Genomic DNA, 72,089 nt, shown 5'->3' with positions numbered 1-72,089 from the left:
AATTGCACCCAAAAGCATAAGATACCTAGGAATAAACCTAACCAAAGAGGTAAAGGATCTATACCCTAAAAACTATAGAACACTTCTGAAAGAAATTGAGGAAGACACAAAGAGATGGAAAAATATTCCATGCTCATGGATTGGCAGAATTAATATTCTGAAAATGTCAATGTTACCCAGGGCAATTTACACGTTTAATGCAATCCCTATCAAAATACCATGGACTTTCTTCAGAGAGTTAGAACAAATTATTTTAAGATTTGTGTGGAATCAGAAAAGACCCCGAATAGCCAGGGGAATTTTAAAAATGAGATTCAAATCTTTGTTGTAGAAACTCACTTTGAATCCAGTACTTGGTTTGTTCCTATGGGTCCTTCTCCATGGCTTATTCCTTAATTTGGATTTTCGATTGCTTCATATAAAGATTCAAGGTTGTTTCTCATTTCAAAATCTGAGTGTATTTTTTTTTACTCTCTTGATTATGTCACATTATACTTTTTATTGAACAGTCAGAAATCCTTGACTATTACTTGGTGTCCACAAAGTAACACTAATGAATTTTCTTCTGCTTAGGTCTCCTGATACAATTATTCTTGAAAGTTCTCCTTTATTAGTTCCTATACAAATGTTAGAATTATTTTCTGTATTTATTTTGAAGCCTCTTGGCTATTTCATTGGTGGCCAGTTGTTTGCTCCACCTAAGGCCACTTAGCAAGCACCTCCCACAGGTCAGACCAGGGAGTTTGCACATCAATGCTCATCCTCACACCAAATTCAATAGGTGTAATTACCCTTGCTTAACAGATGCAGAGTGTGCCTCCCAAGAGCTTCTGTAACTCACCTGGGATCCTACAGCTGCCAAAAGCCGTGGCAGGCAGGCATAGTTAAGTCCAAGTGCATCTGACTGCAGGCTCCTCGCTCTCGCTGCCATAGTGGAGTCCCACTACCCAGAACAGTACAATCCTTCTAGTGGGTGCTCAGTATCTCTGGGTCCCACACAAAAGAGTATCATTTCATTCAAAAGGGCCTTTATCATTTAAAAATCATTGGTTAGCCACTGACACCCCTTTTAGCTCTAAGATTTTATATGCATTCCTCCTGGTTTAGTGCCATTTTATAAATGTTTCACAAGGAAACGATCTCCCATCACTACTTTTGTTTTAGGAATAGAAAATAGCATTTTTCATTTTCAACTTCCTTCCCTCTCAAACCCACAGCTCTCCTTTTAGGTGTCAAAAAGCCATTACTGGATCTCAGACTTACAAAAATTCTAGACAGTTCTATGGAACCACTCCTTAAAGAGGACACAATGCTAAATGTATTCATCTCGCATCACTGAAATTTTATACCCGTGTATTAGCAATTCTCCATTTCCTACCCTACTCGGCCCCTGGCAACGACCATTCTATTCCTTGCTTCTGTGAGTGCGACTCTTCTAGATTATGTCAGATATGTGAACTCATACAGTATTCGGCCCTCTGGACTGGCTTATTTTACTTAGCATAATGTCCTCAAGTTACCACATATTCGGATCTTCTTTTTTTAAGGCTGAAAAATATTCCAGTGTGTCTGCACGTGTGTGCATGTATGTGTGCATGTGTGTAAGTGTGTGCATCACAGTTTTTATCCGTTCATCTGTCACCAGGCAGTCCAGCTGCTTCCTCATCTGGGCTATTGTGACTAGTGCTATAGTGCTGTTGGCAGCTCAGTCTGATACACAAGAAACAAAAGCAGATCACAGAAATGTATTTGAGCTTGTACATTTTGATATGAAAGAGGATATATCTCATGTAAGCTAATTAAAAGAAATGTTAACCCACATTTAGTATTCCAAGATTTTAAACACAATAAAGCTTAGTCGCCTGCCAATTGATCAGAATAGATGAGTATCTCCAAGGATAAACAAACAAGAACTAGACAGAGGGACAGAGGTGTCAGAAATTATCTACCAACAATCGATAAATTAGAAGGATGTATTTTCAATCACTCTATAGTCAACCCAGTGGCTTGTTCACTGATAGCAAACATCCTCCCCTTTACAAGTTATTAGCACGTGACATGGCATGTTCAGCTTCTCGAGTGAAAAATGTTGCCAACACCTGTAAACATAATTTTAAATCTCTTGGGGATGTAAGGACACCATAATGAATGCAGCTCAGTACACAAAGTATCAGGTTGAGGTTGGAAGTGTCAAAACACACCATTTCCTGACTGAGGAGTCACGAGGAGCAGTGCTCTGGCCACAGGAACACTTTACATGGGTATCATCCTTCCTCCCGTGGACAAACTGACTCCACCCGTGACCTGTTTTACATACAAACTATGGGAGGTGCAGAATCTTGAAGAAACTGCTGAAATCTGGGGTTAACACAGTAAGAAACATGGAAGCCGGTGTCCACGGTGCCGGGACAGGCCTTGCACGGGTAGCTCCTGTTTTTGACGATAGGGGTGAGGGGTGGCTCAGTCCCCTCATGCCACCACGTGAGGAAGCACTGCTGGCGGAAGCAACAGGCAGAGGTGGAGGCAGAGGCCGATTGTGCCCCCCTCCCCGCACTGCACCCCCACCAGCTCTCCCCACTCTTGGTGCTTCCCGATCCTCTGGGGGCGTGCCGACAGAGGCCAGAGGGGCCAAACCACTGTCCCCATCTCCTCCTGTGCCATGTCCTATGTCCACACCACCATGTCGGAAATGCCAGCAAGAACCAACCTGGACCTTCTCAGCTGAGACTGCTGACTAACACAACCTTCACGTCCCTTCAGCGGGCCTGAACTTCAGACCCATTTCTTGCTGACCTCCCTTTTCTTATTTACTGCAGAAATAAGTAAAAAAAAAAAAAAAAAAAAAGCCTCTCACCAGTTTGATGACCCAGAACTGTCTTTCGGGAGGACCCAGGGGCCACCCCTGTGAACTGTCATCATGTGGGATGATGGGAACCCTCTACCCTGGTCTCTGTGGGAAGCAGGAGTACCTTGCTCCAAGTTGGAAAGTTACCACCCATCAGGGAGATAGGAAACACTTACTCATCCTCTGGGCAAAGCCAACTAGCAAACCCAGTAGGCCTAGACCCCCACACCTCTCCCTGTCTCAGCAGCCTGCAAACCTGCGCTGAGCCCTCCTGTGCCTGCCCAACCGCTCTTGGTCATCACGAAACAAAACCAACTTCCATCTGGTCATCTCGCCCAGCACAGCTTTCCTTGAGCACTGCATTGAAACAACCAGCAATGATCCTATACAATGAAATATTCCTCAGAACGTCATTTTAATCTGACTCCCAAAGTGTTCACTAAAACAAAAGCAGGGGGATTAAAACCAATTTGCACTAAATGTTTATATTTTGAAAAAGGTTTCTCTAGGGCCAAAATATACAAACGTTACAGGGAACATTCTTGCCACTCTGAGGGGCTTTATAAAATCCTTGCTTTGTTGTCAAACCTTGACTTTTCACTCGAATCATCTGCTTTGCATTAATGTAGATATGGCCAGAATCTAGGACAAGAAGGTAAAAGATGCGCACCACCATGGCCAAAATGAAACTCCCTGTCCCACTAACTGTAGGGAGCTGTGTCCCAGGATCTGGATTAGGAACTCCTTCAGTGTATTTGTATGATGTGATTGTCTTAAACTTACTACATCTGTTAAAAAATATTATATATAGTTGTAAACTTCTTACACTCTTTATCATTATATTAAGTATAATGAAATATATAAAGACGCAATGAAAATCCTATAAAATAAATAAGCAACAGTGACATTCACCTAGCAACTCCGGTAGTAGCAAGAACACAGTGAATTTTGGAAAGAAAGGAATGCAAGTTGTTTTGTATTTACACAGAGGCTGATAATACAAATGCTTAAATGACATTTATGATGCTCTTTTTTTTATTGATGTCCAAGTGGACTTTCTATTTAAACAAAACGAATGCTGTAGTCATAATATAATAATAACCTACAGTGTCATCCAAAACAAAATTTTACATGTAAGCATTTTTTTTGACTTACCACAGAAGATATTCGAGGTAATTTATATAACAATCAAAGGGGATTCAAATCCCTTAATACACAGCAGGCCATCTCAAAGCACTTCATCCAGAGAGAATGGGTGATACCATTTGAAAAACCTAGATGTATAATAAACTATGGCTCCAAAGAAAAATAAGCCAGGAAAACCAATCAGGACAGTTAAAATGTTAAAGACTTTATTTTTTATTGAGAAGGAGAGAGAGCACAAGCAGGGGGAGTGGCAGGCAGAGGGAGAAGCCCCAATGTGGGGCTCAATCCCAGGACCCAGAGATCATGACCTGAGCTAAAGGCACCCCGTATATACTAAAATTTTAAATCATCTACCTTTACAAACTTATAGTTGACATATAACATTGTGTAAGTTCAAGGTTTACAGTGTGTTGGTTTGAAACATGTATTAATATAGCAAACCAATTACCGCAGCATTAGCCCACACCTCCGTGCCTTTTTATAAATACCGTTTCCCTTTTTGTGGTGAGAACATTTAAGATCTGCTCTCCCCCTTTTGTAGTGAGAACATTTAAGATCTGCTCTCTCAGCAAATTTTAAGGATATGATACCATATTATTAGCTGTAACCACCATACACCATACTGTACATTAGATCCTAAGAACTTGTATATCTTGTAACTGGAAGACTGGAAGTTCACACCCTTTGACCCACATCTCTCCATCCCCACCCCCCACCCCCATCGCCTGGTTACCATGAATCCACTCTCCTTCTTACAGTTCAGCTTTGTAAGATTCCACATGTAAGTAAAACCATGCAGTATTTGTGTTTGTGTTACTTCTCTCACTTAGCATAATGCCTTCCTGGTTGGAGTGACATCAATATTTTATAATTTGATTGTACTGGTGATTACAAACTGTGTGCATTTGTTAAAAATCATAGAACTGGTACACCTAAAAAAAAAAAAAAAAAGGTGAATTTTACACTATATGACCTGTACCTCAGTAAATCTGAATTGTCAAAATATATACCGGTCATCGCTATCAGAAGATATATCTTGTTCCAGAAATCCAGAAGCATCCACATATGGAGAATACACTGTTTGCTCTGGGAATAATGTTTAATCTGTGTGTTTCCTGAGTTATTCAGATTAACATTTCAAAGAATCTACCTTGAAAAGTAAGACAGAGAGAAATCAGAAAAGACACTGGCTGGGGGGAAAAAAGGAGCAAAGATGCAGTTTGGTTAGTTTTTCTGATGGAGAATATTTGATGTTTGAATGTTGGAGCAACAGTGGTTTACTGACTTATTGATTGACCTTGAGATAGTCACCTAGCCTACTTGACTCTTGGGGTCCTCACCTCCAAATGCTACAACTCGTCCAACTCTCTTTTCCTCAGAAAGTGGTTATAAAGGGTCAAATTAATTGATTCCTGTAAAGGCACCCCAAAAGGTAAGGGGGCCATACAAACACACGTGGGTAGTTGTTATGTTATTGTTATCATCATTATTAATCATTATCATCTTATGTCATAAAGAAAACTCTGAGCTGAGATACAAAGAGTTCCAATAACAAAGTGGAAAACAAATAGAGCAACTTGATGAAGTATTTTCTTTTTCACCTTCATCCAACTATCATGCTCTTCAAAGAAGTGTTATCCTGAAAAATAAACCTACAGTAACTTCTAACAACAGAGCTCCCTGTCAGATCTGATCCAAATGGTAATGTCTTTTGGAAAAGATTCTATTTCTGCAAAGACAATCATACCATTGTGGGAAGAGGGTGCCATCTGACAACCTAGGAAAGGTGACAAAAGCGTAAGAACACAGCTAAGGAGGCTCCATTTCATCAGAGAAATGAAGGCTCCCTCATCTGAATAACACTGGGTGAAAAATAGATGAAAAGCTGCCACACACCGCAGACTGGATGATGCACTGCCGTCTGAGCTATGCACCTGCCGTCCTCACACAGTCCTGACAAATAACAGGACACAACAGCTGAGGGACCGCCTCTCACAAACAAGGCAAGGTCTGAGCCGATGGGGGGCCAGCAGGTCAGGGCCAGGTACCCCTGGAGATTGTAGCCCACAAGGGATACAGGGCAATCCAGGGGTCTAATACATGAACGCACTGGAAACATCCCGTTACTAAATGTTCTCTGCAAAAATACACTGCAGGCTTTCGGAAAGTGAGCCAGGCACAGCGAAGTCCTGAGGATGGGGACAATCAAAGCCAAGAGAGAACAAGACCAGACCAGAAACAAGAAATCAGTTCCCCAGATCACATGGTGTTTCAGTAGATAGTAAGGATGCCAAGACTGCCCCAGGGGGCTCAGACGACTCATGGAGAGACAAGGCTTCGGATATTTTTATAATGATCAGTGATGAGCCAGGCGTATTTGTAGCACTTTCAAATTGAACAAAATTTCACAAAGCCGAACAATCTGTTGAAGGGAGATTTCATTTCTTGATGAATGAGTTGGAGATGAGTTAGAAATCTTGATCTTCCTCAAATTTCTATATTCCAGAAAAGGAACCTAACCTTCTCAAATATTTTGGAGTTAAGAGGACAGGCTCAGTTATCTTCTAAGAACCTGCTTGATGAATAAGGGGCCCAACTGCATGTTAACTTAAGAAGAATAAGCAGAAGAGGGAAAGTTGTACAATAACACGGGCTATGGTTAAGGAAATTAGCATAAAGGGCAAAAAATCAGCACCTTGGTCCACCACGTAATCAGAAGACACCCATGTGAGACTGCTTACCTACCCCAGCCTTCCCCCCATGGCAAACTTCCATCTAGGACTCTGAAGAGACTTGAAGATAACTTCTTTATTTGCAGGTGGCCAACCTAGCACCACCTGAAAATAGTCACCCACTCATACATTATTAAATATACATGCTCACCTGCTTCTCTTTTTTGCAGGAAAAAAATTCCAAAACCTTTTAAAGAAGTTTGGCTCTAAAGTTCATCTTCTCCCAGTTGGATTTGTAAAATACTGTAATTGTTCTCCGAGATTCAGACCTCTTGGGCCATTTCTAACTTGCTAATTTAAAAGTATGGCTCTCATCACAGCTCTATGTTTTGGGGCCATTTGTGACTGAGAACTGAGGCCAACCTGTGTTCCTGCCCACATTGTAAAGCTGAATATACAAACAGACAACGGCCAGACCACTCATGACATGAGAACTCTGACCCATAGCCTCTACAGCAACCAGGCCGAGAAGCCAAACCTCAGCCTCTCAAGTCATCGGGCCAGATGGTCAGGATCCATCAATAACGGCCAACTTCTCTGTTTTTTTTGCCTGGTTTCCAACTCTGGGCCATCACAGAAAGCCAAATATGCCCCCAAACTAATTTCTAGTGAGCCAACGTCCAATCAGAGCATACCTGCAGCCTTTTTTTTTTTTTTTTTTAACTATAAGACTTTCTCTCCTGCCCGTCTGAGAGTCTCAAGCAAACAGGTGATGATGGTTGACCTCCACTGTAGCAAGCTCTGAATAAAGAGCCTCTGTTAGTTCTCATTTGGGTCTTCTTTATTTCCACAGTGTAGAAGGTCATCCTCTCTCAGTTTGATTTGTTAAACACTGTTATCATTCTCAGAGAATGATGACCATCTAAACAATTCTGGGAAAAGGCATATGTTTCTATTCTATTCTAAGCAATATTTGGAGGAGGCAAAATAATTCATCTTCAGAAGCAAGTGTGTTTTTGAAAAATAGCTAAGACATGGAACCAACAGGATAGCTTACTTGTTAAAGCTAACAAGTTAAAACCAACTCACTCGCTAATCAATATTCACTTCTGGAATTCATCTTACTGTGCCCACCTATCGAAAGCTATCAGCGACTCTGTCCAAACCAAACAGTTGCCCCCCTTGCAAGATCCTCCTTAAATCAGTCAGCCAGGCTCCCACCCTCCCCGGCCTCTCTCTTCCATTATTAAGACTCTGTCAAGATGGTGTTCTCCCTTATTCCACTTAGTTTGATAAATATCATTCTGCTTGCTCAATAACATGCTATGGGGATCTTTTTGGGAAACTGACAGCTGATAAACCTGGAGATTTTGCCAAGATCCAACCAAAGACCTTCTGGCTGCTGTGGTTCTACAATCTCTACTCAGAGCAGGATGACTGGAGACTAACCTTCTCTGAGGCTCCCAGAGCTGCACACATACAGGGGTCTGAGCTACAATTTCTCTTTGTCAAGCTACCAAATGCCAAGTTTGCTTCGTCTCCCCAGGGATGAGTAGCTCTTTTTAAGAATTCTTTGATCATCTGATCAAATCTGAAAACTCTTATCTTTGGTAGACACACGTCTTCTTTTCTGTTCTTCTGTTTTCTCTCTGTTGTCACTTTTTATTTTAAGTCTATAAGAGGAAATTCATAGAGAAGAAAATTGGCATGGAGCTGTGGAGTCTGCTTTGCAACTGGCTCCGAGGCTGGTGCAGTCTTACAGAGAAACTTCTATAGGTGATTTGGATCACTTACACTGACCTATATTCATAAGAGATGCTGGTCTGTAGCATTCTTTCCTTGAGTGACCTTTATCTGGTTTTCACATCAGGGTAACCCTGGACCCATAAAATGAGCTGGGGAGTGTTCCTTCCTTCTTGGAAGAGTTTGTAAAGCACTGGCATTTATTTTGCAAGTGTCTTGTAGAATTCTGGGACTGGAGTTTTCTTGGTGGAAAGTTAGGGTTTTTTAAATTTATTTATTCATTCATCAGAGATAGAGAGAGAGAGAGAGAGAGAGAGAGAGAGAGGCAGAGACATAGGCAGCGGGAGAAGCTGACTCCCTGCGGGGAGTGTGATGCGGGACTCGATCCCAGGACCCCAGGATCACCACCTGAGCTGAAGGCAGACGCTCAACAACTGAGCCACCCAGGGGCCCCTCTTGGTGGAAAGTTTTTAATTAATAATTTATTTTTACTTGAGATAGGTCTTTTCAGATTTTTAAATTCCTCTGAGTAGTCAGTTTGGGCAGTTTGATCTTTCCAGAATCTCTTCATCTAAGTCAGCTAACTCATGAGCATATGCTTAACTGTTCATACTATTCCTCTGTCATTTAAAAAAAAAAAATCTGCAATATCCATAGTAATAATGTTCCCTCTTTACTCCTGATTTTACTAATTTGAATCCTCTTTTTTTCTGACTTAACTGATTATCTGTTGATTTTTTCAGGTCTTTTCAAATAACCGTTACTTTAGTGGATGCTCTCCATTTTTCTCTGTTTTATTAATCTCCACTCTAATTGTTATTATTCCCTCCCCTCTGCTTGCTTAGGTTTAATCTGCTTTTTATAAGTGCCTTAAATTGGAAAGAGATGATTAATTTGAGAGCTTATTTTTTAACATACAAATTTACAACTGTAAATTTCTAAGTGCTGCTGTAGCCACGTACCTTGAGTTTGGAAGCATGGGGTCTCATTTTCATTCACTTCAAGGTATTTTCTAACTTCCCTGGGATGTCTTTCTTGGCTCATCGGTTCCATAGGACTGTGGCTTTCAGTTTCTATATATATGTTAATTTTCCAGATTTCTTTCTCTTATTGATTTCTAATCTCACTTCACTATGTTCAAGACATACTTTGTATAATTTCTGTCCTTTTAAATGTATTGGGGTTTATATTATGGCCAAGCATATGATACATTCTACATAGGAAAGAGAACATTTCATGTGCACGTGAGAGGAAAGGTCTATTTTAAAATTGTTTGGTCAAGTATTTTATAGGTATCTGCCAGGTCTTATTAGTTTATAACATTGTTCAAGCCTTTTTTTCCTTTTTGATCTTCTGCCAAACTGTTCTATCCTTTACTGAAAGCTAGGTCCTAAAGTCTCAAACTATTCCTGCTGAACTATTTTTCCCTTTGATTCTGTCAGTTTTCCTTTTTACATTTTGGGTCTCTATTGTTACATGTATATGTGTTTATAATTGTTATAGCTTTTTTATTAAAATTCAATTAATTAACATATACTGTATTATTAGTTTCAGAGGTAGAGTGCAGTGAATCATTAGTTGCATATAACACCAACTGCTCATTCCATCACATGTCCTCCTTAATGTCCATCACCCAGTATATCTTAACAGATTGACCCATTTATCATTATTAAATGTCCCTCTTATCTCTAGTACCACATTTTGAAGTCTATCTCACATACCCACTCTACGTTTCCTGTGATTGCTGTTTGCATGACATATCTTTTTTTCATCCTTTTCTTTTTTTTAGGATTTTATTTATTTATTCATTATAGACACAGAAAGAGAGGGGGGCGGGCAGAGACACAGGCAGAAGGAGAAGCAGGCTCCATGACGTGGGACTCAATCCTGGGGCTCCAGGATCATGCCCTGGGCCAAAGGCAGGCACCAAACCGCTGAGCCACCCAGGGATCCCCCATCCTTTACTTTTCAACCAAAAATGAAACTCCTAAGGCACCTGCCTGGCTCATCAGAAGAGCATAAGATTTTTTATCTCAGGGTCATGAGTTCAAGCCCCACGTGGGGTATAGGTATTACTTAAATAAACAAAACTTTTTTAAAAAGTGTGTCTCCTGAAGATAGGATATAGTTGAATCTTGTTTTTTATATCCAGTATAATCTTTAATTGTTTAATTCCTTTACATTTAATAATATTGATACAGTTGGATTAACATCTGTCATTTTACTTTTTAAAATAGATTGCGTATCTTTTATTTTTGTTCCTATGTTCTTCTTTCATGGATTTCTTTTGTATATAATGAGTATATTCTAGTGTAACATTTTAATTCCTCAATGATTTCTCACTATATTGTTTGAATTATTTTCTTGGTGATTAATCTTACTGCAGTTTCTGTGTGTGTATAACCAGTCATTTTTCTCTTTTCAAAATTTCGCTTTTGACAGTTGACTATGCTATGTTGAGATATAGATTTTTTTTTATTTTTCTCACCTGGCGTTTGTTAAGCTTCTTGGATGTATAGATTTATGTTTTTCATCAAATTTAGGAAATTTTCAGCTATTCTTTCCCTGAATATTTTTCTGCTCCAATTTCTTGCTCCCCTCCTTTAGGTATTCCCATTATGCACATGTTGGTGCACTTAAATATGTTCCTCATTTTCCTGAGGCTTTTTTTTTCTCTTTTCTTCAGATTATATTATCACTGTCAAACTGTTTCTGAGTTTGGATATTCTTTCTTCTGCCAATTCAAACCCACTATTGAGCACATCTGGTGAATTCATGACCTGATTAAACCTTCTCATCATATCTTCCTGTACTTCTCTAAGCATGATTTCCCTTTGTCTTTGGATATGTCTATAATGGCTACTTTAACATCTTGATCTGTTGAATCTGACATCTGGATCCTCTCACAGGTAGTTTCTGTTGCCTCTTGTTTTTTTTCTCCTGTGTACAAGTCATATGTTCCTTTTTCTTTGTATGTCCAATTGTTTTTTGTTGATAATTGGACATTTTAGATAACTCTAGAGTACTGTCCCTTCCTAATACTTATTATTGCTATTTGATCTTGTTTATTTGTTGAGTAACTGGCTTAAATTACATGAAATCACAGCAAGGACAAATTGGCCACTCTACCCAACCAAGGCTGGTGGCCATCCATACTGCACATTTCAATGATCACCTGCAGTATGAATATACTAGGATAACCTAGTAAATCTATAAAAAGTGGGACAGGGATGAGAGCCCAAGCCTCAGGCTCTCTTTGGGCATGCGTGAATGCCTTTCATTCAACTACCTTCCACAGTGGCTTTTGAACATTTCCTGATCTTTGTTTGATTATTCTTGGGATGGTTTGAAGCTTTTTCTTGCCAAAAAGATATAGCTCTTATAGTATAGAAATACCTGATTCTTTGTTTTCAGTTTGGGGAATTCAACCTACTGTTAATGAAATCACATTAAAACGTCTGCCCTCATCACTAGAAAAGTTTTGCAAGTGTTTATCACTTATACAGAAAATTCACTGCCCATATTGCCCTCAACTTTAAGAAAATATGGAAATAACAATAGTATTCTTGGGCTAAAGTTAGCATCATTCGCAGAGACACATGAACTTCTATCACCTAAGGTGTTACCTTTGATTTCAATGACAATGCAGTCAACTCTTTCTGTGGTCCAAAGCCACTTTTGAATGAGTTAGTAGCAGGTCAGCACATTCCTGTAGTAATTTTCTCTCTGATCCTAGATTGTGCTCTCTGGCAAGCAAACTTGGTCAAATACTCCAAAATACTCACATAATACATCCAGTCTTATCATCCATGCCCATGAGTACCCTTTGTTCAACAGCCTCCTAAACAACACCTGCATAATGTAAAACCTGGAGAATTTATTTTCTTAAGAGACATTTGAGAGAGTGACTCTCAAAACCTTATGGACATGATCTTATCAGATACTGTTAAGTAGTGCAGCCGGAAAATCTCAAGAGTGTGATTATTAAATATACACTTGTGTCCCCCCATCCTTGAAGAAAAAAAGACATACAACATTTTCCAATCATTGAAAATCTGCCCTGTGTAGAGACATCAAGCTGAAGACTATCTGAAATTCTCTAAAAGTAGATAACCACTGGAAGAAAACAGTTTCTATCAAAGATTTTCAGATCAAGTAGACATCTGCATGAAGTAGACAGATGCAACCCAAGACTCACAGAACAAGATTCAGATAGCTGGAGCCACAGATTCTCAAGCTTTAACCTGCATGCTTTTCATTATGATTTTTAGTCTTTACGTACTGTAAGGTTCTGGGATTAAGTGACAACTTTTGTCTATTAACTATGGTGCTTGTAAGATCTGTATCATTAATATATAATTTTGCATCCTTAGCCATTCTTTGGTAGGAGTCCCATACGGAAATATAATTTATTAATGATGTAGCCAAAATATATAAGCAAATGAACCCTTTGGTTTATATTCACTTTTCTTTCTGTGGTACCAACTTCCTTTGATACCACTTTCTTTTAATAAGGCAGTTGGATTCCCTGGTAATTGGACTCAACTACTAAGCATTTTTAAGATTGCAAGCAACACAACAGGACAGCCAGACAGAAATCTAAAATCCTCTATAATACTGCACATAAAATGAGAGTTTTCGGTCTTCCCAGAAACAGCATTGAAGTGCCTTTCATAGGAGATGTCTTTGTAATAGAACTTTTACAAAAAGAAAGTCTGTAAAAGAGCAAGAATAGTTGCTATATATGTTGAAGCTATCTCACTTTTACAGACCTTGTAAGAAAGGGGAGTTACACTCCTTAGGCTCAAACCTATGCTTTTCTGCTTGAAATCTATTTTGCTTGATCTGTATTCTAAAATGTCTATCACCTGGCACAGAACCACACTTGAGTGGTTTCAAATTTTATCATGCTATAAGATGGTAGCCTATCACCAGTTATGTTTTGGCTGGAACATATCATCAGGTTGTCCCTAATGACTGGTTTTGGATTTGTAGCACAAAAATCTATTGGCTATGACTCATAAAGTGTAGAGGAATCTGTTTTCTCTGTACATTGATTTATGTGTTCAGGATAGTCCTGACTCGAGAGGAGTTCTATGAAAATGTACAGGTAGTGGTTCAAAATAGAGTGTTTATACATGACTGGCCTCTCAAGGTGGAACATGTACTTACTTATGAGATGAATATTTTAATTATATACCTACAGATCTCTCTTGGATTTTAAGATTTTTAATTTATTCATTAGAGAGAGCAGGAGAGAGAGTGTGAGGGGAGAAGCAGAGGGAGAGGGATAAGCAGACACTGTCCTGAGCATAGGGCCACATGCAGGGCTTGATCTCACAACCCTGAGATTATGGCCTGAGCTGAAACCAAGAGTCGGACACTTAACTGATTGAGTCACCTAGGCACCCCTCTCTTGGATTTTTTTAATATGACAAAAACTCTGGAAAAGAAAGATATCATGAAATCAGGTAATTTAGCAAATATTCTCATGATGCTCTTCAGACAGGGGATGAGCTCTTCTTTTTGTTTAACTTGAGTATATTGTTTAATTTGGCTCTGATGTGGACTACACACTGACCATAACTCTTCTCATAGCATTTGTTTGTATCACAGTGCCCAGTTTTTAGTGCTGCTATACAGCCACTATCCACTCAAAGGATCCAACAAGTGATCCTCTAATGAAAAGGATAAGAATCTCTATCACTTATTAAGGTTAGAATTCTTCCCATGAGATGCTCTACATGACACAGCAAACAGTGGTACAGATCAGGATTATCATGTCCCCAGAAGACAATAGTCTATCCTCTGGTGAGGCGGAAGGATTATCAAAGGGGGAAGAAGAAAGAACTGAAACCAACATACTTTATTGCTATGCCAAACAATTCTGAGAATAAGCATGTTTTATTCTTTCTGGGGTAAACATTTTAGAACAAACATACTTTCTCATTCCTTTGCTAAACAATATGCTATTAGCTTCATGCAAAAATATCTCGGATGCTTGCTCCAAAGAATCGCGGCCCAGAAAGATAGCTCTGTAAACCAACTACAAAAACATAGTTCTCAAGACTTACGGGTTATCCATCAATACTATCTTCAAGACTTTCACCTCTCTGTGCCCACCAATCTAAAGCTATTATGATATAAACTTGTCTCAATCAGTATTCTGTATAATGGGCTGTATTAGTCAGGGTTATCCAGAGAAACAGACCAAGTAGGAGATGACAGAGAAATGATAATGATAAATAGATAAATGGATAAATAGATATAAAATTTATTAGGAGAAATTGGCTCACATGATTATGGAGGCTGAGAAGTCCCATAATCTGCTCTCTATAAACTGGAGACCCAGGAAAGCCAATGGTATAGTTCAGTTCCAATTCAAAGAACCAAAAAGACAAAACAAAACAAAGACTAAAGAACCAGAAGAGCTCATGGTATCAACCCCAGTCCAAGGGCTAGAAAAGCTGAGATAAGATGTCCCAGATCAATCAGTGAGGCAGATTTAAAAAGGGACAAATTCCTCCTTCCTCTACCTTTTTTTATATTCAGGCCCTCAGTGGAATAGATTGAAGAGAGGGCAACCTACTTTACAGGTTCATTATTTCAAATGCTAATCTCAGGGTGTCTGGTGGCTTGCTAAACGTGCAACTCTTAATTTCCACTCAGGTCATGATCTCAGGGTCATGAGACTGAGCCTTACATTGAGCCCTGCATTGGGCTCCATGCTCAGGGAGGAGTCTGCTTGAGATTCTCCCTCTCCTTCTGCCTCCTTCGCCCCCCAAAATGCTATTCTCACCTGGAAACACCCTTACAGACATATAGAAATAATGTTTAATCTGGATACCCTCTGGACAGTCAAGTTCACACATAAAATGAATCATATAGAACCACCTTAAAGTCTGCCAGCCTGGGTGCTAACATCCTATGAATATCCTCCCTTGACTTTCTCCTTCTGAGACCATACTAAGACTGTCAAGGTGGTGCTTTCTCTGACTGCCACAAACTTAATAAACTTCACTCTTCTGGCTCAACACATTTTATTGATGGTGTTTTGAGGCGTTAACAGCTGACAACTCATGCATCCCTCCAACACATGGTAATCTGCCCCCATACCCAGCATAGATCCTCATTCTAAAGCCATCCCTTGCAGCATGAATTTTCTCTTAAGGTCAACTTACAATCTATTCTTTCGTCAATGGGAATTCAGATTGCTTCCAGTTTTTTTCATATTAGGAATAGTGCTGCTGTAAACATTTCTCCTGTTGTACATTGTCAAAGAATTTTTCTTGAGTATATTATCTAGGAAGAGAATGCCTTCTGATCAATCACAGGGAATGTAAATGTTCAAATTACAAGAAAACATGCATGTTGTTTTTCTAAAGTAATTGTGGCAGATAATGTTCCACCAGCAATGAGTAAGACAAGTTCTTGGCTCATATCTTTTCTACCATTTAATATTATCAAAGTTCCTTAATTTTGCCTATCTGATCAATAATGAAATGGAATGTCTTCATATATTTATTGGCCATCTTTTCCCTTTTAGGTAAAATAGCCATATCTTTTGCCCATTTTTCTGTTTTATCTTTTTATTCTGCAGAAATTTTAAACGTATTTTGATATTAATATTTTATTCATGATGTGTGTTCCAGATATCTTCTCTCAGTTTGTGACTTTTAAAAATGTTTATACTGGCTTTTCATGAGTAGAAATTCTTAACATAAGAGGCAGCTCAGTGGCTCAGTCCGTTAGGTGTCTGATTCTTGGTTTTGGCTTAGGTCATGGGATCCAGCCCCATGTTAGGCTCAGCCCTCAGAGGTGAGTCTGCTTGAGTCTCTCTCTCCACTGCCTCTGCCTCTCCCCCACTCTGCATGCATGCACATGAACACTCATGCATGCACACTCTAATAAGTAAATATATCTTTTAAAAAATTCCTGACATTAGATGTGTCATTCTTTTATGCTGATCATTTCTGGGTTTTGTTTAATAAGCCTTTTCCCTAATCAAAACCAAAAAGATACTATACATTTTCATTTCAGAAATGTTAAGTGGTGCCATAGTTTTATCTTATGCGGGTGACAACAGACCAGAAAGAAATCATGAACTCTGGGATGCCTGGGTGGCTTAGCGGTTAAGTGTCTGCCTTTAGCTCTGGGCATGATCCCGGAGTCCAGGGATCGAATCCCACATCAAGCTCCCTGCATAGAGCCTGCTTCTCCCTCTGTGTCTCTGCCCCCGCCCCTTCTGTGTGTGTGTGTGTGTGTGTGTGTGTGTGTGTGTGTGTGCCTCGTGAATAAATAAAATTTAAAAAAGAAATCATGAACTCCACTGCCCATTTGGACTCCCTAGGAGAGCCTCAATATTGCCTCCTGCAGAGGTGAAGCGTGAATAGGACTTGTCTCAAGCCACAAACTGAAGTGGGGATCCCTGACAAGAACTGATGTCTCTGCCTGACCCCAAGTGAGAGAAGCTCTGATTTCATCAAATATGGCATGACTGAAGGAATTTCATCACCCCAAATCTCCCCTCTTTGGAATTTAAAACTCCTATATAATGAGTGAACCTAGCAAAGCATGGAGGAATAAAGCTGTGTGTGATACTGGCACCTGGTGGCTGTATCTTGACCCAGGATCGGCCCCAAAGTCCCTCAAACCTCCCACAGATGGTAAGGGATGGGAAGCAACTTGAGGGGGGATGCTACTTGCCAAAGACTACCTCTGTACATAGGCCCCAACGTTGTTTACTCCAGTCTGAAAACCACTTGCTGAGAAGTCTGCCAGCAACTACACTCAGAACTTTACAAATCCAGTTATTTTAAACATAAACCAAATAAACACATTTTCAGCCATGTAGAGTCTGTCTGCTTTGTACACCCCACAGGTCTGTGCCCAATGTCTGCTAGCCACAGATGAGATAAACCCCAAGTATATAAAGACCCCATGATGCTGCCACCTCTTGGAAACCAGAGACCCAGAGACTCCCTAGCAAGCTGCTGGGCCACATCACCTAGACATGGGATCCCCCTCCCCAGCTTCAGGGCGGTGGCCCCACGATGTAGCCTCTGGGAGGTCTCACTCACTCCCAGAGGGACTTCCACCACATGCAAACCTATCAAAGTATTGTCCAGATAAAGCTGTGTGTGACCCTGCCACCTTGTGGTCACATCTTGCTCCAGGATCAGAGATAGCAAAGAATGGGAAGGGTGCAGGGTGAGACATTACTTCTCTGGACATTGTCTCCTGAGTCCTGAGGGGACACAGCAGGTGATGTGACATGAGATGCCATGCTTCTAGGATAGAGACACTGCTCCTCAGAGCAGAACAGGAAGGAGGACAAATCTATCCTATCTTCCCACCTGCTGTTTCCAATTGGTCAAAACCCATCTGGCAACAAGTTAACACATCTGTATATACTCGTTGCACTATCCAGCCGCCACTGTAGCCACTCAGGATACCAGAAGTGACAAGAGGAGCCAGATATTCTGGATATACAGCTAGCTGGTGGCAGCAAAGGGAAGCTTTTGGGGCTTCCCAAGCAGCAGAACTGTGTGAGTCCAAACAGAATCTGCTGGCCACCAAAGTGCGGTAAGCAACTGTGGATCAAGGAAGCAGACAACAGAATCTAGGAAGAAATTAAATATATCAGAGGCATTTATTTAGGACATAGCGTTGAGAGGGAAACAAGAAACAAATTGCAAAAAAAAAAAAAAAAAAAACCCTATAAAATGCTAATTTCAATATTGGTACGTGTCCTTCTTTCCATGCTTTTCCTAAGTACATGAAACCTGTTTATAGCAATTAGCCTGAAAATGGGGGGTTTTACATGATCATGCTTTTCAATTTAAAAAGTGATATGGGGCAGCCCTGGTGGCACAGTGGTTTGGCGCCGCCTGCAGCCCAGGGCCTGATCCTGGAGACCTGGGATCGAGTCCCACGTCGGGCTCCCTGCATGGAGCCTGCTTCTCCCTCTGCCTGTGTCTCTGCCTCTCTCTCTCTCTCTCTCTGTCTCTCATCAATGCATAAATAAAATCTTTAAAAAAAAAATAAAAAGTGATGTGTCTTTATCCAATTCTTGATCCAATTATATAAACTGGACGTGTATAAAGACTGCAATCTAGTTTTTAGGTACTGGATATTGAGTTCTATCAAAGAGAGGGCATGCCTTGACTTGTTCAAGGGAAACATCTAGAGGACCCCTACCTTTGACCTCCCAGAATGGTCAACTCTGCAGCGAGAAATCAAAAGAAGATGATGCCCATCACTTCCTAGAGCCCTCGTTGGGCAGCACTCACTACCTGAGGTCACAAACAGACCTCCTCCTGGAAGTCAGTAGCCCTGCAAGGAATCCTTAGCCATGTGACACTCACTTGCCCAGGCCTGCATGTTGGGCAGAAAAATCTCCAACACAGAGCATATACAACTCATCAAGTAGCAGCTAGTAGTAAGTTTCCAGAAAGTCAAAAGGACCAAGTACAGGAATACATTTGGAGAACACTGCCTCAGTCATGAAGTGATCTCAGGAGGAAAGAGTCCTGGAGGCAGAGAAGTGAAGGCAGGATCTGGGCTCACACAGGGGCATGCCCTTGGCACCTGGGTCCAGAGAAGACCTCAGGAATCCAGACCCTCTGACAATGGATTCTAGCCATGAACTCTGGCTGACGACACACAGAGGCTATGGGGGTGAGGCTGGGACAAGGGGGATGTACCGTGTCGAAGCAAACACTTTACTTAGACTAGGATACCCAGCGTTTCCTCCCACCCGTGTCTCAGGGACCAGCACCTGCTGCCCGCCCGCCCCGCAGCCCTGTAGCCTGGGTCAGTGGGTACTGGTAGTAAATCAGGGCACTGGGTGCCCCATCCCAAGTTTACACGCAAAGAAACCAAGTTTCAAAAAGGTGATATTTCTCACCTGAGGTCACCCAACCACTAAGTGGAAGACAGGGATTAAGACCCTGTGCTAACTGCAGCTGTGCCGCTAATGACTGGCACTGAATGTCCCAAAGGGCGCAAGTGGGGTGGGTGGTCAGAGCCGGAGCAGGCAAGGTGAGCATGGGGAAAAGCAGGCGTGATTCAGGCAGGAGAGCAGGTGACAGGGAGCTGAGAGGACAGTGGGGCAGCCCAGGGCCAGCAGGAGAACCAGCACACATGCTGAGGCTGCCAGCAACGCAGACGCATCATCTTCGCAGGAGGGAAGATGAGAAGACACGTGGCCTGGAATTTCACAGGTGTGGGATACCAGCTCGAGTTTTAGATTCTGGAAAGGTTTCAAATGTACATTAGTCCCATTTGCTTTTTTTCTGTGGAAAAACCTGGAGAGTGTGGCTGTGTTGTTAGTATGCTGCTCAGGTTCTATACTTGAATTGCCTTTAGCTTCCCTCTGATTCCCTCTCAAGGCTCCAGGATCCCAGACGGCTGTGTTGGATTATCCTCATGATCACAGAGGCTTAATTAAATGCCCCCAATTGCAAAGTACGAAAGTACGGCACTCTAAGGCAGCCGCCAAAGTACCTGCCACAAAGCTGTCCTGGGGAGGAGGGGTCAGGGCATGCCCACCACTGTGTGAGCAGATTCAGGAGCCCTCACTTGGTCATTGTCATGAAGAGCAGGGGGAAAGAGGAGGACCGAGGCTCTGCTGCAGAGATGCTTAGATCTTCAGGACTTAAGGATGTTTTGGAGACAGTGCTGTAAAGACATATTCAAACAGAGTTCTATTTTGATGTTTTCAAAGTCTCCCTTGAAGCTGGTCAAGATGTAAAGCTGTTTGCATACGGAATGTAAAACAATGGTGCATTCTCACACACCATGAACATACAATTACTGCAGAGCTACCTCCACTCCCTCGGTGCTTATTCCGCTGTGTGCCTATGTTCTCTCCTCCTGGGAAGGTCACTGGCAGGTACATGGTCTGAGGGAGGAGGCACATGGGGCAGAGGAGGAGGGTTTAGAACCACAAGGAAGGGTCATCAACAATGAAGTCACAAGAAGCGCCCATGCCCCGGGCCCCTGGGACAGTGCCAAGTTTTGACCTTCTGCAAACTCAGGGCTATGTATCCTCCACAAATGGTCTGGGAAAGAGACACAAGAGGCCAAAGATCAGGAATGGGGCTCAGAGGCAGGAGCAGGGAGAAAGGTCCCTGTTGGTCCTGGGCTCATGGGTCGGACTAGGAACAGAGGACAGGAGCAGTTTGCTGGACTCAGCATGCAGCCTGGGGCATCCAAGCCTACAGTGGTTTCCACCCCCTATGACACAGGGTGACCAGATCATTTATTGGGTACACTTCTGAGAGCAAAAGAAGATGCTCTAAATCATTACCCAGAACAAATCTGTTCAGGCCAAATCTGGACACAAGTCACCCTACTATTCGATCCTGTCTGATGTCCTCTTCCCAGTGAGCAGAGCATCCCTGCACCCCCCACCCACAACCTTCTGCACACTCCCTGTCCTCAGGCTGGTCACCTACTAGTCCCGACAGCTATTCAGAGCCTGCTTCCCCATCCCACCAACAGTACACATGGGTGTGTCTGCACATACACATGCACACACCCACACTCGGGTGTGTGCCAGGCACATCCTTCTGCCCCTAAGGCTCTCTGACTCCTGGAGTCCTGCGTTCCCCATCTGAGCCAGTGCATTCCTGGCAATAGACCAAGTCCATCCCACCCCCGCACCCTTTCTCTCTGCTCTCCAGGAGGACCCTGAGAAGTGCTCACAAACCTGCAGGACTGCAGGTCCCTGGGGGGCCCAGCTTCCAAACAGGGAGGGAGGAAGGAGGCCAGCCAGCAAGGGTGAATGAGTGGCATGGGGGGGGGGGGGGCAACAGATCACCTCCTCTCCCACAGGATGTCAAACTCATTTGCATTTGCTGAATGCCACTGCAGCCCTCAGAAAACACCCTTTCCCTGCAGCTGCATTTGGCTCTCCACAGCTGGCAGGCCCCTGGCCCCCCACACACTGCCTGGCAAAGAGCTGGCTCTTGTTCTATAATCGGCTGAGTTGGAAGCAGGAGACCTGTCCCCAGCCCTGACCTGGACCCGTGTCTGGCAGACCTGCATCCAGAGGTGGTTAAGGGAACAAAGCAAGGATACAGGTCATGCACAGACAGCTCAGCTGCACTGCAGAAGCTTCTGGACTGAGGGCCTGACTGCCCACTGACCCCAGCCTCCACCAGATGCCCTCCACCACAGCAGCCCCCCACTTCCAGCTCAGGTGGCTGGCTGCCCCACCCCCACCCCCCTGCCTGCCAGTGGTAAGGTGACAAGCCCAGTTCTGCCACCGAGACCCATCCAGCCCCTCCTCTGTGAGCAGTGCCTTTGTGGGTCTGCACAGCTGAACCCTCCCTGAAGGCCTCTTCCCCACCAGGAGCCGCTGACCTAGGACGGCACAAAATGTGTGCTGGCTCAACAGATGGTGATCCTCATGATGAATACAGCCTAAATCAAGGCCCTCTGGAAGGAAGTGGAAGCAGAAATGAACGGGGCAGGATGTGGGGCGACTGTGGCTCCTCCTGGTTTCCCAAGGACAGTCCCACTGACAGCTTAACCCTCGATAATCCAGCATGATCAGCAATCAAGAGCAGCCGCTAGCCCTCTCAGAGGTGTCCTGGTTTGGACAGGAAAGTTCAACGGGGAGAAGAGAGAAGCAGCCCTGCCAGGAGCCGGCCCAGTGGCCCAAGAACGTGGCAGGAAAACGACACCCCGTGCGAGCAGCCTGAGGCATGGAGAGAGAACAGGAGCGCCCGTTAGTCTGTCGAACACACACGCAACGTGGACCAAGCGCCCCTCCAGCCTGGCTATGAGGTCAGACTCGCTGAGTTTCCCAACAAGTGAAGACTGTCCACCTGGGGCCGGTCTCTCTCCAGATAGGATGCATCAGGCTTCCCACCCAGACCACCACGCCCACTTGCTCCCATAACATCCACTGCGAAGCCTCAACTCCAGAACCCATCCCCGGCATCACCCTCACAGGCCCACACCCCAGAAGCCCCTCCCAACACCACCTTAGAGAAGTCCCTGGTTCTGCAGCCAAGCTGCGTTCTCAAACTGGTTCCATCTGATGAGGGAGCAGAAGGCAAAGCCAAGGACCAAGCACCAGCTGAGGCCCCGCAACCTCCCTCCTCACCCCTGGAGGGGTTGGGGGTGGGATATGTGGGACATTCTTTCAGGAAACTTCCGACCGTCCTAATTAATGTTAATCCTCTGCTAGAGGGGTAAACCACCTTAGCCTGACAACAGCCAGGCCTCCACCATCCTGAGAGTCTTCTGTAACAGATGAAAGTCCTTTTGGAAGCTCCCTGCATCGTTTCTCCCCCAAACACCAGGTATATAATCAGCCACTCTTTGGGACCCCGGCGCAGCTCTCTCTGCCCACTGGTCCTGTCCCCCGGCTTTAATAAAACCACCTTTTTATACCAAAGATGTCCCAAGAATTCTTTCCTGGCCATGGGCTCCGGACCCCACCAAACACACTACTCCAGAAATGACATCACTGTGAGCTGGACCTAGCTTCCTGGCTCAGGCTGCAGGGCATGGGCAGCCCACTCCAACCTGGCAGCAGAGAACCCAGGTGGGCTTTTCAGCTTCGACAGACCCCTGGCCTCAGAAACAGCCAAGGCTGGTCCCCAGAACTCCAAAATCAGGCCTGCTCAAGTACGTGGCCATCGGCCTACAGGTTTCCTTCCGGTCTAGACCCTCATTCCCCAGACAGGCACACCTGAGCCTCACTCACATCCCTGTACCCACTGCAGCTCTGGAAGGGAAGACCTCCAGTAGATGGTCAGATCCCACAAAACACCCAGAGGTGCTCGGCCGATTCCACCCATGTGCAGCATCAAGCAAACTTGGTTTGTGATGATAAGTGTTAAATAATACTCTTCACTCACAATGGCGTTGCGGCCATTAGATCTCTAAGACCAGCAAGACGCTGATCGCTTCTGGGGGGTGTAGAGTCCCTGCAGCCGAATCATTACATTTTCCAAAATACTTAACATAATTAAGCTTCATTGAGAGAGTAGCTCCGTTGTCTGCTGGGGATCATTTGTGACTCACTGTAAAGCTAGAAAACTGAAGGTTTGTATTTTTGTTTTCCAAATTATTTTGATCTATACCAGGTGGTCAATGTAACTAAATAATCTGGGTTTTTTTTTTTTTTTAGCCCCAGGCATTGAAGTTGCTCATCTCTGTGCATGTTTAATGATGGCTGGGACCCAACTGAGGACCTCTGCCTAATTAGGGATGACCATCTCCTGCAAGGGACTGGGAGGAGGTAAAGCAACCATGGTCCTGGTAGGGTTTCTGTCGCTGTGCTTCAGGTGGGGAAGGTGGCTGTCTCCCTGGCCTCTAGGGCTCTCCCCTCCCCCTGGCCCTCCAGCCCACCTCGGTCTCCACAGCCCTCTGGGGACCCTTGCTCATCTGGTGCCATGCCCACGGTCTCCCCTCCCCACCGCCCTGCACTCCCACCAGGAGGGGTCTCCCTCCTCCCAGACAACTGACCTTGAGGACCTGGATCCATTCTTCTTGTCTCTGGCTCCCCCCCACCAGAAGCAAGGCCCCAGGCACTGTCCCCGACTTGGAGCAGAGGACATGGAGGTGATCACAGGCACAGCCTCAAGAAGGAAGAACTTTCAATGAGGACAGGACAGGAAAGAGAAATGGAGGTAGGAAAGGAAAAGGATGGGGAAGGCAGGAGAGCAGATGAAGGAGAGAGGGCGCCTTGAGGCCTGCCACTGACCTCCTCAGGACCGTCCCAGGGGGTCCCTGGAGCCCCTCTCATACCCACCCCAGGAGAGGCGAGCGATTAGGAAGGCAGATGCCAGCAAGGCCTCTGACTCCCTGTGACTGAGGGGGTGGGGGTGGCACATGCCGTCCATGCAAGACAGGCACCAAGTGCACAGGGCTCCAGAAGGACTCGGAGGCTGATACAGGTGCAACACACCTCCCATGGTCCCTTCCATGTGTAGTTTGAGATACGGGAAGAGGAGAAACACAGTGAGGTTTACACACATTACTCAGACCATCAGAAGTCCCATTAGCACAAAGAGAATGTCAGGAACCATCTAGTCCAAACCTTTTACATGATAAATAAAAACATAAAGATGGGCACCTGAGTGGCTCAGTCCATTAAGTGTCTGACTCTTGATTTCAGCTCAGGTTGTGATCTTAGGGTTGTGAGATAGAGCCCCTCATTGGGCTCCACACTCAGCAGGGAAGTTTGCTTGAGAGTCTCTCCCTCTGCCCCTCCCCACCTCTCTCTTAAATAAATAAACAAAAAGCATAAAGAATGATACGTAGGAAGGTCAAAGCCATCCAAAGTCATCCATTAGAAACATGCAGTTAGGAGGATCCCTGGATGGCTCAGCGATTTAGCGCCTGCCTTTGGCCCAGGGGGCGATCCTGGAGTCCCGGGATTGAGTCCCACGTCGGGCTCCTGGCATGGAGCCTGCTTTTCCCTCTGCCTGTGTCTCTGCCTCTCTTTTCTGTGTGTCTATCATGAATAAATAAATAAATAATCTTAAAAAAAAAAAGAAAGAAAGATGCAGTTAGGAACCCAGATCTCCCGATACCCACCTCAGAGCAGGCCTTCCTTAGAACTTTATTCCATTTTCGTACATGCTATATTTTGGATGATTTAAGTCCATCAGGATACTAAAATTATTTCCATTAGGAAAAATTCCTACACAATTCCCTATCCTAGCAGATGAGGCCCCATTCCCCAAATTAAAATTTACTTTCTTCCAAATATGAAACCATGATAAGTAAATAAACAGAAATACATTTTTTATAGTTATCTTGCTCTCTGGTTCCTTGGTTAATTTGTTGTTATCTCAGCCCTGTGGTGGTTTTTATACTGCGTGATTTTGACCTATGAAAATGACTATATTCTCTCCAAAAAATGAAGAAACACACATGAGCATATCTTATGTGGCAGCCATTGAGGTAGGTATTACGGATTTTCCCATTAGGCTCCAAGGACCTGGACAGATAAAATGCAAATTATTTTTACAAACGTTAATCAACACATGCATACTGGCTGCCTGCAAGTCTGGGAAGACAGAGATGGATCACGAGGTTGGAGGCCGTGAGGGCAATGGTGAGCCGTGGAGATGCTCACGTGCCCTACCTCTGTGCACATGGGCAGCATCCTTTCTTCCTTCCTTAGAAACTTGCAGTGTCAGAGCAACACACTTCACACAAGCTACTGGCCAAGCAACAGAGCCACCAGACCAAGTGGAAGCCCCATCCAGAAGTCTATTCCCTCTCATTATCTGGGGGAAGCTTTACCATCCTGTCCACTCCCAACCCTCTGGGGACCCAGTGACATGTCTGCCTGCAAGGCCTGGGGAAGGTATCAGAAGCTAGCTCAGCTCACTGCTGAGCATCTGTCATGAGACCAGGTGAATTAGAGGTATCTGGTTCCTGCAGGGCATGCTCTCCCCACTCCAACAGGATAATCGAATTAAGGAGAGTTAAATGAAAGCATCCACCGTGAAGAAATGCAACCACACTCACGACGGAAACATGCTGAGCAAGGATCACACAGTCTAAAAACCATGGAAATGCTGAGATAAGACAGGTTAACCAAGGAATCATAATGCAAGTTATCTTGATTTTTTTCATTTATTTTATGTTTGTGTTTGAGAGTGAATGAATTTTAGACTGGATTGTGAAGTGATCTGGTGAGGCAGGGGTCGTCTAATATTTGAGTCAAAAGAAACAGTAGGAGGTGGTGAAGCCCTCGGAGACCCCACAGCAGGTCTGGAGCACAGGGTGCTGTTGTCAGAACCCAGAGGACTGAAGCTGGAGCTGCAGGAGAGGACCCTCCCACCCCCAAGAAGAGCTGTGGTCTTCAGCAGGGGAACAAAATCACTGCTTATCAGCAACTCCGGGCAGAGAGAGACAGCGACAGAGATAGATGGGGAGAGCCCATTCTTGCTTCCGTGTCTCCCACTGTCTGTCCACACCTAATCAGAACCCAGAAAGCCAGGGAGCCTGTTCCCTGCAAACCACAAAGGTCAACATCCCAGACCCAAGGCAGTGAGGGGGCAGGGGCAGTCCAGGAGAATGCCCAGCACAGTGTTTCCCAGGTTACCCAACAAAAGGGCGGGCCTAGACTTCAGGCACTCTGCTGCATGGAGAAGACATCCATCCCCATGGGGTCAGTCTAACAGATGGAAAACTTGGGGCTCAGAAGCACACACACCCAAGTTTTAATCCCGCTAGGATGTAGTGTCAGGCTCAGGAAGGTTAGCTATCTCCATACAGTGGAGTAGTAATGCTGACCTTGGAAAACCTCCACGATGATTAGATAGGAGGAACAGAAAGCATTTGATGTGCTGGTACGTGGCAGATGCTCGACAAACAGCAGCGACCACTCTACTGCTCTTTTCCTAAGACAGTACAAAGTCAAAACAGTGCTGCAGGTTACTTCTTCCTGCTTTGTGACAAACATCTGCGGTGGTAAAACAATTTCGATAGTCTGTGGAATCACTGTCTGCCAGCAAAGATTGAGAGTATTTGCAAAAGACTAGGGGAGCTGGGTTCTACTCCCAATTCTGTTGTGAATGGAGATCCTGAGTGAGTGGATTCAGCTTGCTAAAGGGATAAATCGGAGTCTCCAAAGAGGAAATATCAGAAGGAAATTATTTTTCTAAATTATACCCCCTCCACTCCTTGTGGAGCAGAAGTTCTCAACAGGGCCTGAGGTGGGGGAGAGGGTGGTGATGACCCTTGGGGGCCGTGCAGCAATGCTTGCAAACACATCTGGTTGTCACACCCTGGGAAGAGAAGGTGCTACTGGCATCTAATGGGTGGAGGCCAGGAACACTGCTCAGCATCCTGCAGTGTGTGGAAAGCCCTATAACAAAGAATTATCCAGCCAACAATGTCAACAGTTCTCAGGTGAGCCATGTGACAAGAGATGGTGAGAAGGATGTGAAGAAAAATACCAGAAAGCTTGGCCAGAAGAGGTAGAATAAACACCCTCACCAGAGTCGAGCCATGGGGGCAGTGGAGTGGTGAACAGAAGAGGCTGGGAAAGGTGGAAACCAAAGTGGACTCATCCCTTCTCCAACTGCTCTCTTTCTCCATTTTCATCAAAAGTTCCATGAAATCCTCCAGGAGAGAAGTAGAGCTGTGGGAAAGTTTGCTTCTACTTCCTCTCCTGAATCCATGGCCTTCCCCACAGGTCACAGGAATATTGGGATAGTCTCCTAAACATTATGTAGATATTAGTATTAGGATGAGAAGAAACTGTTCAAATAGTATTCTTTTTGAAGCTCTGTGACCTCCAGGGAGACATTCAGTATCCACGTGGAGAGCCACAGCTGTGAGTTGTATGGATTTCCTGTAACAATTTGGTGACTCATAACAACAGTGTGGTTCAAACTGGCTTAAAGCATAAAGAGCATTTTACTGGTTACTCCAGTTGGAAAGTGCACAGGCATGTCTTGAGCCAGTGGTTCAACGGTGGCCTCAAACATCTCTCTACTCTGCCCTCATGTAATGCCGGCTTACCTCCTGGTCACAAAATGACTCTTAGTAGTTCCCAAGGGTAGGAGCTAGAAGTGACTCTAACTCATATCCCAGAAAAGTCTTTGAGGCTTACTCTGATCATTGCCTTAGGTCATCTGCCCATCCTGAATCAATCCCTGTGGCCAACAGAACAAGATTAATTGAAGAATAGTTGAGCCCATACCAAGCACAGGGTGGATGATGGTGCAAAGAGTGGTTTCTCGAACCATCTAGGGTATTATCCCATATGATTATTCCCAGGAAGGAAGGGAACAGATGCTGAGCAGCAAAAAGCAGATGAATGCCCCTCCAATCAGCTGTTATATGGGAATCCGTGTTGTTTCCTCAGTGTGGCACTCTTGGGGGGGTGCGGAGCACCGTGTCATGTAAGACATGATCCATGGCCTCAAGAAGTTCAGCGTGAACGTTATACAAGAGCTAAGAAGTTAACTAAGTGCCAGATAGGATGGCACAGGCTGCAAATGGTAGAGAGTCAGAAAAGGATGGTCTGGCTCCCAAGAGGAGATTGCAGTTGGCCTCAAAAGTGGGATTTGTATGGAATGCATGAAGGATAAGAAGTGAATGGGGACCAGAGACTTGTCAGCCTGGAGCAGAGAGAGAGAGAGAGAGAGAGAAACCCCGATCCCTAGATTGATTTCTCCTACTGAGTACCTGGCTTCTACCACGCACAGTGACCGTGCCTTCTTATTTATTTTGACAAGCTCATTTAATTTGAGCAGAGAGGACATCTCATTGAAATGGAAAAGATTTGGGTAGTCAATCCCTTTACCAGTTTTTCCTTCCAGGAGAAGCATTCTACCTATCACTTCCCTTCCTCAAAGCCATTAGTCAATCAGCAAGAAAGGGCACCAGTGCTTTTGCTGTGTAGGCTGGTGACAAATGAGGGCATTAATTTCTGTGAGCAGGCACTTTGGGCTGTCATTTGCCTAACTAGCAGCAGACAAACACCATGTCATAAATGATGTCTCTGAGATCACAGTAGCCTTTTATGGAAGAGAACATAGAGAGATTGGAAATGTTAAGCCTGCAGGATTACTTCTCTATGAACCCCCAGACCGATGCAGGCATGGGACAACAGACCCTTCCCAGTTATTCTCCTTAGTATGAAGGTCAACCACAATTATGTCTTACATGGATCACACAAACCTCCTTCCTCCAACTCCAGAGCATGTGGTAGCTCCCTGCCCTGTTGGAAGGTGGGCAGGTTTCAGAGGAGACTCAAGGTCTCTACAGGCTGACTTTAGCTCTGAACTTCAAATTCTCCACTAACCAACCGATGCTCCTCTGTTCCTTCCTCAGGTCCAGCTGGCTCACTCTTGCCACCTGTGAAGACCATCTGCAAATCCAAATAGTGTAATGCAGGAAACACTGACCCATGAAGAGTGAGAATGGGTGTAGACCTGGCGGTGATGGCAGTACCAAAATGGGTGCTTTCCTTGGAATTCTTGGGTGAAAACTTAGCAGATAAATATTAATAGCTTCCTAAATGCAGAATTTCAACAGTTTATAAAGATTGCACATGAAAGTGATCGGTCAGCTTCACATTATCTGTGGAAGAAAACTTCATAAAGCCTCCAAATGAATTTGTCAAGCTCAGTCCGTTTCCCATGAGCTCTCCTGTAGGGCAGCAGCAGGTGCTTTGACTCCTCACGTTTAATGAAGCTTTAGCCATAGCTTAGCAACCTCAGTAGACTTCCTAATTACCCCTGATCTTGGTAACACTGCCGAAAGTCACAGGGCCTAGCGGAAATACATAACACCTCCCAGTGTGGTCAGGAAACTATTCCCAGAAAAGACATTATTATTAATCCTTGTGGTGGCAAGAAACCTTGGAAGTGTCAAAAAATGCAAGAGAATGCCTGAGAACTCCACCGCCCAGCTGTTCCCCCTACCCAGGCCTCAGGAAAAGATGCCTTTCCCCTGCCAACACCCATCCTGTTGAATTGCATTCCTCCAAAAAAAGACACTGGGAGTCCTAACCCCCGGTACCTGTTTATGTGACCTTATTCAGAAACAGGGCCTTTACAGAGGTAATCGAGTTAAAATGAAGTCATTGTGGTGGGCCTGTGAGAATGGGGGGCATGTGGACCCAGAAACAGACATGCACGCAGGGAGGCCATATGAAGATGCAGGCAGATGTGGGAGTGACACACCTACAAGCCAAGGAATGGCATAGGCTGCCAGCAACTTCAGAAGCTGTTGGAGGTGTTGTGCCCAAGATTGCGAATCCGAGAAACCACCAAGGAGCCGACACTGATGCAAACACACATTTACAAGCTCGAGCTTGTGTCCAAGTATACCCGACACAGCGGAGCAGGGACACAGCGGAGCAGGGACTTGGACCCCGACGTGGGTTACAGTTGAGTTTTTATGGACTGGTCTAGGGGACCTCCAGAAGGGGTGGAGGAATTTCTCAAGTTCTGTTTACATTCTGATTTGGGCCTTTCAAGGGCATTGAGCTCTGTTCTAATATGGGGCTTCCTGCTCTTGGCTTGGGCTCTGTTCTTATTCTAATATGGGGCTTTTCTAAGCTGTAAACTGTTTTCTTCCTTTAACTGAAGTAATGTAAAGTTCAGCTCTTATTCACAGGGGCCTGGGATGGCTGTACTTGTGCTAATGCTGAACTTAAAGTGGAATGGCCTTAATTTTCTCGGCCTCCACAGGAGGTGCATGGATCAGATTCTCCCTCCCAGCTCTCAGAAGGAGCTAACAGTGCTGACCCCTTGATCTCAGACTTCTAGCCTCCAGAGCTTTGAGAATATATTTTTGTTGGTTTAGCCACCTAGGTTGTGGTACTTTGTTATGGCAGCCCTAGCCAACTAATACACTCGTTCCCTACTGTGGTTCACAGGCCAAGACGAGTGGAATGGCTCTGTCTCTCTCTGACCCCCTAGGATCAACTCACTGTGGGAGAGGCCCACTCGCCAAGGAAGCAAGCGCCCCTGCCGACAGCCACAGGGCTGTCCCTTCAGTTCCAGTTGGCATGACCACAGCCCTGGCTAACAGCCTCACTGCAACCTGGTGAGTGCCTGACTGAGAACCACCCAACCAGGTCACACATGTTTGTGGTTAAAGCTGCTCAGATTGAAGTAATTTTTTTTTAAAGATTTGAGAGAGACAGAGACAGAGAGAATGTGTGTGCACATGCATGAACAGGAGGGGCAGAGGAAGAGGGAGAGAGAATCTCAAGCAGATTCCATACTGAGCATGGAGCCCAACATAGTGCTCGATCTCACGACTCTGAAATCACAACCTGAGCTGAAACCAAGAGTTGGACACTTAACCAACTGAGCCACGCAGGAGCCCCAGAGTGGAGTAATTTCTTATGCAGCAGCAATTAATATAGATGGGTATAAGGATTTCACAGACTGAAACGTTTTCATATATATTCCTCATCAACAAGCTCATTTAGAAGGCAGCACAGGATTAAGCCATTTTTATGAGGAACAGAGCAGTTCACTGAGTCAAACATTAATGTACCTGAGCACTGGGGCATGAAGATTTAACACACAGATGACCACACCAGCTATGCCGCCCCACCTCTGCAGGACCACCGCATTCAGACCCAGCTGCTAGGGGCTGGGATTGTGCTCAGGCTCGTGGAACTCCTTGCCCTCAGTCATGACCTCTCACTGACTTGTTAGTGCAGGAACCCAAAGGGTGAGCCCCCTTGCCCCAAACTGTGGGTGATCTGAAGACGTAGCCCAGCTCCACACGAAACTGCGTGAAGCCTCAGCCACAACTGCAGGGCAACCACCTTTCCCTCTGCCCAGTCCCACGGGGCCTCATCTCCCTCCTAGTGTTTCGTCAGCGCCCCTTGTCCCTTATTTTGTATTCTTGTGCTTTATTTTTTTCCAGCCAAGTTAGCTAGTGCTTTTTGTATTTATTAACTTTGCAAAGCAAGAGGGTTTCAACTTGGTAGAGAGTGCTCTACATTAAATCTCTGCTTTTAACATGAGCATTCCTCTCCATGTGCTCATTTTTGGTTGACTTTGCTGCTTATTTCCCTGGTGTTTTGAACTGATTCTTCATTTACTTTCACTGTTTTTTATTGATGTCTAGTGCTAAGAGTTTCCTTCTCATCGCTGTTTAAATATATCCTTCAGATTCTGATAGGTCGTTTTCATCACTAGTATTTACAAAGTCTGCAACAGTATTCTGCATTTCCCCTTCATTCCAAGAGTTGTTTGATAACACAGTTCCAGGACAAAGGGCCATTTTCTTTTTGGATTTTATTAATAATCTCGAGCTTTATTATATTATAGTCAAAGAGGGTTTAGTTGAAGCTGCTAAGATTGGAGTAATTTTTTTTAAAGATTTGGGAGAGAGAGAGTGTGTACACATGCATGAACAGGAGGGGCAGAGGAAGATGGAGAAGAGAATCTCAAACAGAGATTTTTGGGGACTCATGGGTGTTAACATTTACTAATATACAGTTAAGTGTGTGGATGGGCCACATCACCTTGAGAAGAAAGTGCATCCTCTATTACCAGAACATCTCATTCAACAGGACCTTGTCCTGTCATGTAGGTGCTCCGTGACCTTACTGATTTTGTCAGGGTGAGCTGTCCTGCACTGGGAGGGATGCATTGTGGTGCTCCTGTCTAGATCTCCTCGCATGTCCTGCAATTCTGCTGCATACTACCAGTCATTGGTTGGGTTCATTGCTGCAGACATAGTCGGTCCTGTTACATCTCCACCATATACTGTGCTTTCACACTTAAAAAATAACCTTGTCTGTCACATTTAATGCTTCTGGCACCAATTCTTTAGGACCAGTATTATTATCAGTACTTTGATATCAGGACTGCAACCTCACCTCTCTTACTGTTCCTACTGGCCTTGTATTCCCCCACCCATCTCTTTATTTTTATCCTTCGAAATCACTCTGTTTTAGGTGGTCTCTTGTTAGGTAATTGTTCCGTCCTCCATTATGTAACAATCTAGGAACCTTCCTATTTTAATAATTAATTCCATTGCTAATTATTGATATGACTGATACGTCCAATATTAACTTGGTCATAATGTTTTATAAGTTACGTGTTTTATGTTATTTTGCTATGTTCATTTCTCAGCCTGACATGTATGCATTGCTATTTTTTTTAAATCTTTATTCTTTTGTGTTTAGGAATATTCATATTTTTGTTGTAGTGCTGACCTTTGTACCTGTGTCCTTGTTGCTACCCTTAGTTTGCTTTACTTAATTTCTTACTATCTGACATAGCAATACAGATAGCATACATCACCTCCCATTTCCCAACAGACAATACATTCATTCACTTTCTTTCCTTTTTCCTTCTACCCTTTCCTCTTGGATTTCAGTCCCATCATTTCTGTCCCTCATGAAGTATGACAATTGCATGCCGGTCTCTTTGCCTTGTCTCCACCCTTGGGTTAGCCTTCTCTACACTCAGGCCACTGTACATTATTGTCCTTTTCTGGCAGTTTTTCTAGTGATCTCTTGTTTTGATGAAGCTCATCTACTCTGATTCCTCAAGAAGGGGTGCGTGGGCACACAACTCCCCAAGTCGTTGATGGTACAGTCTTGATGCTTCACAGTTAGATTGAAAATAAAGGTTCTTTTCATTCTTTCTTTCACTGAGTTTTCTGAAATTCTGTCACATTGTTGCTTTGCTTTTCATGTTGTGTTTTGAGAATTCTAATTACAGATTCTTTGGCTTTTATAAATTATTTAATCTTCTTAAATCTGAAAACCTTGGATTATTTTTCTTTCTCTTCCAAGCCTAAGAGTGTTACTAGGATACATCATGAAGTTATATTCCTTCTTGCTTTCCCAGCTACTCAGCGGCCCCTTGAGGACATGAATTCAGGTCTTTTATATCCATGAAGTTTTCCTAGGGTACAATTTACATGAGTTCCATTCCACTGTTTGATTTTCTACAACTATGACTTCAATTTTATGTATATTATTTCTTCTTTGCCTATATTCCCACTCAACCTCTTTCTCTTTGATCCTTTTTACTTATTTTCATGTGTTGGTTGCCTTCCTGCCTTTCTTCAGATGCCCCTACTGCATTTCATTGGAGTCAGCCTCACTTCTGAGATGGTCTTTTCCCTTCATTTCTTTCCCAAGTTCAACTCTCTTTGTTTTTCTTTTTTTTTTTTTTTTATTTATTTATTCATGAGAGACACAGAGAGAGAGGCAGAGACACAGGCAGAGGGAGAAGCAGACTCCATGCAGGGAGCCCAACATGGGACTCAATCCCGGGATTCCAGGATCACGCCCTGGACCAAACACAGGTGCCAAACCGCTGAGCCACCAGGGCTGCCCTATTTTTGTTTTTAATTTTGATTTATAATTCAACATGGTTCTTCATATTATAAATGTCTGTTTATGAATATACTTAATTCACTTGACCACACCTTACAGTTTCCTTCTGCTTCATAATTATCTTTAGGGGGTAGTTTCAACACCTGACGTGTCAATTCTCATTTTTCACTTGTTCTGGTAACTTCCTATAGACATATTCAGTTTCACACTGTTTGGTATGCACATGCATGGTGGTTTACAAGATTCCACTATAGGGCATCGTGTCCTCTTTGTCTATAGCATCGCCCAGTTTCTTTGGTGGGTGAGATCTTGATATACAGAATGGGTGTGCACCATCTGATTTTTATAGTACTTTTGTCTTTGAAGACCTTAATTTTCCCTTTTTCTTTCTTTCAACTACCCAGTTACCAAAAGTGCCTGTCCCTTTTGTCTTTTTCTCTCCAGAAGTTAGTGCTTTTTGAAGCCTCCCACCTGCAATCACTTATTTTTAAGTTGCTTTCAATAATCAGTAGTCTAGTAACACAATTTCTCCAGTATTTTTACAAGCAGGAGAACTCTATCCTCACAATGGGATTAGAGAATAAGTTTACACCTGCTGCTCATTCCCCTCTTCTCTCTTCTGTGCAGCATTCTTGGTTTTTAAATCAGACTGCCTTTGCCTCCAACAAAGCTTTACAAAAAATAAATAAAAATAAATAAATCTGAGATGGTTTAATGAGATTTATCTTTTTAAACTTTAAAGCAACTTAGAAGTTTATGCATTGTTTTCTCATTATGCCAGCATCCTAGGTTTGTGTAGTTTTATGGGTTCTTGTTTCGTATCGTGGTGAGATGTGAATTTAGACAGCTACCACTCTCCCCAGATACCTGGAAGGGAACAAACATTTTCTGAAAGATATCTGTCATCTTGACTTAAGCTCGGAATTTGCAACTTAACTGAAAATAGGATATTTAGTGTAAAGCAGTGAATTTCAAAAGACAACAAGGAAACAAAACTAGCTTGATCAAACCTTTACAGGGATTTGATACGGATTTTTTTGTGAGACAAGGAACGGCATACTGGTTAAGAAGGAAGGCTCTGAAGTCAGATGGAAGTGAGTCTGAGTCATATCCCTGCTACATACCAGTTGTGTAGTCTCAGGTGAGGATTTTGGGTTCATTTTGCAGATGGGAAAGTTGAGGTCCAGAAAAACTAATTATAGGCCCGCCCTCAAAAGATGCTCAAAGTTGAGTGAAATAATGCATGACAAGGGCTTTAGTCAGAGTTCATGGTGTATAGCAAATGTTTATGAGGTGTTAGCCCTTATCATTAACAAAATGATGGAAGAAATTAGGAAAGAGTTCACAGATGTTAAGTGCTTAATTTGTACACTAAAATTTAAGTAACAACAGTGGGGAGAGGTTCCTGGGAGAATCAGAATGAAGCACAGATGTGGGAATAGTCCCCCCACCTGATATGTTGGCAAGAGATGTGACAGGTAGAGTTTCAGAAAAATGAGACAACCCTCTCTTCCCATCTGAAGATGTGTGTGGAAACACAGTGGTAGAAATTAGGTGGATTTGTGGACCTGATCATGGAGGCAGCTCAATTAGTTTGAGGATGTGGGGGTTCACCGAATCTAAAGTTTCTGGAGAAACTGGCCCAGATAATACAATAACATACCCTGATAAAAAACATGTCCTGTCTCTGTGTGCACCTGGAAATAGTAGGCTGACTAAAGCTAAACTCATTTCTTTACATCAGAAACACACGCTTGCATCACGAATCTTTAAAATGGGGATACAGAAAAAAAAAATGGGGATACAGTATTCAACTGTCTTTCTCAACTCTGAGAACTGCTTGTGACCCCTTAGTGTGAAAATAAAACGGAACACTCAGACCCCAGTTTGGAGAGGGAAGAACTAGAACTCAAGCCAGCCTGACATCTAGGCCTGCCCATGGATGTTGCTGGCAAGCGGACCATGGTTTCTTCACCTCAAAGAGAACGGAGATACTGAGGGGAAATGAGGCCTCGTTGCAAGTGCAGAGGTGTTTGACCTGCTGGAAGCTTCCTGCCACAGGGGGCTGCTAGCTCTTGCTCTGTTCCTGCAAGGGAAGCAGGAAGCTGCTAACTCATCTGCTGTCTGCAACTCCCTCTGGTCACTGGTCCACACAGGTGTGTATCTGATAGCTGTGTCCACACCCTCCCCACACTAGAAGCAGTTTCTCACTGTTTCCATTCCATGCTTGTGTCTTGTGCCCCCATTTCAGAAGACAGGACAACCCCCTCCATCCTTGGGACCCTGCAGGGGGGGTGAACACTCAGTCTTGTGAAACCAGATACACACCATTCTCTTATTCCTCATCTTCTATGACACTTGCACCCCCTCACCTACATGCACACCCTCCCAAGACTCCAATGCATGCTGGCTTCTGCATTTTGGGGGAAGTGTGTTCTTACTGGGTGAATCTATCATGAAACAGTCATATTCCCTCAAAGAAAAACCAAGATTATGAACATTCGAGCTTGTGTAAAATGGCAGTGGCTGCTTCAGAAATGGTCTCAAACCAAGGCTTGATAGAGGTTCGCCAGCTGATGATGGAATCTGCTATTCTCCAAGGCACAACTTTCTGTGTCCCAAGTGGAGACGCATGCCCAGCTGGAGAGGTTCCAGCATGTTCTGCCTTAACACGCAGCTCTCAAAGCCAGCGGAAGGGACTCACAGTCATCTTCCCAAAAGCCCACAGTGTCAGTCCTAACTGATACTTCTGTGGTGGCCCTGGCAATCCTGGCCAGGAAAGCCTGGATTGGAGCTATTGCAATCACCTTGTCTCTATAGGAACAGGTCTGGATTCTAGACAAATTCAGAATTCAATATAAAGGTCTAGAACATCATTAAAGCCTCTCATGAAATCTGTAGAGAATTAATCCCATCAGCCAGCCCAAGCAAGGCTGTGCTCACTCTCTTTCTTGTGTGTTACCCTATACCTGCCCAGGGTCTGGTAAGCATCCAAGGTCCCCTCCCAACTCTGTGATCAAAGACAACAGTAGAAATTTTGAAAGACCACTCATCTCTGCATCTCTATACTCTAAGTATTATGAGTTTTCAAAAGAATGGGCTTGCATTTAATGGCTGTAATCTGATGTTATGCTAAAGCAGTTCACAGTTATGTTTGCTGATAATGAACTTGGTCACCCCTTGCCATGGGAGCCATGCCTCTCAGTCCATAGAGGCCAGTGACCAATCAGCAAACAATTCTCTCGGTAACCCAGCTTAATTATTCACCAAGGTACCCTATCTGCCACAACCTCATTCTTTTTGGGGTCCTCTCACCTCCCTGTGGTTCCCCCCAGCTCATGGCACCTCAAGTACTCAAGCACTTGTGGAGGGAAGGGACCAGTCCTCATCCACCATCCACACCGATTGCTCCTGAGATGTCCCCCTGGCCCTGCCACAATGGGAGGGGGTCATCTTCAGGGAGTCTTGACCCGTCTTTCTAGATGTGCCATGCAGCCGATTCCCTTTGGGTTCCTGCTGCATCTTTTTTTTTTTTTTTTTAAGATTTTATTTATTTATTCGAGAGAGAGAGAGAGAGAGAGAGAGAGAGAGAGGCAGGCAGAGACACAAGCAGAGGGAGAAGCAAGCTCCAGGGAGCCTGACGCGGGACTCGATCCCGGGGCTGAAGGCAGCGCTAAGCCACTGGGCCACCGGGGCTGCCCATCCTGCTGCATCTCTAGCAGAGATTCTGACAAACAGGAGCCCCAGCTCAGCCTAGATCTCAGTCTTGGTCACTCCCTTCCACACTGCAGTTCTCATCCCTTTAGGAAATCCCATTCGTGTTTCCCCAAGATTCTCAGAGTTCGCCTCAAATTCTCCTAAGCTCCGGGCAGGATCATGGGAGTGGTGCATGGGACTTTCCTTGGGCCTCCCAAAACCCAAGCTTCCCTGGAGACCATGAAATGCTGACCTGCTACCTGCTCTCCTGGGTGGATGGATGGGGAAGCTGAGACAGAAAGCAGTGAGGCAAACACTAACATTGCAAATAGGACTCTGCTGTGTGTCAAGTACCCCAATGAAAGAAAAGAGATCTATTTCCAGATGGAGACAGCGACCAGTCACTAGGGTTGAGGTCCTTTCATGAATGAGGTGAAAAAAATTACCAGTAAAGCTTGCCATCGAAACTACCCAGGACTGTTCTTGGTGAGCCCCTGGCACTTGGCCATAATTGGGCACGGGGGCTGCCTTCCCACAGTGGTGAGGAGCAATAGGAGGATGCCCTCCTTTGCTGGGAAAAAAGAAAGTGGCCCCCATTGCAATGGTGCCATGGCATCCTAATGGCTCGGTGGTTCTGATAACAGCCGGGTCCTGACAGGTGGCTCCCACCATGGGACACTTGATGAGCCATAGTCACAGACACACAAAGTCTTCTGGGGAGATGGGAAGAGAGAACAGGAAGGAAAGGCAGGAAAGGGTACACTTATGCCTGGGTTGTAGCTGCAGGGCCTGCGAGCTCGACCTCCTCAGACAGCCCTATAGAGAGGGGAGGCAGCTGAGCTCCTATCCACATGTCGGTCGAGGACTGATCCCAGGGCATAAACTCTACAATGCCTCCAGCCTGCCCTACTCACATGCAGGTGGATGCGAGGGCACAGGGACCCTCCCCAGGCCTCTGGGGTAGGACATGGGGTAGCAGTGAGGACCATCACCACCAGGTCAATGGCAATCAGTATGCAGCCTGGTGGCTAGAACCGGGAAGAGGACAGGCACCAGAAGGGAAGAATCACAAGGGAAGGGTGGAGCTGAGGCTGCCTCTGTCCCACATAAGGGAGACAAGGTCAAGGACTCCCTAGGTACGCTCTCTGCACACACTGCCACTCCATATGCAGTCGCAATGTGTTATCTGACACACCTTCCATGCAAATAAAACAATAAACAAGACATAACTTCAGCCCACATCACCAAAGTCTCACCCAACGGTCTTGTGCTGCTTATCAGATAAGAGCGTGGAGTCTGGAACCACACCGTCTCCCCTGGAGCCTGCCCTGACCTTCCTGCTCTGACCTTATGATGGCATGGTACCTCCTGTCCTTCAAGTTCTTCATCTATGGACCAGGGATGATGTAACACACAGCCATAATCCTACATCCACAATTCTGAAGCCCAAAAGCTCTGAGAAATTACTTTGGTTTTCTTTTTTTTTTTTCCAAAACTTTTTGGCAGTGTTCCTGACCTAAACTAAAATGAAGCAATTTATAGTCTAGATTTTCCCATTATGAATATTCACATATTTCTCTAGAGAAATAATAACATGCTTAATCATAGGGTGCTCCTGAGGCTATCACATTATATGTTATATGGGCACCACAGACAGCTAATCAGGAAAATAAACTGTATTCCACATCATATCGGGCCTGAGGGCTTTGGGTAAAGGAGTGCGCAGTAGTTAGCACAGACCAGGCATTCTTCTCAGCTATTTACATACACTAAGGTATTTATTTATTGCTTGAATCTGCTAACACTGGCAAATGAAATCATCACCAATACTGAAATTTTCCAGTCACACCACAAGTGACTTCCAACACTGTGGGCAGGGAAAAGCTCATGAGTTAGTCACTTGTGTCTTATTATGGTTAGAAAGCACATAACAAATTTACTATCTTTATCATTATGAAGTGTAAAGTTCAGTAGCGTTAAATACATTCACATTGCTGTACAACAAATCTCCAGAACTTTTGCATCTTGTAACACTGAAAACTCTATACCCACTAAACACTCATTCTCCCTCTCTCCCACCCCAGCCTTGGGCAGCTGTCCTGTTTTCTGCTTCTGTGAGGAATCTTTAGATTCCTCATAAAGTGGAATCACACAGTATTTTTCCTTTTGTGACTGGCTTCTTTCATTTCACATAAGGTCCTCGAGGTTCATCCTTGTCATAGGTGTCAAGATTACCTTCTTTTTAAAGCTACGTAATATTCTACTGTGTGTGGATGGACCACATTTTGCTTGTCCATTCATCTCTTGGTGGACACTTTGGGTTGCTTCCACATCTTGGTTATTATGAAAATGCTGTAACAAACATGGGCAGGCAAGTGTCTCTGAGGTCCTGATTTCAATTCTTTTGGATGAACACCCAGAAGTGGGATTGCTGAATCATGTGACAAGTCTATTTTAAATTTTTTGATGAACCTCCATACTGAGTTGCACCATCTTTCATCCCTGCTGACATGTGAGGTGACGGCTCATTGTGCTTTGGATTTGCATTTCCCTAAGGGTGAGAGATGTTGAGCATCATTTCATGTATTTATCAGCCACTGGTGTATCTTCTTTGGAGAAATATCTATTCTTGTCCCTTTGCCCAGTTTTTAATCAGGTAATTCTTCTGCTGTTGAGTTGTACAAGTTCTGTATGTATTTTGGATATGAACCCCTCATCAGATATACGAATTCCAATTATTCTCTCCCATCTCACAGGCTGCCTTTTCACTTTGTTGACTGGGGTTTTTGGTTTTGGTTTTGGGGATTTTTTGGAGACACAGAAGTTTCTAAAGTTTGATCTGCTCCCATTCATCTGTTTTTTTATTCTGTTGTCTGTAATTAAGTTAGAGGGTTTCCAAAAATCTAGAAATTGACTTGGGAAGCCAATGGCATCATGAGGAATTAGGAAGACATGAATATCATGACCACACTGAGAGGAGTCAGGGCCTGGGCCCCTCTCTAGCGATGCAGTGGGTCGTGACATTCTAGTAGCAGTGCAGAAGGCCAGCTCCACAAGAAGGGAGCCGACTGCCATCCTGATGAGAAATGTAGGCACAGAATGAGAGGCAAATGGAGAAGCAAGGAAGGCAGATGGCCACACCAGAGGGAGATCACTGTTCCGAAGGCTTGCAACCTCTTTTAAATGACTCCCTTTAGTCACTGTTGAGACCCAGGACAATAACAGGGCTCACTTAAGAGGCTACACAAGGAACACATGTGGTCAAGATTCAAGGGCAGAACAGGCTTCTGAAGGCCTAACGTCAACAAGATCACCAGGTGGTCCCCAGCACATGCTCCCTACTGATACTTTCTGCAGTTGTGAGCTGGAAGATGAGTAGAGCAGATCCACATGGGGCAGCTCGCAGGCTGAATATCCCACCAGCTCAGACAGTCTGCCCAGGGATTGGAATCAATATGTCAGAGCTGTAGATGCACCCCCTACCATGCCCGTACTTGTGCAATTAGAGAAGAGGAACCAAAGCAATACAGAAAGTGTCCACTTGGCTGCATTTCATTTTAAAGCCTAGATCACCCTAATCAGTTTCTGTAACCATCAAGAAACACATAAGGACCTGGTGCAACATCTAGACTTACAGTTTTCAAAGCTACAACAGGTGCTTCTCCTGGATGCTCAGCGGCCAATACTGAGCTATCCAAAAGGTCAGTGGAGGGGGGAGGGCAGCAGAAATAGAAATAACAAGGATCCCCTGGCATATACCAATTACAGGAACAAGAAACTTTAATGAACAATTAATCCTAATCAAGCCAGAGAACAACAAGGACATTATCCAATGTTACTGATGCTGACAACTCCTGAAGAGTAAATAATCAGCCACAACTGGAAGTGTGGCAAAGCCCAGAATGGGAGTCGTGGTCTTCTAGGCCTTAAAAGGTGCTCAAGAATAAACATCTGAGTTGAATTTCCTGGAAGTAAAAACCAGCTGTACTTCTGCGTCAGGGAGTGCGTACTTCACTGAGTAGAGGGAAGGAACAGTAAACTAAGTGGAAGTCCCACCGGTTGGAACTGGAAGGCTTGCCATGCAGGTGCATGATCTGACCTAAGATTGCACTGAACTAATCTCCTAGCACCAATCTCTAAATCAACCCACTGAAAAAACATACAGCACACACACAAATATTCAGGCACTTTTTAATCCAATTCTTAAATAGAAATATTACTCAATTCAAGCCAGCTTTCACTGTAGGCTTTAAAAAAAAATGTTTGTTTCAATTAGCAGGCATATCTGTATGGGATGTACGATTATAACGTGGCGGGGCTGATACCTGACCTCACATCTTGGGAGTTCTGACCACTTCAAAGCAAATCTTCTGAAAGATGTGCATGTGTCCCTCTAAAAGAGGTGGCACTGGGGGATCCCTGGGTGGCGCAGCGGTTTGGCGCCTGCCTTTGGCCCAGGGCGCGATCCTGGAGACCCGGGATCGAATCCCACGTCGGGCTCCCTGCATGGAGCCTGCTTCTCCCTCTGCCTGTGTCTCTGCCTCTCTCTCTCTCTCTCTCTCTCTGTGACTATCATGAATAAATAAATAAAAATCTAAAAAATAAAAATAAAAAATAAAATAAAATAAAATAAAAGAGGTGGCACTCGGAAGGGCCACAGAGCTATTGCTGCCCCTCTCATGGTGCTGAACCCCTGGGATTAGAGGGCAAATGTGACATTTAGAAGCAGACAAAAATCATTGAGTTGTTTTAAGGCAAAATAGTATCATTCCTGATCAAAAACTAGAACTGATCTGGCTTAAACAGTTTTGCAAAAGAAAAAAAAAAAGTCTAGATTTTTTAAAGGATTAAAGCCATTTTTTGGGCCAAGTTTTGGAATCTGGCAGGCTCCCAAGAAGGACACTTTCAGAACTATCATTTATATCAATCCACAGTTCTGCTAGGCCCTCAGAAGCCCTGTTGCCTTGTGTCCTCTACACGGTGCACAAGGTCCACTGCCACAGCTTTCTGTTGGGGCAGCTTTCCTCAAATGGCCCCATGCACAGGCGTCTACCACCAGTGTCACTCCCCAACAGCAAGAGAGAGCTCATGTTTGCTAAGTCTTCTTTTCTCTGCTTCCAGTTTTTATTTGAGCAGAAAAGGAAAAAAAAAACCTTATTTTTAAAAAATAACTAAAATCATGTCACTCACTTCCATAAGCCCCTTATGATTTTTAAGCAGCACAGAACATCCTAGCTCCACCTAGATGAACCGAGCTGTTTTGATCTTCTGTAATTAACAGCTTAACATCTACAAGGAACGCTTACACTTGATTACGAAACTGTTCAAGCTAAGCTTCCAGGCCACACTTATACCTGGTAGCTAATTGCATTTACACTACAAGGAAGCTTTTGGTTATAACCTGGCAAAACTTGCTTTAAAAACATTTTTAAGACAAAGCTTTGAAACAAAGATGTAAGGTAGAGTCTCCCCACTAAATATAACACCTGAATATAAATAACCTCACACCTAACATTTTGTAGTTGTTGTGTTTAAGTTTGCGGCTAACAGAGTAACAAGTGTCTTCTTTAACATGCTTTGATTTATCGTTCTGCTGTGTTTCAAGCAAAACTCTGAGCAGAAGATGTTTATCATGGAGGAATGACGACAAGCAAAGGTTTACCTTGCTTGTTGTCTATTTGAGTTAGGAATATCATTATTTTCCATTAAGTGTGATGCTCTCAGCTACAGCCTGGAAGTGAATTTAGCACTCTGGGAAATCATAGGTATTTTTGGAAGCAACGAAGGCACGATTTAGTCTGTTACTAATCCAAAGCAATAAAGATACCTTGTGATAGTTTTCAGAATTCATTAGAATGGCAAAATTCTACCCAAGCTGAAACCTGCTTTCACTCATCTCACATTATTTATGGCAGGTATCTCCTCACTCCCATCCTCATCATGTGAGGCTCATATTTCTAGACAGAAGAAAACAATTCTCAACATCCAACACCTACATTTCCAATACTTAACACACAGCCTGATAGGTGCTCAACAAAAAAATGCCTTCAATGAATTAGTGCAAGGAACTGCCCTAGATACAAACACAGACAGGTGGTTGGAGGCAGAAGTGGAGATGTTGAAGGTGCAAAGCATAAAATCTGGTCCCTGCTCTCAAGAGCTTGTGATACAATTAGAGAAATAAGGCAGCCTACATGTAAATATTCGTGTCATTTTCTCTAGAATTCTTCTCCAGGCCCAGGGAAGAAGAACCAAGCATTTTTAAGAAAACCAGCCTTGCCAGTGCAGAATATGAGAGTCTGAGATGGGCAGGTGATGGAAGCTGTGGGAGCCGTGGTAAAGAGCTTTATTTCGTTCTTGCACAAAGCCTCGATGTGCTTTAGAAGGAGAGAGCTGTAATGCCACCTGGAATGTGTTTATGAAAAGTCACTGTGGCTGCCGGTGGAAGCACAGCTCGGAGGTGGGAGAGAAAGCCAGGAGGCCTGGGAGGGAGTTACTCCATCACTCCCGGTGATAGGTGGGGGTGAAAGGCGGCCTAGGGACATGGAGAAAGTCAATAGAACAGTCATCTATCTCCTAGGTGGAACTTTGGCTGGATTTTCAGACCGATTGGGTGGTCAAGAAAAGGCGAAAGAAAAAACAGTTAACAGTCTTCAGTAAACGTTTAACTTGATAGCCAGAGGCCTCCCCATTTGAACCCCAGACTGGTTCTCTCCAGTTCCTCCAACCACAAATAGTATCTTATTGCAGCCATGAACTTCATCTGCACATGACACCTTTCAGAAGTTTATTTGCCCAAGCAGGTATTTCAAGCAGGTGGCTGGACCTCTGCGTCAGAACTGGAAACATCAGTGTCCAGAATTTTATTTTTTTTTAAATATTAATTTATTTATTCATGAGAGACAGAGAGAGAGAGAGAAAGAGAGAGAGAGAGGCAGAGACAGAAGCAGGCTTCATGCAGGGAGCCCGACATGGGACTCGATCCTGGGTCTCCAGGATCACACACCCTGGGCTGAAGGCGGCGCTAAACCGCTGAGCCACCTGGGCTGCCCAGTGTCCAGAATTTTAAAGCAACAGAACTGGATGAAAATATGTAGAGAATTTATGCAGAAAGAGATGAAATCAGATCTCAGAATGAGGCCATAGGAGATTCTAACACTTATGATGCCAGCAGAGGAGAAGGAACCAGCAAGGGAAACTGAGAACAGGCCAGAGAAGTAGTTAGAAAACCCTTTAAAAGTCACAAATGAAATAAATTTCAAGGAAAGAGCAACCAGCTGGGTTGGGTGCTGCTGAACAGTCATGAAAGATGAAGAATAAAAGTGTCATCAACTTTGAAAAGATCAAAGTTGTTGGCAAATTTAACAAGCCTAGTTTCTACGCAGTGATAGGAATAAAAGCCACATGGAAATGTTTGCAATAAAATAGACCCCGGCCAGCAGCCACTTCAGCCATCGGCAAAGTAAGCAATGGCCCAGAGACAGTGGGGCCTTTCGCAGGAGCACAGACTTGAATTTGCCATGGCCGTGAGTGCGCAGCCTTTGCCACTCTTCGGTATACGTGGAATGAATGCCCCAAAAGTCAAAAGCAGGGCACAAGACAGCATCACAGGACAAAGTGCTTGTGCATACTGTACCTTCCAGTTCCTTCAGCACACATCAGGTGTGCATCAGGGGATAATGATCCAGAGCCCTTGGATCTATGGGCCTAAGAGAGACTACATGCAGAATTATGCACAAATACATTTTTTCTAGTGAAAGGGTCCATAGCTTTCATCAAATTCTCAATAGGTCCACGTCCACCCCTCAAAAAAAGAACAATTAAAAACTTTGTTCTACAGCAAAGAAATTGTATAGCTCACCAGACCAAGAGAAAACTTCTCTGAGATCCAGCTCCTATGAGAGCATCATTTATCATCATTCAGGGCACCAGGCAACATCTGCACGGCGTCAAGGAACCTCCAAATGACCCAGGAGCCTAATACATCACCCCCACCCCATTACATGGAGCATTCCTCTAAGCTTAGAAAGGCTTTGATTCCAGGAAAATGTCACTTCTGGGCAGGGAGCTTCAGAGGCTGACAAATGCTGCACAGTCAGCTTGGGTAAGAACAGTGCAGAGCTCTAGTGGGAGGCCACACTGAGCCCTGCCAGAGACTCAGAGCTCCAAGCGCAGGGTGTGGCTGGCAGGAGCCCTCTTCATGCAGCTTCTGACATTGGCCCCTAGCAGGCTCTGATGTGGAAGCTGGCTCCGAAGGGGGCACTTGGCACTCTGAGAGTTCGAAACCATCTCAAGGGCTTCACCCCACTTTGAACACTTGGGCATAGGCTGCTAGAATGTTCAGCAGTGATACTGAAACTTTTTTCAAGAATATGGAGATTTCTGGGCATCTGTGCTCTTGAAAGTGCTAGAGGTGGAGCATAAATTGGCTCTCTATGCACTCAAACTAACACATTCCTTGCAGGATAGCACACGTTGGCTGCTGTAAAATTCCAGCCCGCCTAAAATGCAGGTTTAACTCCTCAGGTGCCACCACCATATCTGGTCACTTCAGAGCCACAACTGAAGCCTAACTAAGAACTTGACCTTTAGTCACTAGTGGGAACATGGCTGTCTATACTCTGAAATCCCCTTCTCTGGGAGCACTCAGGTCTGCAAGTAATACACAAAGATGCCTAATCTTCAGTGCCTAGGGGCACAGCAGGGGCTCAAGGTAGGAATGATGTCCCTCACACAGTTTTCAATCACTGGATTTCAGGACAACAGATATTTATTCTGTTATTTCTCTTTTTAGTTTTAAATCCCTGGCATCTACCACAGTGCACAACTTTTTTTTTTTTTTTTTTACATGAATTGTGGAGAAGCTAGGTGGACACTGCATCCTTCAGGGTCTGGTTAGAAAAAAGAAAACAGGGTAGAATTTCAAACAAAGGGAATTTTATACAGAAAACTGACACAGGTTTTGGAAGAACTAAGATGCCCAAAGAGGGCAGTCGGGATACAAGCACCAGCAGGTGCCATTCCCACTCCCAGGGGTAAGGTGAGCATTCCAGGGCCAGGGACACAGCCATGGGGCTGGGGGTGTGGGTGGGGCCAGAGTTGGGATTGCAGTGGGAGGGGCTGCCCGCCAAGAGCAGGAGCACCAAGGAGACCGGAGATAGGAAGTGGGTGTGCACACCCTGACTTCTCTCCTTCCGCCCTGCTATCCTGCACCCCAGTATGTGTGGCAAGGAGAAGGGAACAGGAGCAGTAACTCCCTGTATCCAGGGCAGAGAAAAGCAGGGCGATGAACTGGCAACTGATGCACACAAGGGCTCTGAAGATACAAGGAGCCCATTGGTAAGTGCCCATCCTCTAGGAATTCATGGGATGCGCCTCTATGTAAGTGACAAAGGATGGTATAAACAAGGAGTCTCGAGTAATTCAGAAGAAGCAGCAATACAGTTGCGCCCCCAGAGGGAAGGCCTGGGATGTTCACTGCAGCATCCCAGTACACAAAGGGTGTTCTTCCAAAATACAGTGGACTGTACCACTGATGTAGACAAGAATGGACACAGAATGAGTTCTTGTCTTTGAAAGATGACAAGAATTAAGGGGAAGAGGAGGACACAGGCATTCTAAATGGCTGTCTGTGAACACAGAGGCTGACATAAAGAGCAGAGACACTGGGCTCACCAGGTTGGGGCTTCCGTTTCAGGGAGGTCCCACCTACCTTTGGGGCTAAAATCCTCATTCTCAATCAAGATTCTTCCTAACTTTTCAATGGAGGTATTATTCAGAAAAGCACCCATTTTCAAAGCATTTTAACCAGCCTCTCAGGGTTTACTGGACACTTTTGTTATTTTAGATAAAGTGGGTGTTTGTTCTCTTTGTTCTACCAGCTTTTTCTTGGGCTGGGAAGCCCTCAGCAGGAGGACATGCAGCCATTCCCCAACCAGCTCCCTGAAGGGAGGGCTTACTATTGAGGCACCTTCCTCGCCAGGGTGAGGTTTACTCTGGGGAAATAGAGTGCTGACTTTTAGAGTCCCTGAGATCATTCATACCAGATTAATCTGGATATGTAATAAAAAAAAATAACAGGCAACAAAGAATCACCGGATATTAGCATAAAACAAACAGCCATAAACACAGGACCAATTTTACAATATGCTCCATCACCAGGACACTTTACTGACATCTAGAAAGTTATGAATAAGTATATAACTCTATTAACCTGGAAGAGTGAGTGCTGCGGCCTCACAACAGGGGGGCCACAAGTGATTTCTCAGCTGTCTGTGATGCTTTACAATTACGGGTAGAGCTGGCACATGTTTAGTTAAGTGAATGTCATCATTACCTTTAATGCAAGATTGAAGAATGGACTTCTAAATTAACACTAATAAAAGAAAAAAATCATTAGTAACTAAAATTCCAAGGGCCTTATAAAAATAACCTTTCTAGGGGTGCAAGCAGTGCACCCCGTGGCTCAGTCACTTAGGCAGTTAAGCAGTAAAGAAAGCAGTTGAGCAGCAGCCATCAGCTCAGGTCATGATGTCAGGGTCTTGGGATGGAGCCCCCTGTTGGGCTCCCTGCCTGCTCAGCAGGGAGTTGGCTCCTCCCTTCCCCTTTGCCCTCCATCCTGCTTTTGCATGCTCTCAAATAAATAAAAATCTAAAAAAAGAAATCCAAAACAAAAAACCCCCACATTTCCAGGGTTTAACTAGAGAAAACTCATGCTGAAGATCGTAGGATGGCAGCTGTGGATTAAGTATAGCAAGACCAGCAGGAGAATTCAAGGCGAACATTCTTAAATGGAGCAAACAAGTAATCTCATATTGGTTAAAGAGAATTCAACAACCACATATCCTCAGGCACAAAATAAAGTATCAATATACCTATAGCAAAAGATCCGTAAATTCAAGGAGAAACTGGGAAAATCAAACATTTCTCAGAAATAAATTAAATAGAAAAGAATGAGATTTACGAATTTGAATAACATCCTCAGTAAAATATTTAATAACTACATACAAAATTTTTACACCCCAAACAAGAATATATATTTTTAGAGTACTAGGGGGAATATTTAACAAAAATGTTATCAGTTAATAAACATAAGCTCTGTGTGTTCCCCGTAAGACAGAGATCATTCGGAACATACTTTCTGACCATTGCTCAGTAAAACCAGAAGAGGACAAGAGAGTCCAAACAAATCCAACCACTCAGAAAGTGTAAAACATTCCAATAGAACCTTGGGGCGAAGGAAGACATCAAAGTAAAACCTGTGAACTGTGGGTTATAACAACACCGATGAGAACCCTGAACCTGGTAGGCCATGAGCTAGGCCATGCTGCACATTGGCCACATGTGTTGGCTGGTCACACCTGCTGACCCCTCCCTCCGGGTCCTCCCCGCCTATTTGCTGGGGCTGCTGGGAAGCAGGGAAATCAGCCTCTCATTGCAGGTGCCATGTGTGGGCTGAGGTTTATCACTCCTGTTCCAACTGATTTTGTGGGGTCCCAGAGCCTGAGGAGGAAATATACACCCACCACCTGCCCCTCATGCTCAGCCCCCTTGCTTTTGCTTCCCTGACTTGCTCTACATCTTAGGGGGCTCAGTCTCTCAGCCAACTTTCTGGAGATTTTGGCCACTGAGAGTCACCCATGGAAGGTGAAGTACAGGGGGAGGAGCAAGGCGGGCCTGCCTCACTTTGCCTCAGGCCAAGTCGCCAGCATCTCCTTCTTGACTCCCCAGATGCTTCTAGAACCTGCCAGCTGGCCCAGCTCCTGCTTCTGGCAACACTCCTTCCTCCAGGTGCCCCCACACGAGGTGGGCCACAATGGTGTCCTCATGTTGTTGTCAATCTCTTGATCTCTTGGTCGCCCACTGTCCCCATCGACTTTTTTGGTCCTTTGCCATCTGTGTAACCGATCCCCTACAGTGAACTCCCTCTGTTCAAAGGCCTAGCATGGTTTCTGTTTTCTGACTGAATGTGGACTAATACACAGCAGCAAATCCCCTTAAGAAAACATGAGTGTAGAGGAGTGGGGCCCCACAAGCCCTAAGAGCTGTCATTAGTCGAAAGTTAAGGAGGAATCAACAGAACGGAAATGGCTCAGACTGTAAGAGATTAAAGGAAAAAAGCATCAAGACATGCCGAAGTTTGAATTTTCAGGACAGAAAATTCTGCTCCCATTCTGTCACTAATTTCCAATGGACCGATCCACTTGAGCAATGTGGATTTGTTCATAAACAGAATTCACATATGTCAAGAAATAGTTACGCTATAAATGCAGTAACCTAACTTTGGTGGTTACACAAACAGCTTCGGGAGGCAGTTTAAAGAAAAAATTCAAAATTTACGTGTCCCTGTTCCAAAAATCTAGAAGCTCTCTGAGTCTGCCTAACTCTGAGGGACTCTGGCACAGGTAGTTCATGGATGACGTGGTGAGCAACTCTGGATGAGATCGATGACAGATAATTACTTTAACACTTGTGGTCTCAAGTGTCCCCATCTGCCTTAGGTGGACAATATGACCCTGAAGAGATGTCATAAAGATCAACTAAGGTGCTATAAAGCATCTGGCACATGTGGGTCAAAGCTTGCAGAGAGAAAGGGTTTGCATGTCAGTTAATTTTTGCTGAGTGTTTAGGACAAACCTCTTTTATTATTTAGTTTCACAACATATTTTTGTGTTTTGAGGGGTCAGCATTGGTGACTACAAACTAGAGTCCATGCATGTCCCAAATTCCTTTCGTTGATATGGACTAGAGAGTTAATCCAAGACTAACATCAATTTAAGCCAGGAAGTGTCTATTTCAAGTAGAATTTTAAAAGCCATCTGAACCATAAGAGATACTCATTTAAACAATGTTTCTCGACTTTGCGACTTGGTACAATAAACTAAATGAAAAGGAAATGACCAAAACCTCAGTTAGAATATTTAATTAAGACTAGTTGAATTATTTATGTTAAGGGAGTCAGCTCATAAGAATGTTCTAGAAGCTGCTTCTTATAAATTTAGTTATAAAATGTTAAAAGCTCTGTTACAATCCTTCAAAATCTCAGCTTCTTCACCTCCTGCCTTCACACCCCATCCTCAGAGCTGAGCCAATTAAGAACCAGACAATACACACAGAGACCCCTTGATGATGCAATATCCAATTGTTACTTAATCATCATTAGAATGGTTTTAAAGAAAGTTAACATGCTAATAGCATCAATGGTAACAAGCCTCTATTTATTTTTCACATTATGCAAATAATTAGTGGCCGGAGCTCTATGAATGGGGCTTTATTGTCTCCCTGGGTAAACAGCCTGTGAATTCCATTCTCTCCTAGGTCTCTCCCACCTTTCTGCCCAGTACTGGGGAGTGGAGGGGGCGGGTGCTGGAGCACCAGCAGTCCTGCAAATGAGCTTGGAGATCTAAGGACAGAAGAGAATCTGGAGATCAGAGAAAAGCAAAACAGAAATCAATAGGCTTTAATTGGGATCTATGAATTTGAGTATCTTTTATACCCAGAAATGTTTCTAGTGGAAAAGAAAGAAATTTAATATATCAGGGTCTGAGAGGAGGTTGGATTCAAAGGCATTAGGAAAATTTGGGGATGGCCAACACACCACAAGTTTAGAAATAGAGGATTCAGCAGCTGTGGGAGCTGCCATGAGCTGGGGAGAGGAGTTTCAGTCATGAAGCATCTAGAGGTGTTCCAGGTCGAGGTTAGGTTCCCTCGATGCTCACTAAAAATAGGGGGGCCCAGCTGGAGCAGACTGCGTCCTCACAGGGCCCAGGAGCAAGTGGCTCTGATGAGCACAGCAGTGAGGCTGTGGGAATAAGCCAAAGAACTTCCTTCCCTTTGTCCTTTCTGTGGGCTGGAAAGTGACTCGATGGACATACGGAAGCTTCGCTCATTCTGAAACCACAAGTCCAGAATTCCAGAGCCAAAGCCAGAGAAACAATGCGGGTTTCAATAAGAAATGTAAGGCAAACTGCTACGAGATTGGGCGACTCCATGAAGCCAGAAAACCCAATGCCACAGACACATCCCAACCACTGGCCCACTCTCTGCATGAACAGCTGGAAAGGGAGAAGCAGCACAAATGGGGTCAGGATCTGCCAAGACCTAAGTCACTTCTCAAGAGCTCATGAAACACTGAAAGAGAGGGCCACCTGGGTGGCTCAGTCCATTACATGTCTGCCTTTGGCTCTGCTTGTCTTCCCCTGGGTCCTGGGATCCAGCCCTGCATCAGGCTCCCTGCTCAGTGGGGAGTCTGCTTCTCCCTCTGCCGCTCCCCCTGCTTATACTCTCTCCCTCTTTCTTTCTGTCGAATAAATAAATAAAAATATTTAAAAAGAAAGAGAAAGAGAGAAAGACACACAGACTTAAAGAGAACCGATCTGAGGCACCTGGGTAACTACTTTCCAGAAACTGTAACAACAGGCCGATGTTCAACACAATAGACAGCGAATGTCTGCAGTGCAGTAACAACCCTACCACCACAACACCCATGTTCTTCACACATTATTATTGAGATAATTCCAAGGATATGGTAAAGTTATTAAAAGCTATCACACAACTGAGAGTTTTCTGGAAATTTATTTCTTTGGTAAACTGTGGGTATAGCATGTAAATTCTGTGGCAACACTTAGTGACCTAGAAGAGTCTCTGGTAATGAGGGATGCCCTGCAGAAGACAGACACTGAGGATAAGAAGCTACAAATTCCCCTGAGTCACACTACTGATAAGGTGAAGTGCTAACTAGGAAACACTTCTCCTATACCCAGACATACACACATACGAGATACACAAGTACCCCTGCCAAGAGATTTTAGCAGCAATATTATATTTGAGAATTTTCCAAACGATCTCTCAAAACACAGAAATCTGAAAATACGGCCATCTTCTCAGTAAAGACAATTGGTATTTTCTATTCCATATGCTTAAGTTTAATGTCATGATTATAACTTGTATTATGGAAAGAACTAACATTTGTTTAGCAATGATAATGCTCCAGGCACTATGAAATGCTCTTTATATATAATATCTCATTGAATCCTAACAATAAGCCTTTGAAATATAGCAATTGTTATAATCCCTACTGTATCAAAGGTAATCAAAAGCCATGGATCTAAAGTGCATCCCCCAGGTTCACCCAGTTAGCAGAGATAAAACAGGACTTGAACCCTCTGGTCCTCCTAGGTCCAGCCCAGTGTTCTCGCTGTAATTTTTTTCAAAAATTTTTTCCATAAAATTTTTCTTGGTAAACATTTTGGCCTCCATTGGACCTTAGAGCACATTTTTATACTCTACTTTTAATAGTTGAAGATTCAGAAGATGAAATGGACTGGGGGGATCCAATGTATCCTTCACCCCATCTCCCCAAATGGTGACATCTTGTTAAATTATACATACTATGATAGCACAGCCAGGAAATGGGCCTTGGTCCAATCTATGAGTTCATTCAGATTTCACCGGTTACACATACACTCACCCAGGTTTGTTTGTGGCTCTAGAACATTTTATCACATTGGGTAGCTTTATGTATCTACCACCACAGTCAATATATTTAACTGTGCCATTGAGTAAGGCTCCTGATACCCTTTATTACCACACCTGCTCCATCGCCCTCATCCCTAACCCTCGACAACCACAGACCTACTTCCCATTTCTGTAATTATGTTATTCCAATTGCTTGAGGCTATGATAAGTGAAGCTGCTATGAACATTTGTGTGCAAATGTCTGTATGAAAACATTTTCATTTCTCTGGGATAAATGCCCAAGAGCGCAATTGCTAGGTTGTGTGGGAAGTCCATTTTTTGTTTCAAGAGGAGCTAGCTGCCATACTATTTTTCAGAGTAGCTGTACTAGTTGACTTTCCCACCAGCAATGTACAAGAGATCCAGTTTCCCTGCATTCCTTCTAGAGATTGGTGTTATCACCATTTTTTACTTTATCCATTTTAAGAGATCTATAGCAATCTCTCATTGTGGTTTTAACTGCATTCCTGACTGGCTAACAAAGCTGAATATCTTTTCACACCACGTCAACCTTAAATACACCCTCTGATGAAATGTCACTTCTTGTTTTGTCCATTTTATAATAGGGTTGTTTGTGAGTTTTGAGGGTGCCTATATTCCAGATACAAGTCCTTTATTGAACATGTGATTGGTCCATAAACATTCTCGAATATTTTGAGTTGGTAAGGGCTTAAAACATAAAATCCAGTGCAGGCTGGAGTTCAAAGGATTAAATGGATTTTCAAGAATTCAGTTACCCTGTGCTTTATTAAAGCAGCAGCAACAGAAAGCCAGGACCCTGCTTTCACAGAAGAGAAAGCTATGGACAGATGCAAGATCAGGAATATTATAGAAGTGTGGGCTGTGAACAGGACAGGGAAGAAGGGTCTGCCAGAGGGAGGTCCCCTGCAGAGGCTCTCTGCAATCCTTTTAGAGCCCATCCATCATCGCTGCAGCTCACGCGCCACCTTGTGGGCTTTGTAATCTCAGCAGAGTCCCAGAAAGTACAAGTTCGTATTTGCAAAACTTCACATATCCTCACCCCGGTGTCTCTAGAGAAATTAGCAACACATGCTATTTACTCCCACTCACTGAGGCATTTGTCACAGATGGCCGCTTCCAGGAGGAAACCCAGTCTAGGTGGCTCTCCCTGCCTTATCCTTTAGGGCTGGCCAAGCACCAGGGGGAGGAAGGATGGCGCAGGCACCACCTACACATGTGAATCTCATGCTAACACTTCACTGTGGAGCCTTACAGGTTTTCTCACAGGTGCTCCGGCTCACCCAACACAGGAGATTACCTGCCTTGAGAAGGAGCCAGAGCAGCCTTTCTTGGACTCCGTTTACCAGGATAGAGCCGAGATGGCCATTTCCCTGGTGTGTGCTGCCCTAGCATGGGTCAGAGAAGGCAGACCTCAGCCCTGTCCCAAGTTAGACAGTTGAGAACATCAGAACAGAGAGAGGACCAAGGAAAAGGGGGACTGTAGGGGTTTTTTATTCTGAATTAAAAATACTTTAAGTGACATGTGTTTAAACCACTTGATATGAGGACTGTCATCACATTCAGATCATCTATCTAACCCTGGATTCTTTCTTACTTCGCAGCCCCAATGAATAAGCAACATAAATGTGGTGGGAAACAGGCATGGGGCCAAGAGGAAAGCACGCGCCCCTCCCCACAGGGCCCCCAAGGCAGCTCCCAGAACTGCCTAAAACCTCTCAGATCACAAGTCAAAAAAACACTGAGACTATGCACCTGGAGCAAACATAACATTGTATGCCAGTTATACTGCAGGAATACAAATTGTAAAAACACTGAGATCTCCCTCTGTTCAAAGGCTGAATAATTCGTTATTGTACATATATACCACACAAGCATAAAAAGACAAATATCCACTTATATGAAGTATCTAAAATCAACGAACTCATGGAAACAAGAGAAGGTGATTGCCAGGACTGCAGAAGGGGAGTGTGAAGCTGTTGCTCGTGAGTGTGGAGTGGCAAGAAAGAGCTCCAGAGCTCAGCTGCACCTGTGCCCACCCATCACGCCGATCACAATACTGTGCTGTGTACATGAAGTCTGTTAAGAGGGGATCTCCTACTAATTGTTCTTACCACAATTAAAAAAGTAAAATAAATAAGGAAACTAAACTTGAATCAGTTTAAAGTAATGTTTAAGGATTTTATTTATTTGAGACAAAGAGCATGAGTGAAGGGGTTTGGGAGGGGCAGGAGAGGGAGAAGCAAACCCCCCTGAATGTGGAGCCCCATGTTGAGCTCAATCCTGGGGCCTTGAGATCATGACCTGAGCTGAAGGCAGATGCTTAACCAAATGAGCCACCCAGGTGCCCCTCAGTTGGAAGTATTCTTAAGCTAATTCACTAAAAAGATATCACACATCACCTGGAGTTCAAACACCAGATCAACATTTATCTGATATGGAAAAAATGAATTACCTTTTACGTCTTGCAGTGGGAAGGAAGCCCTGAGAAACCCACTTCCAGAGACTTAGCTCTATAAGCCCCTGGCAACAAGCCTTGGAAATCCCTTTCACAAAAATGGCGCCAAAGGCAAAGACGGAAGCCCCTGCCCCCCTCTAAGCTGAAGCCAAAGCAAAGGCTCTAAAACCCAAAAAAAGCAGTGCTGAAAAAGGTGCACAGTCACAAAAAAAAAAAAAAAAAAAAAAAATCCACATGTCACCTACATTCCAACAACCCAAGACCTTGCATCTCCAAAGACAGCCCAAATATCCCCGAAAGAGCGCCCCAGGAGCAGCAATCTTGATCACCATGCCATCAACAAGTTCCCCTATCAGGTCAGCCATGAAGAAGATAGAAGACATTCTATTCTTGTGTTCATTGTGGACGTCAAGGCCAATAAGCACCAAATCAAACAGCTTGTGAAGAAGCCCTACGACATTGATGTGGCCAAGGTCAGCACCTTGTTCACACCTGATGGAGAGAAGAAAGCATATGTTCAACTGGCCCCTAGGATGCTTTGCATGTTGCCAACAAAATTGGGGTCATCTAAACTGAGTCCATCTGGCTATAAATCTAATGTAAAATTTTTCACCAAAAAAAAAAAAAAAAAAGTGTAAGAAGAAAGAAACCAACTACTGTATTGTATGCTAAAAAAAAAAAGTCCAGATATCAGGGACCTGCCAGAAGACAGTCAGCTAGTTAGTGCTGAACCAGGATTGGAATCTAAGTTACTTAACCTGGTTCTGCACAAAATCCGCATTTCTGAGAAAATGTGGATATTTTCCACATATATTTAAATATATTTTAAATAGAATTACATATTTTGTAAATACGTGGGATGTCCCAATACCTTGCTTCCCTGAGTGCCTCATGCCAGGGGTCAAGGGTTTTTTTATGGGCAGTGAAACAGCACTGTCACCTTCCCCAGCCTAGGTAAGTTAAAAGCTGATATCATAAAAGGAGAAAGCTCAGCAGATAGGAAAGTGCCCACACGTCTTTTATTTGAACTCAAAATCCCCAGCTGGCTACTGACTCCCCTGCTTCCTCAGGGACGCAAAGAGAGACCAGTAGAGGTATTCCCTCGGTCTGGTCTTCCCCGAGGCCACGGAGGAAAGCCCGTGCTGGAGGTTGGGGCAGGCTGCCTACTTCCCACCCCTGCTGGAGGCTGACGCAGCTGTGGCCTCTGAGGGGCTCCAAATGGGATCCTGGGGAAGGAGGAGAGAACATGTGCTGGGGGGGTGGGGGGGGTGCAGGATCAGAGGCCTGGAAAGGAGGGCAGCTGCAATGCAGGGCGGGGGTAGAACAGTCAGGAATGGTCAGAACCAGCGGCCGAGATAGCTCAGTTGGGAGAGCGTTAGACTGAGGAATGGTCAGAACCAGAGAAGCACTGCAGACGGACAGCCAGGCCTGCGGGAGCCCGTTAGTTTAGGGGGAAATCAGATCTTCACCTTCTGGCAACTTGCCCACAGCGCGGGGACGTGAGAGCTGACAGTTTCATTTTAGATTTTTGCAAACTCTGCCTTTCATTTCCTTGGGCCTGCCCTTCTGAGCCCGGTGGAGGCGAGGTGCCGAGTCCTGCCGAGATGGAGCCCACTGGCCACCCGGCGGGGATGACGCGCAGCCTCCTCGGTCCAGGTCCAGGGTGGGCTCCACTCCCAGGCGGCTTCAGGCCCTGGCCTCGCCCCGGCTTGCCCCGGGCTCCCCTCCGGCCTCGTCCCCGGCCTCCCCCCTGGCCTCCCTCCTGGCCTCCCTCCTGGCCTCCAGCCTCCCCCCCCGCCCGCCTTCTCTCCGCCCTCCCTCCGACCACCCCCTCCCCCACCGGCCTCCCCCCGGCCTCCCCCGCAAGACCTCCCCTCCGACCTCCCCCTCGACCTCCCCTCCGACCTCCCCTCCAGCCTCCCCTCCAGCCTCCCCCCGGCCTCCCCTCCGACCTCGCCCCGGTGGGCACCAACCAGGCTCTACTCAGCACCCGACCCGGGTAATCCCGCGACCTCGGCGGCTTGACGCGGTAAACCTTCCTCACTCAGGCTACGACCAAAGGCACGGCGCAGGACTCAGGCCTCCCTCCGCCCTCGGTTTCCCAGCTCACGTGGGCAGGTAGAGCCTGGACGGTTCCCGACAGCTCTGCAGGCGCCAGGCCCGGAAGCGGCGCCTACCAAGCCCACTCGCATTTTATTGGCTAGGACAGGCCACGTGACCGGGCCTGACTGCGGGGGCTGCTGGGAGCTGTAGTCAAATTGCCCGTGAAAAAGCAGACGTCCTGGAGGGGTCGGATTGTGTGTGTCATCATCGACATGATTTTCCCTATTAAGAACTTTTTCTAAGACTTGTGGGTATCTTAACCTTGCTGGGGGAAAATGGGGAGAAGTCCTTCTATGACGCTCTTCTGAAGCCTGCCTGTGATGTGCTAGGAAATGCTTTCTTTTATTTTTTTAATCTCTTTTAATTCTACTTAGTTAACATCCAATGTGATTTATTTCAGGTGTACAGTATAATGATTCAATAATTCCATTTATCATTCGGTGCTCGGCATGACAAGTGCAAAAGGGGGTTGGGGAGTTAGGTTAAAGAGATACTAGGGACTTAAGGAAATGCTTAATTTTAGAGCTTGGCGGTATCTGCCAGTGAACACATTGTTTTCATTGTATAGTGCTTTAGACCTTTTGAAGCGATTTCTCAAACATTCTTTCATTAGATCTTCTCATCACTTCTAGCAGTGTCTATAGACTTCATTCAGACAAGGATTATTGACTGCCCATGTTCCCAGGCTCTGGCCTGAGTAGTGGGGGTGCTTATGAGACAGAAGATGCCCACCCTGCACCATGCCTGCATCCCTGAAGGGCAGCAGCTTGTGTTCACAAGTGTAAATCAACAACGTGCAAGGTATTTTCAGATGCTGCTAAGACCTCAAATAAACAAAAACAGGGTAGTGAGATGGAAAGGAGGCTGTCCAGGGACAGATTTAAAATGTACCTGGGATTTGTTTTAATCGGGTATGGTAAGATGACAGGCAGGGAGACAACTACCCCAAAAGGAGAGTTTATTACTCACAGCTCCCGAGAGAAGAGGGCACACTGTGCCCAGCAAGCCCCATGGGGAAGCACCAGGGTCAGGCAGGAGACCGGAGCAGCCAGGGAGAGCATGGTAGGAGACTTTATTGTGGGTTTCACAGGAAAGAATGTGTAAGGCAGGTAGACACGCTGAACAATCATAGGATTCGATGGTGTGAATAATTCTGGACTATGGGGGTCCCCAGTCATCCAGCACCTAGCCCTAGGGCTGTGGGACAGCGGGAATGTGGGCTTGGTACATGACAGTGGTCAGGGGTATGGGCCTGGTTTGTGCTAACAAGCAAATTGTTTACTTTCTCTAAGAATTAGCTAGCCCTGGGAGGGGTAGTCTCTCCAGGATTGGCCAGGCCCCAGGATCGCAAAGCATCATAAAATATAGAAAATAAGAAACGTGATTAATATAATTTGACAGTAGGTAACTACATGTGGAGCAGAGGGTGAGCAAAGTCCTCCCTGTTGATATGGCAAAGAAAAGGTGCCAGCCAAGCAGACAAAGATGGAGAGGAGACACGCCAGGCCGGGGCAGCAACAAGGTCAGCCCATCTCAGTGTGCCTGGAGCAGTGAGTGTGGACAGGCAGCAGGGAATGGGGCCGGACAGGCAGGGCTCTGGAGGCCATGGCCACTGGATTTTATTCTAACTACAGCAGGAAGGCATTAGATGGTTGTACAAGGAGCAGTGTGGTCCCATTTGCATTTTTAAAAGGTCACCCTGACTGCGGGAGGAGAATGGATTGAAAGTAGGAAGCAGCAAGATTGGGTAGGAGGCAGTGCGCCTCAGCATCACTTGGGCAACAAGACAAAGAGCCATCCCCTGCTTTGTTTATCTAATCCCGACACCGTGTCCTACCTACACTTTGTGTGACTTAGCTCAAACATGGCCTTCAGCAAAGACATTATTCATTTGTCACTTTTCCCCCCTAAATCTAAACATTTCCAGCTCTCAAAGTGATCCTCCCTTGCTTGTCTTGCCCGTCTGCTACTGCTCACAGAAAGGACCCCAGGAAATCCAGTCTTTTAGCTCAAAACTACCTATATGAGTTGTCCAGTGTATGTGCCCAAGTTTGGTAAATATGGAAATGTCAGTAAAGTTTAGGTTAACCTTGACCCGGCCAGTCTGGGAGATCAAGTCACCATCAGTGCTCTGTGCTCAGCTTGTGAGCACTGTAGTAATCTTCCAGAACTCACTCTGCAGGTGGCCTGTAGGTGCCCTCCCTCTGATGCACTCAGAGGGAAAGTCTAGGGGATTGCTTGTCATTTGCCCAGGAATGCTACAGGTGAGTTTGTTGGCCGGTCAGGAGAAGCAAGTTTCCTGCCCACATACCCCACTGCCATCATGGTGTGCGGGGGTTTTGGAGAATCCAGGAGCAGAAGCAGAGCATCTGACCCTGCCATCTGCGGACCGCCCTCATCAGTGCCCGTGCCCTGGCCCAGGGGGACCGTCTCCATGGCCAGCACCTCTCGGGAGCCCGGGCTCTCAGGCCAGGGGTTTGCGGGACCTAACCTCCTCAGCCATCAGTCTCCTGGGGCCTGGAAAACGTCTGTGGGTTCAGAATAAAACCTGTGAATGGTTCCCAGACAGACAAAGCCTCCAATCCAATGAGCTGCTCATTGTTGGAAAAGACCAGTGTGCTGGGAGGTGTGCAGCTGCACAAACAGTTTTTGAGTCGTGGTGACCCCAGGTCAGGACACCAGCCAAGGGGACTGCTTGTGCCGCAGATTACAGGTGGCACTAACTGAACATCCCCGATGGATGGCATCTTTTTACTGCAGGCCTTGCTGCCAATTTTCCCCGAAAGACCTTGAGAAGAAAGCCTACAGACAGTAGTCGTGGTCCCTAAAAGCTACAGAGAAACTTTCTTTAATAGATCTGCTGTTTGGGGCACCTGAGTGGCTCAGGTGGTTGAGCATCTGCCATCAGCTCATCTCATGCTCCCAGGTCCTAGAATGGAACCCCATGTCTGCTCCCTGTTCAGTGGGGAGTCTGCTTCTCCCTCTCCTTCTGACCCTCCCCTTGCTTGTGTTCTCTCTCTCTCTCTCTCTCAAACCCATAAATAAAATCCTCTAAAAAAAATAGATCTGCAGCTATACGTACATGCACCGGGGATGTCCTGCGCTTAAAAGACACTGAGGAGTATCCTGCAGGCAGGAAGGTGGAGCTGCATGCCCCCTGCTTGGTGGTGGCTGGGTGGGCTGTGGGGAGACTGTACCCCTCTCTCTCTTTCTCTCTCTCTCTCTCACCCAGCTGCCTGCATCATACTGCTGACTTCAGGATGAGCAGATGAAAACTCTCAGAGGGGTAGCCTCGGCAGGACCTGCAACACAAAGGTGTATTTGTTGCCAAGCTAGTCATTCTCTGCCTCCCTGTTTCTTGGCGGTTTCACAAAACCGTTTGGTTGAACTTTTGCCCAGCTTCTGCTCAGGATTTGCACGTTTCTTGCAAACCAGCAAAAATTACTATTCATTGAGAAGCCATTACATGTAAGGCATCATTTCTGGCCTTTATGTATTCTTACTTGACCCCTCAAACAACCCCGTGATGTAGGGACTCTTTCTATTTCCCATGGAAACACACACAAAATTTAAATAAGTTATCAAGGGCCCACAACTCATGTGGTGGGTCAAGACTTCACCTCAGATCTGTCTCTAAACCTCATATTCTGTTCACTGTGTTTCATCTGCTTAACTGCCACCCCCCAACCCACCACTGACCTTGGTCCCTCCCCCGCATGTCCTGAATTTGGCTCAGAGCCTTGATTTCACCCACCCCACCCAGGGTCCTCTCCCCTAGGTCTACAGCATGCTTTTGCTTTTGGCCTAATTAAGAGATAAATGTTAGACAAGTTTATGGTTCAACCTGAAGTTCTTTCATGAAATATGGGACCTCCTGCACGCTGCAGTGGCATTCCACAGCTGGGAGCCCGCAGAACTATAGAAAGACAGTGGTCACACAAAGCAACAAATGCCTTCTGGTGGCTCTCCAGGCTCCCTGCGATGTGGTATGGTCCAAGAGTCTTCCCTACAGCCCACAAATCTCATGAGCAAAAATATTCCTGGATAGCATCCGTGAGGACAGAGCCAAATTTCAACCCTTGGAGGGAGAGGTTTTATTTTCAGAAAATCTGTATAATATTAGCAGTTGCAAATTCCAACACATAAAACCAATGGACCGACTTATAACACCTCTGTTCCCTTATACCTGTAGGAAGCCAATATATCATATATTTGAGTGGCCATTTCTCTGCTTTCTCAATTATTCAGGACTCGTATCTGCATTTAAAAACTGGCTAGGGATCCCTGGGTGGCGCAGCGGTTTGGCGCCTGCCTTTGGCCCGGGGCACGATCCTGGAGAACCTGGATCGAATCCCACGTCGGGCTCCCTGCATGGAGCCTGCTTCTCCCTCTGCCTATGTCTCTGCCTCTCTCTCTCTCTCTCTGTGTGACTATCATGAATAAATAAATAAAATCTTTAAATAAATAAATAAATAAATAAAAACAAAAAAAATAAAAACTGGCTAATGCATGCATCAAGAAAATGCAGGAATTTGAGCCCTGCTGACATACTTGTATTATCGGAGCAATTATTTCATTCAAACATTTGCTTTACTGTGTGTAGAGACAGAGTCAGAACATGTTCTTAGAGATCCACTAACCCAAATCCCTCATTTTTAGAAATGAGATAATACAATTACAGACAATCCATGAAGTGAAATAAAAGTCACAGTCAGGTATTATTTACAATTCGTGAGGCAATTCTTCTCTCTTCAAGACAGAAGAATGGCATCCCGCAGCTGGCTGGCTGCAGCTTTTACAGCCATTCTGAGGGAAGATCACAGGAAGTTGTGCATGTGGTAAGGTTTAGGACATCCTGAATTTTCACCCGATTTGAAAGGAAAATAGAGCTTTGCATTTAAAGAGCTTTATAAATCAACAAGCAGAAAGACTCAAAAATACCTCGGTAGCAGCATGGCTCTGCATATGTATGACAAAAATCACCTTCTAATGACTAATTTTTTAATTACTAAACTTAGAAGAAATACTATATGCTCTATTCCTTTTAACTCCAAGCTTTGCCAATTTCAAAAGAAAACATTTTAAGTAGCCAACAGCACATTTCTTCATTTTGACTCTCGTTTGTCTAGATCACACAAAGTCGTTCTCTCCCAATTTCTAGAAGAGGCAGCTCATGTTCATCATCCTGAGGAACACTGCCAGATGACCATCTGGGAGGAGGAGATTTCCAGGAGCTTCTCCAGGCCTGCTGCCTTAGAGTTTACGGTGTTGTATTTTCATTGTGAATCAGCATCTCTTCCCCAGCGGTCTCTGTACGTCCTCAATAGCCTGGGACCATTCTTACATCTTTTGGCATCTCTGGTACCTGGCACATGGTCCAGTGCCACAGAGGTGCTCCAGTCTATCCAGAGCACAGAAGTCATCCACCTGTCCTGAACCCAGGACCTGAGCAAAAGCACAACATCCCAGTAAGAGGTGGGGTGGGAATCTCAATCTCTAGAGGTTTCCAAAAGGATTTATTTCCTGCCTCTTCTGTCTAGAATATTAGTTTTGGTTCAGAATGACATGCTGGACAGAATAAAGACCAGAATGCATGATGGAGCCATTGCCCAGCAGACCATTACCATCACTGCTCAGTGGAGTCACCTGAGCTTTCCAATGAACAGTTTCTAATATAACATTGTTATAAGGCTAAAATATCCTTTAATTACAATAATTTAATACATTCTGCTAAGCGAAACCGTGTTGGAGTCACATCAGACTCCAGCAGAGCTGTCTTCTGCAGAGAAAGCCATTCATTACCAGCCTTAAGTGGTTTGCTTTAGGTTCTATATTGGTGGGGAGGGGTGCCCCCTTTTTAAGAAATTATTTCTCCTTAAAGTGAGGCTTTCAAAAATGTGTCTCTTAATCACTTATTTTTCTTAATGAACACAGAAATTCATCTTAAACTTCCTCCTCACAGCCTCCTCCTGACCCTGAGAAGAGGTGGGAAGAGAAGTTATCTTTTTAGGACCTGTCCCACAGAAACCGCCCTCCCCAACCCAGCCCCTTGCACCAGCAACTGGTAGGTAGCCTCTGAAGTGGGTGTATTAACACCTGTCCCAGGGGCTTCCTGCCTCTTGTCCCCCCGCCTCACTCCCTACCCCTTACCTCTCCCTCCATGGTTTAGGAAGAGTGGAGCTGGATGCTCAAGTCTTTGAGGGTGTACTTGTCTTGGAGCAATGGAAAAGAGGGGGTAAGTGATAGAACTTCTCCTCTGAGTGCCTCTTCCTGAAAATAGCCTGGTTCTGACTATAATCCTCCACATCCCGGGAGCAAAAGGGAAGCTCGCCTGCACCCCTCAGGGCGGGTTCCCATGCTGTGGCAAGTGCTTCAAAATGAACTCTTCCTTTTTTTTTTTTTTTTTTGAACTCTTCCTTTCTTATTTCAAAGTCTCATCTGCCAAACTCAGCAAGCTCTTCAATTGTCTTCTTCTGTGTTTGTGATCTGCAGTATTAGAGCATGAGTAGAAAACATCCAAGCTGTGAATGACCATGAGGAAGTGAAAACTGTGCTTCCAGTGCCACAGGGGATCAGTCTGCATTTCCAACAATACTGAACACACTTCAGGACTGACTTGACCAAACCCTGGAGAGGCCTGTGAACCTCTTAGCCAGCTGCAGACCACTCCAGAAGCACTTGGGCTGCATCTTTCTGCTGTGGCCATGTCCCCACCCACCCTCAGAACTTAAATGCTGCCCCTAGAAAAGTAGGAAGGAAGAACTCCAAACTGATATGAAGTTTCTATCACTCTGGCAGAGCGGTACCTCAAATTTGATATTAAATTTTGAAAAACAAGTCACGTTTCGTAACCTGATTTGTAAATCAAAGTGTGAGCCCAGAATACATGGAAGCTTATCCAGAATCTGCAAGAAGACTCATACAGTCATGAGCTGGTAAAAAGCTCTCCAGATAGAACCAAGTCCACTGGAAGCAGTGGCTGTAACCCAAGATGGACAACCAGACTCTCAGACATCATGGCTGACCTGCAAAAGCAAGTGACAAAGCAGACAGGGCCTCAAGGTGTGTCTGGGCAGACAGAAGGACAGAATCCAGGGCTCAGTGTGATGGGGTCATTTTATGCATCAACCTAGCTAGACTACAGTACCCAATTGCTTGGCCAAACACTAGTCTGGATACGGGAGTCAGGGTATTCTATAGATCCGATTAACATCTACAATCAGTTGACTTTAAGTGAAGAAGATTGTCCTCCATAATGTGGGTGGGCCTCATCCAATCAGTTGATGGCCTTAGCAGCAAAAACTGAGCATTCTTAGAAAAAAGGGGGATTCTATCTCAAGACTGTAACACAGACATCCTACCTGGATTTTCAGTCTGCTAACCTGCCCCACAGATTTCAGACTTGCCATCTCCTGCAATCTCATGAACCTATTGCTTAAGTGCTCAAGAATAACACATTTGTATCTGTGCCAGTATTTTACAACAAAGCAGTAATTCCTTAAAACCTCTCTTGATAGATAGATAGATAGATAGATAGATAGATAGATAGATAGATGATAGATAGATAGATGATAGATGATAGATAGATGATAGATGGTAGATGATAGATAGATAGATAGATAGATAGATGATAGATAGATGATAGATGATAGATAGATGATAGATAGATAGATAGATAGATAGATAGATAGATAGATAGATAGATGATAGATAGATGATAGATGATAGATAGATGATAGATAGATAGATAGATAGATAGATAGATAGATAGATAGATATAGCTAGCTAGATGATAGACCCTATTGGTTCTGTCTCACCAGCTAATCCTGCCTGTTACACCCAGGATACACCGTAGAGTCCAATATTCAAATCTGAGCATGGTACAGAAATGACAAGGAATCTCAGAAACCCTCATGGATATTGGTGTATCGTGAGGACAGCGTAAATTCCGCCACCCCAGAGAGGGTCCAAAGGCAGCAGAGACTGACTCCGGAGGGGTGGGGGGGGGGCATTGAAGGTGGTGTTAGGAAAGAGTCTTCAGCTGTCTTTCTGGATTGATGACACAGAATACCAAATCTAACTAATGCTTGCCCTCAAATTGGATGTAATCCTGGAGAAAGGGAAAAAGGGGAACAAGAAATTATGGTGACTGGTCCAAAAAGGTCTTCAATACAAATTAAGTTCAGATATTTTAAAAGTTCGCGGTCTGAGACTTATATTGACTCTACGCATCTATGGTTTTTAACCACAAATTATATTTCCCAATGTAAGTATAATCCAATTCCCTGTACACATGACATTTGTTGCCGGTGGTAGCAACAAGCTCCAGTGATAGCTAATAGAGACATTGTATAAAACCTCTACAAATAGATCCCTCCTGCAGGAATGTGTAGTCACACCTCTTGCTCTAATTCCAGCCCCTCATTCTTCTGACAGTTTAACCTGGATTCTTGAACTTCCATCACTCAGTCTGTTCGCTGCGCGGTAGTCTGAACTCCAACACCCTCAAACCAGTGTTCCTGAAGTTGCAGCGCCTGATTTCATCGCCCTGCCTTAGCAAAACCTCTGAACTTGATCTTTGGACAATTTCCCTTATAGCATCTACCCACCCAACCCCATGCTATCCCTCTATCCTGCCCAGGCCCTGTCTTGGCACCACAAGGTTCCCTGCAGTACACAGACACACAAGACTTTATGAAGTAAGCTCCTGCCCACAGACATGCAAAGAAGAGCAGGTCAAAAAGACAAGACTCTGAAGAAAAGAAGGTAAAACCGTGTGTGAGATGGGATCTCCACATTTCACATCAAGCTAGATGAACATATCATGGTTGCTAAGGTACCAACTCACATATTTATTCAGAGCTGGCCGCAGAAATAATTTTCAGTTTCAAGGCACTGGAGAGAGTTGATATGAATAATACATTTTTGTCTATGCCAATATTTTAAAACAAAGCAGCAGTATCTTATTTGTTCAAATCTGTCTGTGTTTTACATTACATTCGAGCATGAGTGTTTTAGCAGAAATTTCATTTGAAATGTGAAATTGTTTATGCTGCTGATGCAAATTCAAAACAATCTGCCATCTATAGATTTGCCATTGTAATGGATTTTTAAACACATTTATTATCACAGAATCACGGCAGAGAAGAGAGACCACAAATGTAGCACAAGTGTGCTTCTCTTCATGACATTTCCCAAGGAGATTTCTCTCACAGAGACTGAAGGTCTATGAGCAGTTCTGATCCCCCGAAGAGACCAGGCTCAGACAGAGAAAAAAGAGACTCTAGCTCAAAGCCAAACACTCGTTTGCTTCGCATCTGCTTCAAAGGTTTCCAGGACAACAGTTCAAATGAAAAGGAAATATACCAGTAGCATGAACACAAGAAAAAAATCTAGAATTCTAAGCTATGAATCTCAGTGGTGTTTCCAAACCACTATCCAGAGTAGTCACGTGTCACGTGTTGTGCCAAGCATCCCGGTGAGCTCTATTCTTACCAGCTGTTGGAAGAAAAATCCTGTGGATATTCAGGGTCTGGCCACACTAGTGAAGTTTTATGTGTTCAATGGTTTGATGCAAATCAAAATATACCCTCCTCTGAAAAGAACTGGTCATTGTGCCTTATGTCACAGGCCATGAGAAATAAGGCACAGTGTTGGGTCTATCTCTTCTGAAGCCCTCTAATTCAACTGTGATTTGGGTAGAGCCATGTTCTGAATCTCATACCTTTCTATATTCCAGTCTCAAGCATGTTCTAGAGCAGAAGAGATTTCTACAGCAAATCCAGTGTCCCTCTCCACTGAGCCACCTGCCCGGCACATCCAAGGTGCTAGGTGTGTCAAAAGTAGATAAGTCTCTGGCAAACCCCACTAGAAGAGTCTCAGTTCAGACCTCTAGAGATCCAGAGGAAGACTATGCCTTCGACTGCGTGAAGTTTCCTGACTTGCAAAGCAATGCCTGGCTGTTAGCAGAGATCATGTGCTTGACCATTAGTGGGGTGCTCTAGAGTAAGTATTGTCCATTGTATTAGCCTATATTGGGCCAAAGAGGCTGAGTGTTTGTAGCCTGCCTCACTCAGGGAATGGGTTGCCCCAGGCAAGGTGACTTTGAGTGAGGCTGCTCTCTGCAGCTGGGGCAGGCCCCGTGGGGGCTGACTAAGAGTCTGCTCGCTGACCAGGCTCCCCTGCTCCCAAGAGTTGGGCAAAATGTTCTTTTTTAAAGGGGGATCTGAGGAAGAATCTCCATGTCTAGGATTGGCCCCCTGAGGAAGTGATTCCTTCATCATCAGGAAATGTTCTGATCTTTGATAGTACCCCATGCCCAAAGCCTAATTTGTCTGGTAGTAATATAGCCATTGGGCTGTGTTAGGGTACTTGGGCTGCCACAAAAAAAAAAAAAAAAATACCATAAGACTGCAAGGCTTCGACCACAAAAACGTCTTTTCTTATGATCCGGAGGCTGGAAGTCCAAGATCAATATGGTGGCAGGGTTGGTGTTGGGTGAGAACTCTCTCCATGGCTTGCAGATGGCCACCATTTCGCTGTGTCCTTACATGAGCCTTTCCTCTGTGTACCTGTGGAGAGAGAATCCTGGTGTCTCTTCCTCTTTTTTATAAAGACCCCAGTCCTGTAGGATTAAGTCCCATCCTTATGACTGTATTTAACCTTAATTAGCTCCTTAAAGACCCCACCTCTGAACATAGTCACATTGGGGTTGGGGCTTCAACATATGCATCTGGGGGGATATAATCCAGTCCTTAACACCAGCTTCTGTATGATTAACGTTTGTGTGATACCTTTCTTTGTCTTCATACTTTTAACCCATCTTTTTCTCATATTTAAAAAGGATCTCTCACAAATGACATTTATATGCTCTTGCTGTTCTTCTGAGCATATCAGCCATCTTTTAATTGGAGCTTTTCGTGTATTTTCTATTTCATGCAACTGTTGGTACGTTTGAGAGAAGTCTCCTTTTGCTGTGTGTTTTCTATTGGCCTCCTCTGTTGTTTCTTTTTTCCCCTATGCTCCTTCCTTCCACTAGATTTATTAGCTGTGTTTGCTTTTTGTGGGGTTTTTTTAGTACCCCTAAAGCCATATGATTACCTTTATTAGTTTTTTTTTAAGTTCTTCAGAGATTTCCCAACTAGGCACAAGGGGGCCAGGCCTTTATGCTCCCTTGTCAATAGTCACTGGCTATAGGCCACCCCAGAGAGAGGGCATGACCCGGGGCAAGGAGATTCACAGCTGACACCCACTGCAGGGCTGACACATCCCAACTGCCAGAGCAACTGCAGCACCTAGGAGATGCACCCTTACTCCTATGGGGTAATCTGTGCAGCACGTTCGCTTTGTACGCAGAATGCTATGGGTGTGATCTTGGGTACTCTGTTATTCATTGTTGATCGTTCAAGAATATTGAGGTTTGTTTCACCAGGCAATTAATTTACTTGCAAATCATCCTGGTCTTTTAAAAGCTCATTTTTAAATTTTGTTACGAAGGATCTATAGCAGTGGTCACAACTGGGTGCTGCTGACATTTAGTGCGTAGAATCTACAGACTCTGCTGAACTCTGTTAAGCACAGGACAGCCCTTCTCCCCAACAGTGATCAGCCCCAAAATGTCAACAGAGCCAAGGTTGAGAAACTCTGACCAGCAGTGGTCTTTATCCTGTGGCTAATTAAGTCCTTCTCCTAAACCATGACCTTCTTTGGGGTGTCAGCAGGGTACCCAAAGCGCTCAGCATGGCCTTTCCACTCTGAATGGTCAGAATTTCCATGTCTTCCAGGCCAGTGTCCCATGGAGCTCACAGGAGTCGGCTTCCCTCTCCTAGCAGACTCTGAGCCCATGCAAATGCAGCTTGTATTCAGACAGGGCACCCTTTGCAGATTCCTGGAGCTCCCCCTCCAAATAGGTGCCTCCTCACCAGCAGGTCACCTGGCCAAATCCATCGCCAACAGCCCCAAACCTCTGATCTGTCTCAATTCAGTAAGACCCATGTGCTCCCTGCCTTCCGCTCCCTACATCATGGTCCCTTCCAGACAGAGAGCAAGGCAGTGCAAAGCTCACCTTGGCTTTTCCTTCTTTCTTGGATCACAGGCCTCTGCTGCCTATTGTCACATTTGAAAATAGTTGCAATATATTGTGTCCAGCTTCACTGGAAGCAGAAAAGTCTAGTCCAGTACCTGAAAGTTCATCACGGCCAGAAAGCACAGTCTCACAAGTTGGGTTTGGTGAATTTCCTTCTTCTTTCCTTTTCTTGCTTCACGCACCTCTCACTTCCCCTTCAACAGGCTGCAGGTTTGTGTGCATGAACATGTGTGTGTATGTATGTGTGTGTGTGTTCCCTTTGCGTGCATTTTCTATTAATCTCTCGTGAATACTGAAAATCTGCTCTCGTCACTAAATACAATTCACCGGTCCCCAGATCATAGATAGCACTCTGACAAATAAACTGAAGAAAACTAGTTGGAAAGTCTCAGTCTTTCCCCATTAATATTTTGGGCTTCATTTAAAAAGTGGGTCCACAGTCACAGAGCCTGCCTTGCTGCCCAAAACTGGACAAGCCCCTGGCCCTGGCTGCCCCCAACTCTCAACCGTCGTGGCTTCTTTTAAATGTCAGGGCTGGTGTATATTCCACACACATCCACCCCAGGGGCCCCCAGCAACCTCTCCTGCTGCGGAGGAAACACGTCCCCCATGTGGCCTATGTTCCCACTCCCATGCACCTGCAATGGAAATGTCTGAATAGCTTTCTCCACCTGTAGCCTCCCAGGACTATTTGCACAAACTCCTGGGATTTTAGCACAGTGTTCATGTTTCACGTGACTCGATTTTGTGCGCAGCCCTGAAGCTCACTCACAACAACCACACTCTTCAGCTTTAATCCCAATTCCTTTCTGCTTGAACTCTTTCGCATAGCCTCCATGCAGCACTTTCTCAGATTGTGTCCTCTTGTTTATATACAGAAGGTACGGCAGCCTTAGTCACACACAATCGGAAGTCCTTCCAGGATGTGGCATTCTGTACTTCTGACCTTTTGGTGAACTTTTCTAATAACCATCGTCACATTTTTTTAGACCATTTCATTTTCTTTTTTGTTTCCAGTGGCTCTAGCGATTGATGTCCTTTGAGGAATCCCACCTTACAAAGAGATGGAACTGATCACTGTGAGTCAGTCAGTGAATGTCCGGAAAGTAGTCACCCTCACACTGTTCTGAGACTGTGGCCATGGGAACATGCAGCCACTGGAAGGCACCAGGCCATCAGCCAGCCTCCCCTCTGGCGAAGTGCCTTCCTCCTGTGGAGTAGACTTGGGGCTGCTGAGTCAAACCCACCCTCGGTAACATTCTGGAACATGCCAGACCCCCAGCGAGACTCACAAGGATGGAAACCAGGGAAGCTAAGTACTGGAACTCTGGCATACTACATCCCGTTTATCACCTAATGCTCTATCATAGCTTTTCCCTAAGTCAGTAGGGTCATCAAATATCTGCCTGGCAACTTCGTTAATAGCTTTCAAATATCCTGTGGTGTAGACTCGTCATGTGTATACACCATGTGTTAGCCTTTCCTCTGCTCTTGGCACATGTCAGTTGCTTGATGCCTTTTTGTCGTTGAGCTCCCTGTGAAACTGGTGAAGCAATGCAGAAGTGTTCTACTTCTGAGAAGTGGAGACAATCCAAGGTGGGCTTTAAAGAAAGACTGGTGTTATGGAGAGAGAGCTTTCAGGCTATCAGAACATTTTAGAATTCACCATATAGTGCACTCTCCTCTCTGCAAATTAAACAGGTACACTTATTTAAATGTTATACATTGGGTCCCTAATTAGATTAGTCCATAGAGAGGAAAATGAAGCAGGTGGTAGATAAGACTCAAATGAGAGGTGTGGGAGATCTGCGATAAGATTGGAGGAGCATGACAGGGTCTTTGGCCCTGGCCCCAAGAGGCTGTAGCAGCACCAGGCACCACAGGGAGGGAGGCTTAGTGTGGCGGTACAGTGGGCGGGCGGGGGGCGCTGGGGAGAGGAAGGTTGTGCACAGGGCGCTGGAAAGCCCAGTGGTCCAGACAGATGCAACGTAGCAAATGGTTTTGTCTTCGCTCAGTAAGGGGCTGGG

At 44.8% G+C, this 72,089-nt stretch overlaps 1 long non-coding RNA gene across 1 annotated transcript; it reads left to right on the top strand.

The window, feature by feature from the left end:
• The first annotated feature begins 28,953 nt into the window (after nucleotides 1-28,953).
• Nucleotides 28,954-44,257, top strand: LOC112663286 (uncharacterized). The gene is made up of 4 exons (XR_003139151.3): nucleotides 28,954-29,129; nucleotides 29,233-30,292; nucleotides 30,785-30,954; nucleotides 44,144-44,257. It is a non-coding gene; the product is annotated as an uncharacterized LOC112663286 (long non-coding RNA).
• Nucleotides 44,258-72,089: the final 27,832 nt, after the last annotated feature.

This window comes from Canis lupus, chromosome 16, assembly GCF_003254725.2.
Source record: "Canis lupus dingo isolate Sandy chromosome 16, ASM325472v2, whole genome shotgun sequence".
Classification (NCBI taxonomy): Eukaryota; Metazoa; Chordata; class Mammalia; order Carnivora; family Canidae; genus Canis; species Canis lupus.
This window is presented reverse-complemented; position numbering and strand designations above follow the sequence as displayed.